Raw genomic sequence first — 72089 nt, 5'->3', positions numbered from 1 at the left:
TCAGTTCAGATTCTCATTGCCTACAAGACAATTAAAAATGAAATGTTTTTACTTTTACATGAATACAGGTTTTTATTTTTCCAACAACAAATACAATCTTTTATTTTTTAATATGAGGCAAATTTGCTTTACACACGAGTAAATACTAGTCATAAATTAAAGGCAAACATTAAAAAACATTTGTTCTAAAACAAAAGCATTTTCCAAATAATCGTAAAAAATTTCTTTTTAGAGTCTGTCAAAGTTGATGACTAAAAACTATTGACATAATTTGCCTACCAAAAATTCTACAACATGTGTTATAATGTTGCTATAATTTCACAATTGTAAGAAATATTTTTGTATGTGTTTTCAAAATAAACGGCTTGACATACAACAACATTAAGGTTTGCTTATTATGATGTTTCTTTTTAGATTTTTTGGCTGAGCTCAAGGAGAAAGTAAAAAAGAACCTGCCTTTTGAGAATATCAAAGAATATTCAGTGCAGTGGTTGGAGAATCAGACAAAGAATGGTTTGACATTTCAAGGTCAAAAAGGTTACCTGGAAAATTTTGGGGAAGACTTTTTCAATCAAGTGAAGACACTGATTGACCGTGCTGCTGTAATTGAAGCTGAAAGTTTCTCGGTAAGCCGTGTTTCATAAATACACACACATTTTATTAACCTTTGAAATATTTTTTTAAACTCAAGTTTTTTGGTAAAAACTGTAATATTAGAGTTTTATTATCTGTTTCATGAATATATCTACGGTTGAGTGATTTGTACATGACTTTTAACAATAATAATATTGTCAATAACTCTTTAGTATACCGATATACTTCTTAGACATCAATTTTATGGCGTTGGTGATTATGCAAAAATATTTGCCACGAAGCACAATAGTTATCACTCTTTTCACCTCTAAACGCTGTGCTACTGAGATTGATTTCCACCTTCAAGATGATGTAATTGTTGATAAAACTAAACTGTTTTCAAAAATACTGTTAGTGCTTAGTGGTTTATTTAGAAGATATTTAGATATTCTTGTTGATTTTCTGAATAGAATTCTGATGCCGCCACGGTGTTGCCGAGCCTGGTTCTTCAGAGTTTTGGTGCAAGCAATAAGTGTCACTCAATATGCTTAGGTATTGGTAAAATGTGTATACCAATTATCTGTAGGACATTTATGAAGAAGAGGTGAGCCAAGAAGCAGTAAGCCATCTCAAGCAAGCAGAACATCGCCTTTCCAACTTTGTCGGAAGAAAGGCTATCTTGGACGAAGTTGAGAGTTATGTCACCGGAAATTCTCAACACCCTCTAGTAGTCTATGGCAACTCGGGATGTGGCAAAACAAGTGTCATGGCATTTGCTGCTAGAGAGGTAGGTAACCACAGTTGCATCAAAAGTGTTGCAAGCTGCCCTATGTTCTTTGGGTTTTAGTCCTTTGGAATCATTTCAAAATGTCGTAATTTAAAAAGGCCAATGATGTGCGACCTTTAAATAAAACATTGTGTCATTCACTAGTGTTACATGCTAAGAATTTTTGAGCTTCGAAGTTGTGGTGTTGATCGTAAGAATGAGGAGGTCGTATTTACATGATACGCAGGAGTGGTCACAGAACTCGCAATTATTCGTAGCTGACGAGTTTACATATGCTATGAAGAAATTGTCGCACAACTAGGAGTTTTCTATATTAGTCTGTTGCATTTTTAGCTACAACGGGGCACATAGTTTATATTGCGGCTGACAGTCCAAAAATGTGTATAAGGTCAAATTTCAATGCCAAAGTTTGTAAAAAATTTTTTTTTCAAATTCGAAGTTAATATTCTTTATTTCAGGGATAAAATTTTTAAAACACTTGCAATAAAAGCAGAACTGCGTAGAAATGCTGTAAGGACGTCACTAATGAAAACGATGAAAAGATAACCTCCGATCGCAAAGATTTGTGCAATAATAGGAATATCGATGTTTACAAGATACGCAGCACTTCGTTGTTGATCCGGTGTTTTCAAAAATATCCTTTCTTAAAATGGAAGTTTGAATCGCTTTGAAAATTTAAAAATTTGAAGTTTTAAATCATTTACATTCTACGAAGATGAAAAATAAGACAAAACTTTGTAGCATGTAACCCTAGTGAATGTAATTGACAAAATTAGCTTACTAATTGTGTAATGAGTGTTGTTCTGTCATGAGTGATTTTCACACTTCAACTTGTTATTGCTGCATTCTTGGTTTTTGTGCTGCTTCCGTTTTTTTGCATTTTTCCATTACACTACTCCAAAAATAGCAAATTAATTCTGTAAACTAGCCTTTTGAGTTTTTAGTAAAACTTTAAATTTACATTAAAATTCAGCAATTTTGCTGTATTGCAATTCTGCATATCTTCAAACTTTGTGATTAATCATCTGCACTGTTCACATTTGTTGCCCCACACAACCTTTCAAAAAGTGTGTACTCTGTGATAAGATTTAGTATTTTATTGTTTTTCTGTTTGACAGCTCGTGTTTTATTAAGTTTCTTTTATATTCTGAGTAATGAGTTATATTTTTTACACTACTTTGTAAACAAAATGAATTTAGAAGATATATCATGCTGTTACTATATGCTGTAGACGTCCAAGTGGCTGCCAGATTCATCAGTGATTCTGCGATTTCTTGGTACCACCCAGTCAAGCTCTGACATCGAGCACCTGCTTCGAAGTCTAACCGCACAAATCATGCGATTGAAGTTCAACAGTACTTGCACGGATGCTGACAATCTGCAAGGCAAATGTACATTATACCAGCAATTAATTCTGCTAGCTTTTTATCATTAAAATATTTACTGTAAATAATTGATACCATAAGATGTGAATGCAGAGATGTGAATGTGTCAAAAGCATAGAAAAGACTAAAAAACATACAAGTATGTTATAGATTCAGAAAAGATTCATTCCTTTTTTAAATGAATACGTTAAAAATATTGTTATTATGTTTACTTTCAAAAATTATTAATAATATTTTAAATTCAAATCAAAATGTGGTTTATTCAAGAATAAACAAGAACGATATTATTATATACAATTCAGAAAACTGTCATAACATTCCGTAGAATAGGATTTTTTGCTACTAGTAATGCCCACAATTGGAATATTTGGATCATATGTGATTTTTCTTTGCTTCGTAGAATGAATCGGAATGTTCTTCTACAATGTCTATTTTATTTTGTATCTATATATTAGTTGCCACAAAACTTAGTTCTTGCAATACTATGTAGCTCAGCTTACATTACATAGAGATTTATATATGTTTTTTCTAGGTCATGATATCACATATAAACAATGTGTAAGTGTTGTAATGTTACTGTTTCGCGGCTTGTAGAAGTTACCGTTTGTTCAGTTTATGCTCATCTCGCTTATTGCAGCCCTTCAGGAGTTGACTGACGTATTCCACACAGAACTTGAGGATTATGACAAATACGGTCATGCTTGCCCTTTGGCAGTCTTTGTGGACTCTGTGGACCAATTAGCGGATAACGTCATGGCCTACAACTTATCCTGGTGAGCTATAATTAAAGTAGTCAAATGTTCACCATTTACATGCACGGTTGCTGTTAAAGTTCACGTTTTGCATTGCTGTATTTTTTTAGAATCAAAATGCAATGCGTTAACAATAAAAGTGGTCAAGTACAAAATAACTTCAAATTCTTGACATTAACTAAGCTATAAGAAAAAAATAATTTTACCAAAGTTAATTCTGAAAGAAAACTGTCTAAAATTTCTTATAAATGGTACAATTTTTACTCATGGATTTTATGTGTATGTTAAAAGTGAAAATATATTTGTCCTTTCAGAATGGATTATTTACATTGTAAGATGGCCTACTGCATAAGGATGTTGTAAAACCTTTGTCTAGCACCGCTGTTATGTTCGGAGCTGTAAAAATTTTGAAGAGTACAGTTTTTTTCTGAGCACCTTGACTTAGTAGCTTACATGGTGGAATCATTGTTTCTAATATTTAGCAGTTTTACTAAAAGACTGTGTAGTCTAGCTTGCACCCGATATACTCCTCAGACATAGGCAATTGCATATGCATCATAGTGAATTGTAAGACAATTTACTTTTATTAACAAGGTGTAGATACAAACCATTTTCTTTTTTGCTGGGAATGCCACAATAAATCTAGTTTTTACGTTCTATCAAATAGATCAAAATCATACTAGCTGTGGTGCTGCTGCTTCCTGATTAACGCTCATTGGTTGGGGTGTCACTAAAGCCTCATTCAACTTAAACTGCCATCTATGATATCAAAAAGCTTGGCTCACAAACACACCTGCCACATTTTATATTTCGGCTAATCTGTGTCAAATCTACAACAACCGATTTAGCCAAATTTGTGTAGGTTTGTCATCGCAATGACTTAATTTTTCATTATTAAAAAGTTGTATTTGTGAAGATTCAATTTTTTATTGGGTTGATGGGGAATGCTGCATGCAATTCCAAATTGCATTCAATTTTTTTCTAAAGCGTTGTGCAAGATACTTGTATAGCATGCATAGTCAGTCAACAGCCATCTTGATTATTGAGCACTTGTAATATGACCTTTGCTAAGCTTTGTCGCTGTTAGATTCACTGTATTGGTATACATACATGCTCATTGGCAAAAATATATGATCATTTATTATCTGATTTATGATTTATAGGCTTCCAGTTGTGCTGCCACCAAAAATCAAGTTTATCATTTCAACATTGCCTCATGCTCATGGAATCTGCGAATCTGCCTCCACATTAGGCATACCAATGCGGAACTTTGTGAAAGTTGAAGAACTTGATGAAAAATCCGCTTTAGAAATTGTGGATGAGTGGTTCAGCAAGTCAAAGCGGAAGGTTGGAAACCAGTACCTGGTGTATTTTTTTTAGTTTGTTACTTGAAAATGTTCTCTTTGCTTATGCACAAGATGCACCCAAACCAAAATATCATTTTGTTCTAATCACAGATGTCTGAAAAGCAGAGACCATTGTTGATTGATGCTTTTAAACACCAGAAGGTTACTCCACTCTACATCAAACTTGTATTTGACATCATCAAAGGATGGTCTTCCTTTCAAAAAGCATGCTCTATCCCTGAAACCGTTTCTGATTGTATGGATCATTTGTTTACCACTCTAGAGAACACACATGGTAAGCTGTGCACACACTGGTAAGTTGGTCACAGGAACCTTTTTTCCTGGTATCTATTTTAAAATTATGTATAACATTGATGTATTTCTCATTTGTTGCTTAGCACAATTGCTTTATTACATAGGACGTCTCTTTAATGTGGTTTTTATGATGCAGACCCTGCATATTTACCAGATAGGTAGTTTTGATGTAACAGAATCTGCTTTGATTAGACTGGTGAAAATCATTGTTTCAAGATAATTCAGTACTTCGACGTTAGAGCTACAGTTTCATATAGCTACAATGGTTTATTTATTGTTTAAACTAAGGTTTGAAATAGGTAATTTGTTGCTTTGTAGAATTGCAAACAACACCTAAAACATTTTCTGTGTTTTTACTCTTTTTGCTTGTAAAAAACCTTTGGTTTTAGACTATTATTCACTTACGGTTAGTACAGACTCCAAAGAATGGCTAATAAATAGAACTTTGGTGCTGTACTAAATACAACTTTTGATTGCCGTAATCTTAACTATAAGTGTTTTTTTCTATAATTTTTTAATCTTTGCTCTCATTGTCATGTTTCTACTACCAAAGGAACCTTTTTTTTCACCGATGACTGTCAATATTTGCTATTCCAAGCAACAGAGTTGTAACAAAGTTTGCTTAATCAGCAAAAGACGCGATGTTTTATGCAATTTTTAAAATAGTTACAAGCCTTAAAAACATGCTAGATTTGCTTGGCATTTTAAGGACCAATCATAAAATTAGGCCTTTTCAAATTAACTTCTCAGTTCTGAGGGCGTACCAATATTATGCATAACATAATTGGAATTTAAAAACATAAATGTTTTCCTCATGAATTTTAGGAAAGTCCCAGGTTCAGCTGGCACTCGCTTATCTTTCATGCTGCCCAGGAGAAATAGGGGAAACAGAACTCGAAGACGCACTGTCTCTAGATGAAGACTTTCTTAATGAAGTCTATCAGGTAGTTTTTCCTCTCTTGAAAATTTTTGGTTATCTTTGTTCTGCATGCCTCAGAGATTTGTAGTTCAATTTGAAGTAAATTTGTTGAAAGCTGAATTCACTAACATCTGTGAAATGTGAAGATTTATCACTAACAAGAATGCGAGTCATCATTAGCGTATCACATCCAATGTTTTTTAAAACACAGAATATTCATATATTATGAATGCTAAATCCCGCCTCCGTTCTACTTGGCTGGACCCAGGATGGCTCTGGCTTGGCTTGGCTGAACTCCGACCTCATTAACACGCCTGACTGAAAACAGCTTGGCTCGGCTTAACTCAGCCCTATGCTCAGCTCCCAGCTGACAAAGAATGTTGGTCTTCAGCATTGATCATTGTATTTTTAGCAATAGACTTTCTGTTAAATACAATAGTTTTACATTTTATCACGAAAAATGTTTAAAAAAAAAAAAAAATTGAGATTCATTTAGTTAGCACCAAAACCAGAAGGAATTTATTCAGCTTTTAATTCTATCTCTAAGACCGGAACATTGTCAATTTTTTTCAATTATATGAAACAAATTTAGTATCACCTCCCACCAATAAGAAGGATACCACCTACCCTATGGATAAGAATGAGGAATGATATCCGAGACTACCTTGTTGAACGGGATTCACATGGAGTTACTGCCCAGTTTTGGTACCACAGACAGTTCCGAGAGTTTGCTGATAAAAGGTTTGTAGCTAATTATATTTAGCTGTTCATTAAAACATAGTCATAGCATTTAAAAAATAGAATATTTTAGGCATTTTAAACAATCTTATACTGTAGAATAGATTAGTGGACGCTCATGCAACGTAAACAGTCTGCTCCAGGAACGTTTATGTTATAGGAATTTTACGTTATACGAACAGTCAAATACATGTAAATTGCCTAATCCATTCCAAGATCTTTCCAAACTCAGCCCTGTGCCCATACAAAAAGAAAAATTTAGACTTAACCTTTTAATTTGTTGGCTGTATAATAACTGTAATATTATTCGTTTGCATCGACAACTTGTCTCCTTTTTTGATCAATTTCACTTGTTTTATAGACCATGATTGCGGTAATTTTACAATAAGTTGATGGGAAATGCTCATATTCGGCGTTCATTTACAACCATGTGTTCATTTTTTTCTCAACAGAGAAGCATATTTTGGAAAGTAAAACTAATAACAAATGTTTTATACATCTACAATAAAGCAAAAAAATATTGTTTACTATAAAAAGAATGGTGTCTATCTGTTCATTTTCTACCCCTGGACAAATTATCCAGGGATCAAAGTTAGGATCAAAGATAACTTTTGGCGATACTCCCAATTCGTGAAATTCAGATTGGTAGACCGACGATGTAAACCTGCACCAATCAATCGCCTTCAAGTATATATTTATTAACAATTGTGCAGCTACCTATTCTTTGTTTTTCAACACATCTGACGATCTATCGCAACAAACTAAAATATCATAGAAGTTGTATATGTAATAGACAAGCTGTACTACCCGGAGGGCATCGTAACGCATGGGTGCAATGCTAAGACAATTAGCGTGTGTATATGCTAGACGGTATATGATAACGAGTTAGATCATTACGCCTTGTGTGGCTCAGTGGTAGAGTGCCTGGATTTTAAACTTGTGGTAACAATCTCCGTGAGTTTAAATCCATCAGATTGTGGAATTTTACTTCCGAGATTTTGATAGCTATAGATGGACATACACAACGACGAATACACAGATATACGGACAAACTTTGAGAAATATAGATATAATGTCATGTGTACGTAGTTCTTTTTTCACGAGTGTAGCAAAATTTGTTGCCAGTCAAATTGATTTGGAAAAGTTGCTTCTACTTGACACTTTACGTAATATGGAATTTTTTACGTAGTAAAAAGCAAAAACTGTGCAGAATTTTTTATGTTATCTGGAATTCACGGTTTAGGAGATATACGTTATAGGAGCGTCTACTGTATCTGCACAACAGCTTGCAGTCAGTTAACATTGTATGATTACACTGTAAAGTATGGAAAAATGTTTGACTCAGCATTCCACATAGTTTTCAATAAGTGAAATCTAAATTTTTTTGTATTTGGCTCGCATTCTTATAGTTTAATTTTGTGATGCTCTAATAATATTAATCACTAGCTCATAACATACATGTATTTCTCAGTTTCAGAATCATTATACTCAAGAAGACTGGGTTAATTATGGTAGTTGTAGAAAAGGGAATAAGGAAATACTTTTCTTATTAGTGAAGTTGAAAATTGGCAGTCAAATCCCTTTAAAATATTAAGTGACCCATATAGTAGTTATTGCGTGGAATACCATGGAAGCGATGTGAAAATAAAGACAAAAATGAGTGAAATCGGAGAGTTTGTATTTGAGTACTTTCGCCTAAATCTAACAAACTTTAAAACAATGATATAAATAATTTGTGCTAATTAAATGTTCATCTGTTATAAGCTAAAACAAACTTACATAACATTTTTGTAGGTTTATTAATAAGTATTAGTATTTTTCTATGGATCGTAATTGCTTTTGATATTTGAGGTAGGCAGTTTGCTAGAATGTTTCAAGTCTAGAATTGGTAAAACCTATTCACAGTTAAAACGGTCAGATTGAGCAAAAGTGTGATTATGACATTTATAGTTGCAAAGAGACCAGCAGAATAGAGATACGGCATGCTTCAACTAGAACACAATAGTCGATATCAATTGGTGACATCATTTTTCACGTATTTTTTTAGCGTTTTAATCACGATCAAGTATTATCGATTGTAATCTAAAAACAACTTGGCTATCAGATTATCTCAAATATCAAAAACAATCGTAAACGATAGATCATTACTAATACTTTCTGATAAAATCTACTAATATTTTGTAAAAGTTCATCTTTCGACGAGCTTTGTTCCTTTATTTCTATCCTTGCCTAAGTATTTCCCATCTTTTTTATCACCAATGCCATGTCCCCGTCCCAATATATATATATATATATATATTTCTATATATATATATATATATATATATATATATATATATATAGAAATAATGTAACATGTCCCCTGTCTCCTGCATAAATGCTGTGTGGCGCCAAACAACCACTTTTTGTTGACTATTGTTTCATTATTTTATTTTCTTACAAATTATTATTTTTTTAATTCAGATTTTCCTTAAGTTTTATATATATGCTATACGCTAGTTTGATGTTATATATAATTATCTGGTGTATTTATTGCCAAGTTTCAGCTTTAACACGAGTTTGTTGAAATTCAGTTTATTATTTAAGATCGCTTCCGGCATACAAACAAAATTTAGGAATGGTTCAATTTTTTATAAGGAGGCTTGACTGTAGATAAATAAGTTTGACAGCAAGTTAATAGAAGATTATCATTTAAAATGCTATTGATTGCATTTTCATTTAGATACAATTTTCGCTTCTTCATCATCAGTTGTCAAATGAGTACGGTTACTACTACTGCAGCTATTAAAAGTATAACATAACATATGCTATGGATCAGATAAAGTTAATAAGGCTAACCATAGATTAATGCACTAATGAGTGATGCATGTTTTAAAATATTTAATGCCAAAATGTTGAAGTGAGCAATTTGAGCATAAATAGGTCAAGTTTGGATAATGTAGTGGCATGACAATTGTTGAATTATAACAGAGAACTTTTTGCTATCGAAACATTTTTGGTCACACTAGACCTAGAAAACTTGTAGAGCTTTACAGTAATGTCAATCACAATTGTATACATAGCTCTGCACATATAAATGACAATAACTGTACTATTTTTGCTTAACACTCTGGTTTGAAACAATTTTTGGCAAATTTGCTGGCCTTCCAATTTGAACTTTTTGAACAACTGGTTAGTAGTAAAGTATTCTGATAAGATGACCAATCAGATGACATTAATACAAATTGAGTAAGATTGTACCCTCACTTCCTAATGCGTTAAGTAGTATAATTTTGAAAAGCAAAATTTGTGTACAACATGCCAGACACGTGTACAACATGTCAAATTTCTTTTATTGCCAAAACCATATTTCAAACCAGCTTTTTAATTAGTTTTAAGTATATTTTTGTAAGCTACACCATGTGATAGTTATGATAAAAAGATTCCAGTATTATCAAATGTTAACTTAACAGAAGACTAGATTCTAAAAGTAAAATAAAAAATAATTATAATGAAGAGAAATCTACTGTTGTACCAAGTCTACCTCTTGGGTGTTAAAAATTTAATGCAAACGATCAATTTTCTAAAAAAACTCTCTTTCGATACGTAGTATTGAACTTTATGTATAGCTATAACCTATAATCTATATATATATTTCTCAAAGTATGTCTGTCTGTCATTCCGGCTTTAGCTATAGTGCACACTGATTATTTTATCAATGTGGCGACGTAATACGATGCACCTCTTAAAAAATATTTTCTGTAAGGATCAATTACTATATCTGGGGTCAAGGCCAAATATTCTCACGCGGACCATTATATTAAAATATTTTGGAAACCAAGTAGCCTATATGCAACACGATGCTTTTTCGTCTTTTTATCATTAGGGCAAAATTGTTCAGCCCATGAAATCAACAATAATTTATCTCGAACTTGAAGTTTAGCGATTAGTGTTCTAATTATTTACGTTATTAAAAGAAACGCATCACTGAACTCGCCATGGCGAGTTACCCATATCCGTTATCCGGTATATCTGGTATCTGCTATAATAAACACGATTCGCTAACATAAATGATAAAATTTCTGTTCAAAGTTTGAAGTTTACTAAAACTTAAACATACTACTAGTTAAAACATACTAAGAAATACGAAAACTTTTTTTCAAGTATGTGTTTAGTAAATTAAATTCAATTAAGTTAAATTCAGCATTTAGGGTGCACGTCTGTCTTGAATGTAAGAACTTTGCAGCTAGTACATCGTAATGTTATATTTTGCAGCTCATAACCAGAAAATGCACTAAAGTCATTGTAGGTACCCATAGTTACCAAGGTTAACATAGTATTTTGGTACTATTTTTAATGATGATGATTTTTACCAGGAGGTAATTGCATTAGATAATGACTATGAGTTTCTTTACCACTCTATATGTACATCTATAGCATACAATATGTGCGCATTTCAATTTTTGCATGACAACACTATAACAAGTTAAAATCACATAATTGTATTCCAAAGAATTTTTGATTGTAATCGGAGCGAAATAGACTATATTTAGCCATTACTTTCTAATGAGTTTATATTGACATTTTAACACCTTTGAATTTTTATTTTTTTTTCCAATTTATTTCAACGAAATACTTCTTTCAAGCTACAAAATTTTAAACTTACATTTATTTGAAAATCTTTATTTGTTTTTAATTTAGGTGACCTGCACAAAACCTTTTCCTCATGATATGAAGTTTAAAAGTTACAGTTGTTTACCAAAGTTTGAAAACTTTCACAGTTGCTCTTAAACTCTCTTAATTTATTTCAACTACACAAAACATTTATTTCGTGATAGGTAGTTTGAAAGTTATAATGGCAAATGGCATTCACAGGTAATTGAAGGAGGAGCATATAACATCTTCTCTATTCGATTGGCTTGGGTGAATCTCTTCATTTCTTTTATATGCATGCCTTCACTTTATCGGTTTGATAAATAACAATGCATCCGATATTTACAGTATTAATATACAAAAGCAATCTATTGGCATGATGCACCTTTGGCCTGAAAAACAGCATTGATTTTTATGCATTTTATTGTCAGATACAACCTGTGAGGCAGAATACTTGAAAACAAGTATATATAGGTTTAGCGGTGTTTGTGTTGATGCAATGTATTTTTATTTTCTTTGAAAACTACTTTGTATATATTTTGCTAACCAACTGTTCTTTAGGTATTGAATGTTATTAGATATGGCGGAAAAAGTGGGGCAAATACCACCAAATGTCTCAGCGTTCTCTGTGAGTATTTCACCAACATGTGGAGTGGAGACACAGCTAAGCCTTTCAAATATGGAAAGGTACAAATTGACAGACTAAAAGTCAAAAATCCTCCAACACCCCAGAAAAGGTGAGTTTTAGTTTTGCTTCTCTTAAATATTTTCATTAGCTTCTGAAGATTTGTTTTCTGATTGAGAATTTTACCTTTTTGTTTAATCATTTTTATTTAATTTTATTAAATTAATACTTTTCCAAAAAATTACATTTCTAAGTTGAAAAGCTTTGAATCACCTGGATTCAAGCTAAAATTAAGTTTAAATTGACTTTAAATTAAAAAAAACAGTTGAATATTGTATGAAAAATTGAGGAAATATTATAATTTATGAAACAGCAACATTGATCAATTAAAATCTTTTAATAGTTTAAAGATATCCTCACAAGAATGAATTACTCATTCGATTGCTCAACTACTATGTTGTAAGCAACGTGCAGCTGTAAATACATTTTGGAATAACCACTAGTTCTGAAGATAATATCCTGTCCCAATAAATACAAAGATGGTTCTTACTAGCTTCATTAGATTTCTCTCATGATGATAAAACAGATACTGATCTCATTTTGTAAAATTGTTACTAAAAGCAGGTGATGCCCAAAGAATAACAACAGTAAGCCTTTTCAAACGGGTGTCATTTTGAAAATACGACTGTACATTAGTCAGCCACCGCAAACTATGTTTCTCGACACGCATTCTGGGTTATGTTGTGGAAGGCTAATTTTAAAAATAATCTTACATATTTGTAACGCTAAGCTCAGCTCAAAATGTTTGTTACCAAAAACCGACTACCTTCACTCGGTACAGAAAACCTTTTTCAAGTGGTGCTCTGTGTTATGCAGACAGTGTAATATGTTATGTAATATTGTTATGTAATATCACATGAAGTACTGTGTTATCTTTAATCACTTTCTACGTTGCACAAATGTTTTAGGCTAGATTTACCATTTAGTTTGAGTCTGTCTAATCTGAACCTACTCTCATCTAGAAACATCAATTTTTCAGATTGGTGGTGCCGCAGCCAACAAGGTACAATGATGATCGGCATAGGTTCAACACTCGTAAGATCATAGTCCTTGGCAAGCTCTGGACAAGTGATGCATTAAAGGAACAAGTATTTCAAAACAGTTCAGCTTACCTCATGGATATTGAGTTCCTTACAGGTACATTCGCGTTGTGAAAAATGGTACGATGGTAGAAGGCTTTTTGGCTCACAATAGCTATGTACGAATCTGAAGCCATGCCATTTAAATTTACCGCTTATTAGATTTTATATATAGATTTCATAGCTTACAGAAGCTAGACTTTGGTGAGTGCAAATAAATATCAGAAATTTTGTTGTTACGTTTCTCTGTATGTATAATAATAACAAAAGAAGAATAATAAATGTAGTTTTTTTCATTCTCTAGCATGCAATAAACTGTTGGTAAAAAAACTTTTTATATACCTATTAGTTATGGCTATATTTTACAAAGCTACTTTACTTCTCTGAACAAAGCTTAACAAAAAAAAATAGTAGTCGCTTGTACTGCAATGTTAGCTTGGAAGTTCATCCCAGTTTTTAGCCATATATCAATAGTAAAAAATGAATTGACAATGTTTAATTCTTTTAAAAATCTTTAGTCAAGGCAATTGTTTGCCATGTTTTTTGCTTTTACCTTTAGCTTTAATATTATAAATAAAATCTCTTAGGAAGTCTTTTCTAAGACACATTTTTGATATGCTACATGTACTTCAATTATCTAGGGCCTAGTGATCTAGTAGCCTACCTTATAAGCTTATAAGGTACTAGATATAAAATATAAGCTATATATCTTATATCTAGTATATCTTACATATAAACTTATAAGGTGGTGTTTCTTTAATTAACGTTATTTTTGATCTAGTAAAATTACTTGACTAACCTGAGTATGTTGGTTACAGTAAGCTAAAGGTAACAGACAACTCTTGAACACTTTTGATTAGCCCTGTTATAAAAATTATCACTCCTCGCTTTTTTCGTGCCTTTTCTCAGATGATTTATCTGTATGTTAATAATAATACGATTTAGGAAAGTTTGTGGTGGATTCTTGGAAAAATATAGAAACAGAGTTTGTTCAGCTGAAAGATTATATGAGGCAACAGCTCACAGGAAAGGCAAAGGTGTGTAACATTTTTATATAAAATATATCCAGTTTTTTATAGTTTGCCATAAACGTTGAGTTTCTTGCTGGAAGTTAGTTCAATCCAGGAGTTGTTTGTTTCCATTTTGGTTCATTACTAAGTTTACATATGAAGCTTGGCATTTAAAGATCTTTTGCGCTGTTTGCTTTTACAGCAGAATTTTAGATAGTTATATTTATGTTTAGGATATAGATAGAATTATTTGAATCGTTAAATTATTTTTGCAAATATAATTTATATATAGCACTAAAATTGTGTAAGACAATCCCTATTTGCCTGTTGCATACTTGCCTACTCAAAGTATGGTTTGGAATAACCGTAATTGTGCCATAAAATAAGAGAAATTGAAATATAATGTTAATGCCTTTAGATTGTTTAGTATTAATTGGGAATAATGACAAAACCTTTCTTTTGCGAATCCGTTTTTTGTTGGCATAATTTAGTTGGTAAATATTCACAGTTTTTTCACATTTGGCTAGTTTTTTTATATTGTTGTGTGTTTACATGATAGATAAAGTTTTCCACAAACATGCCTTATTAAAACATTATAATTCCATAATGTTTACTTGGACTGTTCAAAACCTATGCTTCCTTTTTGTAAAACACATACATATATGCTACATTTTATCAAAGTAATTTTTACTGTTTCAGCTGTTGACGCTTTTTCATAATCTCATCGCATTATTTTCGTCTCCATAAGTGGTAAACAAAGTTGAAATTGTTAAAAGGTCATGCAAAAGTGTGCAAGGAAAACTTGCGAAGCTGTATGAGATCTTCGTTTTAGAAAGTCCGTGCCTTATGCCATAATGAACGAATTTGATGAAGTAGTTAACAAAATTCTTCTACAAATTTACCTTTTTTTATGTAGCTTCCAAGATTTGGGGAAAGATAATCCAGTGTGTTGTTCAGTTGAAATGCAGTTCCGCTAATGTGCAGGTCGCTTTGTCAAACAAAGAAGTTTACTTCACCGAGTTTTGCTATATCCATGCTGTGCTCAAGATGTACAATGGCTTGATATCTCGGGCGCCGCTGTCTCTTCCTTCACAACTGTTTGCTTGTCTCCAGGACAAGTACAGTGGTGTGCATAAACCAGGAATCACATTGTTTTGTTCACTCTATATCGAATGGATCTTCCATCTGCTTTCTATTTTTCGCCAATTATGATGCCATGCCAGATATTATATATCAATCTGATCAGCAGAAGATGTGCTTTCAAACAATGCATTGATTGATTTAACACAATCATTTCTGAGTGATTTATATTAATCCTGTGAGCTAATTGAAGAGCTCAGAAAGTTGGTAAACAGCATGCCTCGACGGTGTCAGATGGTGATCAAGAACAAGGGCTGGCCAATAAAATACTAATGCTCAGCTCAAGACACCTTACCATTCCTTCTGAAGACCAACAATAACCCAACGACCCTTTTCAGGGCCACCAATTTGTATACAAGAGTTTGTTTGTATCCTATTTTATCAATTTTCACTAACAACATTCATAGCCTGCAATAAGTCTGCCTTTCGGTAGATCCACCCCAGCGATAAAAATCTGAGAATATTTTCGAATATTTGGCATCATCTTGTTCTTCAGAATTTTCCCTTTCAAATGATATATATATTGATGGGGTTGAGGCACTTAACTCCAAGGAATTTCTTAGACAACAGCATATAAACATACATATTTGAAGATTTAACTGGTGATTCTAAGTTTATGCACACCACTGTACAATCTTTCTAATCCAACTCCGCCATCAGGTGAGGATGTACTCTATTCTCTATTAGGCTCGCTTTTCTGGTAATGCTGCTGGCAGTGAAAATTCAAGTCATAAGACATTTCTCAATTCAAATGCTCATTCACAATCTTTGCTTTTGACCTAGGAGGTTTTAAAGGTCATCATTTGTAAAATTTTAATTGTCTATATTTAAAATAGGTCACTTTTGAAATGTTACTTGATGATGCAGTTTATTCTCGACATGCACTGTAATTCAATTTAACTATTTGTTTTTTCTTTCAAACATCTATGTTTGAGCAAATGCTTGTTTTTAAAAATAAATTTTGTTTTGTTCAATTGTTACCTCGCTTCAAATCCTAATACTTAATATTTTAGGTAATTGTGTACAACCTTTTATAAAATACATGTATTTTATAAAATACTAGCTGTGCTACCCGGCATTGCCCGGGTAATAGAAAAATCTTTAGACAGAAGATTGATTTGTATTTAACATATAACAACATTTTCCATTCTAACTTTCCAACTACGTATCATGAGAAAAGTGTTTTGTCTTATAAACAATGAGAATTAGTGAGAGATGCTTACTATTAGCCTGCGCGCTATTAGCTAGTACGTTTAATAATTTGAGCAAAGAGCTTCTCGTGACGTTATGCTATGACCCGCGTTGTACGCAAACCGTTAGGTATTTGCTCTCATATAATGGCTTATATTGGCAAGCTGGCAACTCAATTTCTGTAGTCTAGTGGGTAGGCTGTCCGACTGGTGAATGGTAGAGTCTGAAATCGATTCTTCTTCGGTATGGATGTTTTATTCCAAGATTTTAATATCTATAGCCGGAGAATTAAACCTACGATTACACATACGACCAGTTTTGAAAAATATATATATATAGACTAGCTGTGCTAACCGGCGTTGCCCGTGTAATAAAAAAGTCATTGGACAGAAAGTTGATTCGTACAGTATATAACATATATAACAACATTTGCCATTCTAACTTTCAAACTACATATCATGAGAGAAGTGTTTTGTGTAGTCTAAATAAGTTAATGGGTTAATTAATTTCAAACTTTGTTAAACAACCGTATAATTTTCCAACTTTATATCACGAGGAATTGATTTTGTGCGGAACAGGTTCTTTTTTTAATGCATTAGACAATGTGTAATTTCTGAGAATACATGTATTTAACAGATTGACAAAAAATGTGACAGAATATGGTAGTATTTTGTAGTTGAAATTTTATTAGAACAATGTCTGCCAAAAATGGTTGAATGAAAAATTAATATTAATATTAAAGATTGGAAACTAAGTAATAGAATGGGAAAACAGTGATAGGAAAATGAATAATGTTTAAACTTCAACCACAACATTATACTCCAATTATGTTTAAAAATGCCAGTTGAAATAAAAAAGATAATGCAACAAACTTTAAAGCCTCATATTGTAAACTTCAAAAGTTATACAAAGTTTATAAATGTAATAAGAGAATGTAAATCTATCTCTCTATATATACACTTCTCACAGTATGTACATTTGTGTAAACATAAGAGAGTGAAGAATAACTGATACTTGTAATCTTGCACTATAAGTTTTACAATAAATCTCACAGATAATCTAACAGATAATCTTACAAATGTTTGATGTAAAATGTGAAATTTATTACGAATTACTAATTGGTTAGGTTTAAAATGAAAGATGTAAAAGCTAATACACAAAGCGAGCCCTGATAGGAACATACAAACAAAAATGTTTTAATTTGAACTGAAAAAATAATGTGAAAAGATTGTTTAAACGAACAAAATATTTATTCCTATTTAATGATTGTGAAGCGCAAGGTACCAAATCAGAATCCAAAAATAATACTGTAGCTGAAACAAATTATTCTGAGAAGCTGGAATAAATAAGTAGAGAACTAAATGAAGATGTGAAATAAATAGCAAGTATGTAAACTACGAAACATATTATTTGGTAATGATACAATTAATACAAAGTGCGAAAAGAAAAAATTGTTATGACCAAATGAAAAGCACTACAACAGTCGCAAAAAATTTATTTCGAGAGAAAAGTGTTTGTTGATACGGTTTGGCAAAAAGCATTGTGTTTTATGGGGGGGGGGGTGATGACCTGTGGGCGCATTGTATCAATAAATACGTCATTTAGCTGAAATTTTATCATCAAATGATTTTATGTTTGCGAAACCGTTTTACCGTAACAAACAACACTGAGCTCGCCATTGCGAGCAACTGAAACTTTTAATAATGTATACAGTCAGTACACAATTAGCGAGTGATTATGATATATCAAATATGATAACGCCATAAATTGAAATTTTCTAACCGAGTGTTTGTAACGTGTAGGCGCAATGCTAAAATGATTGCTATAGCTGAACAATCAAACCTACGAATACATAAACGACGACAAACTTTGAGAAATATATATAGAGATAATATCACCCGTTCTGGCTAACGGTAAGAATACTGGCTAATAAGGTCAATAAATAAGATTGCTAGTGCGTTGATATGACAACAATGTAAGTGATAGTATTACGAGTAAAACAACGATATAATAAAAAGGACAACACATACAATAAAATAAGAAATGCAACGTCATGGCCCGGCGTTCACCACAATATGTAACAAATAACAATTGAACTTATGTAAGCATGTGAATTAATAATGCAATAATCAACCAATACAGTATTATGTTCATGTTTCCTCCGTGTTAAAAACTGGTGATTTGAGGTTCATGGGTAGCTTTGGCAATACAGGAGACAGATGGTGTGCAGGTAGTAGTCATGATAACAATACGAAATCAGTGTAATCTTCACTATATTGCCTGTAATTTACCATAACTCATTTGTGTTTTAATTTTTGTGTTTAGTAAAGTTTTATTTCTAATTATCATGACCTGTCTACCCGCTTTCACTGGTTTCAGTTTGTTTTTTATCTTTGCATCACTTTTACCTTTTTTTTATCTTTCTCTTCCCTTCTCCTACTTTCTAATTTTTTTATTCCTGAGCTGTAACAAATTTCTTTTTACTTAGACTACAGTTCTAACCCGTTCTTTAGCTCCCTTACTTTGATACTTAAGCTTACCATAAAACCGTCTGATGTTTATGATGGTCAAGACAACTCTCTTCCTAAGTTATGGATTTCACATCTAACCCTATGTATGCTTTACACCTTCTTTGCTTTAGTACAAGAGTACCGCTCACACATAATGAGCTTTTTTATAAATTGTATATCAGAGTTATCAACCATCAAATTCAATCCTCAGTGGCGGTCACGCAATGGTAGAAATTTTGCAATAAATTTAAATATTGCTAGATAAAGCAAGTGAGCAAAAGAGGTTCCTTGTTACCATGCTCAGCCTGCTTACTGTGCTCATTAAAGAAGAACTATTAAAATTCTTGAAATGATGTTCTCACTGGCAAATATACTTATCTGCTTATTTTTAGGAGTAGCTTTGTGTTAATAATTTTATGCTGGGACTCAACCACATGACTTTTACATTCAATATCTCTAACATCTTGTTTAATCATTTAGGTACCAAAGTAATGTTTCACTGGGACATAATTGTGTCTAAGGTAAAGCCTAATATTTCACAAATCTACAAAAAGATTTTGATACAAAATTAATCAGCATAAAAATTTACGTCAGCTGTTGCCATACAAATGCCACAAATTCATTGCAGAATAAGCTCTGACACTTTTCAGCTGTTTTTGCTACTGCCAGAAGCATGTCTGGGTCAAACAAGTTGCCAATATTATTACAGCTTACAACATTATCATTATCGCTAAAAATAAAAGTATCACATTTAGTAGTATGATTGTTAAATTAAACATATTCCGTAAGTCAATTGATCTACAATTAGCAAAACTTCTTTAGCTGTAATGCGTCTGAAACGACTCCTCATTGCTAAGCAAAAATTGAGGTAAAAAATAACTGTTTTTGCAAATTGAAACTACGCTCAAAGTTGGCTGCAAACATTAATTTTACTATTGGCTCAACAAATGCAAGTAATTGTTTTCTTTTGTTTAAATATATATACTGCAGGCTCATTAACTACTCGCTAATCAGAAATGTTTTGTATGAGACCTACAAAAGCTGCACCATGCGACTCTTAGCTATACGCAAACACTGAACTAAACCCCGCTAAGAGGCTCATGGTACAAAGCGAGTTAATCCTGAATTTCCTGTGGAAACCTTTACCCATGGACACCTTGATTAATAAAATTTGAAATTTTAGCTGCTGTATTGCAATGATCATTATGTATTGGTTTTTAGAAGATAGGCTTCCAAATCTATCCTGGTTTCTTGCCCAGCTAACTTCTGGAAAAGGAATTGAGGTGTGCCCATTTCTTCCAGTAGCTAAAACTTTAGAATCGCCTGGAGGAATGCAGCTTAGGTCTCGACTTCACATCTCACCGGAAAGCATGCTCAGTTTCACCTATAAGAACAAACCAACGGTATGACTTAAATTGCTATTTCCTGTCTATTAGTTAGCCAGCGGTGAAGCTTGATAGAATGGTGTTACCCATTTTCCGTTTTTAGATAATTACTCATTCGAACAGTGTAAACTGTTCGAGTGAGTAATTATCACTAGAACACCAGTTACACTCTGTTTACAACTGTAAACAGAGTGTAAAATATTTTTTTGGGTAAAAACTACTTGAAAGCTAAATAATCTAATAAAGATTTTCCCTAAATCGGTTCATGTTTGTCTATCTTTGTTTACAGTTGATGAGTAGCGCTCCTTTCTCTGTGTTGCCATGATAAAATATTTTTATTGTGTATTTGGTGAAAAAATACATGCTACAAGTTGAAATTTTATTCAATATAGTTATAAAGCATTGATTGTGTAATTGTGATGTATTACTTCAATTCAATTTTTTTATTATTCAGTAATATTACAAATTGGAATCTCAAATCAAGATACTATCAACCTTTCATTGCTTAAGCACGAATTTGAGTTTTTAACACACAAATTCTGGAATATATCTTTTAGCTTGCTTGCACCGTTTTTTTTTAAAGAAATTATTTTTGCGTACCCAAATCAAGATATGTTATATGCTGTTTTATGATTGCAATTATGTACATGTACAAGTGAATACAATATTGGAGCTTTTAAACCAGAAGCAATTGTAACATATTTGATGTAAAAACTTGTTATTTCTGCTTCAGCATTTTGTTAATTCTTACTCGTCCACTAGAACCCCTCATTGGCTGTTTCAGGTTGCAGTTTGTTCAGAGCAGATTGTGTTGTACACTCTTGAAGACAATGGAGAGATTTCGGAGCAAACACTTGCCACTCCAGATAGGAAACCTCACTGCGTCAAGTTTTTTTCGATTGGAGAAAAAGAGAACTACCTTGTTGGTTGTGCCAACAGGTTTGTGCTCATTTCTCTTGACAACAACCGCATTGAGTGCAACGAGTGTCCAGTAAGTAAAGGAACTCAAAGCTTAGTCTTTAAAAAAGAATATACATGTAACAGCTTCAAAGACCATGGCTTAGTTTAGACTAGCGTGAATCTCTAACGAAACTTCGGGTGAACCAAAGTATTATTCTCATTTCACTACAGTTTATTTGGCTGTTTCGTCTGATGGACTGATTCAGTCTATATTCTGTCAAGCCTGAAGATCATTACTTTTTGCGAAAAATTGACCAATAACGTAGATCTAGCTTTAGCCAATAGAAAGGAGAAAAAAGTTGACTTCAAAATCATATCTACAGTGTATCTTCTCCCTCAATGATTTCATTAAACCTAAAATTTCTCGACTCTCACAAAACTTTGACGTACACACTGTTTTCTTGGAGGTTTCATCTAAAACTTGTGCTCATGTGAACTAGGTCTAATTTGAGGAGGGAATAGCGAACCACTATTGGGTGATTGAAAGGTCAGAGAAAACTTTTTCATCCATAACAAAGTAACTAATTCGCCATCATGTACATCATCTGACACTTTTATGCGAAATAACAATAATAAAGCTATTTAAAATGTATACTTTTAGTTTTGATAGCCTTAATTTGTATTCAATCGTTTGATAATTTTTTTGTTTTTGTACATAGTCTGTGTCATCTATTTGAGGCTGCCAATATTTAGCAAGGATAATAACATTTCTGCAGTTATTTGCGCAGTTTTAATATTTTTTAAAGAAAAGAATGCTATATGCTAGCTAAAAATCAATTCAGTATAAAATAATTGGTTTGTACCAAACAAGTTCAACTAACAAAGCACATTGAAATGAAATTAATTTAATGTACACGAGACTTAACTGAAATATTTCATGGTAATTTTAATTGACACCGCTTGCCTTCACATAGCTACTAATAAAAAGAACATTTTGATTCTTATATAAATAGCTGTTTAGGTAAAGCCTTATCTTATACTTTTGTAGAGTGCTGGAACTTTATTGTACGCTTCCATGACCATTGTTAGGTTTCGTTACAGAGCCTTACAATCGATAAATCTGACATGAGATTGCGCTTTCCAATTTCCTATCCAGGAGATACGTTCCAAATGTTTAAAAACCCTGCAGTAGTTGGGGGTGGAAAAGACTCACTGATGTTCTATGACGGTGGACCTACTTACGCGATCATCTACTCAGTAAAGGTTAAAGTTGCACACTTTTACATAATCAGTCTAACGCTAATGCGGGAAGTAGCATTTGAGTAGGAACCAAAACATGTAGATTAGCAAAATATAGCATACAAACTCTATTTGAACACCATGGTACTCTACCTTCAACCATTGTCCTATAGTGGCATTGTATTAGAAGTAGCATTCCAATAAAGGGTGTCGCTGTATTTTTCAACTGGCTTGTTAGATATTTGTGAAGATTATTTAACCCTTTTATAGGCAAAGCAATGTTAATGTCACCTATATTTTACAGTCTTCATTAGGCGAATCGACGTTAATGCCATCAGCCTCAGCATTTTTTCTAAACCATCTTTCATATATGTGAAACGAAGTATCATACCGAGTTAAACAAGGAACTACTTTGATGATAAAATATTGGTGTGGTGCTGTTATTAAGTATTTTGAAGGTGTCGTCTTCAAAGTTTTAAAGAACAAATGTAAAAGCTTTGGAGTGTGTAACGCCTTTTTAATTTTCAAGACGTTTTTAAGACTTAAGTTAGAATACGCCATAATAATGGCTGCTATTAAGTCGTATGAATTTTCCGAATATTTTTATCAGTCATCACAACACTTTAAAGTCTTCAGGTAAGATTGTAAACTGTATTATGAACGAATCTGAAAGCAGTTGATATGATTTAGACCTTGGTAACTTTGAATCAGAGTGTAGTTCTGATTATTGTGATGATCACTCTTCTCATCTACAACAACACTAAAATCATGGAAACCAATGCAGCAACAACAACAGATTTTAATTGTTTTTTTTACATTGAAACCTTATTTTCCATTTTTGTGAAATACTGGGATTTTATTGTATGCTTCCACGAACATTGTTAGCTTTTATTACAGCATCACAGTCAAGGATACTGACATAAGACACCTTCCATATTTCTACCAGTAGATAGTTATTAGTTATTATCCATATTTCCCATGTAATATAGAAGTATTACCCTATTTCTATCTTTGACAAAAATATGTAATATTTCTATCCAGGATAGAAATATTGCATATTTTTATTCAAGATATGAAGTATGTAATATTTTCTAAATAAAAATATTACATACTTCTATCCAGGAAATACCAAGTCACTAGTACTATTTTGTGGACATTTATCTACCGATCACTTTCAATAATGGGCTTGTAAAGATCAAAAAATGTCAAAGTGGCGAGTAAATAGAGGTGGCGTTCAATTAAAGGGTGGCATTGTTTTTTTCAACCCTTCTTCTATAGCCATATTCAAATATTGATGGTGTTCAAATAAATGTGGCGATCAAATAACGATGACATTCAAATAAAGATTTTACGGTATCTTCATCTGGCTAATCGCATGGGTTAAAAATTCACAACTCTAATGCACACTCGCACACTTGCACCTGTTTGTACGTTTTTTTTTTATAGACAAACACACGCACGTATATACTGAGCAAGTAAATCTCAAAACATACTCTTTATTGATTTTATAGGTTGCAGTTTCAACTCCTACCAAATGCTGGTCTGTAGTTTTAAAATTGAGCATCTAAGCCTGACAAAGAGAGAAAGTATGACTGGAAATTCTAAAGCTTTTCATTAAAATAGCAAATTCTGAGTCTTGTACTTTTAAGAATACGAATAGGTGTACAAGGAACATAAAAGCTCTGATGAGTAGGTGTTTAACAGTGATTTTGAGTTTAGCTTGACTAGCAGCGGTACAACCACACTAGCATGATTTTGAGTATCTTTGAAGGCAATATCATCCAATATCGAAGGTAATACCATCATAAAGCAATGTCACATGATTCTAGCTCATGCGACCTTGCTTAATGTTCAGTAAGCATATGTTGACATGAAACTTGCTAAGTTTTTACTTTGTTGGTTGGTTGATCCTTAGAGCAACTTTGCCAACTGTTCTGAGAACACAAAATACCGTTAAACCTCTAATTTAGCGCTACCTCTATTTGAACGCCACCTCTATTTGACCACCACTACAAGGGAAAAGCTGAAAAATTTAGCACCGCCGTCTATTTGAACGCCACTTCCATTTGACCTCCAATTTGACTATCTTTGATCTTTATGAACCAATAATATCAAGTGATCAGTAGAAAAGTGTCCCCAAAGTCGTATTAATAATTAATTGTTTACATTAATAACAATCAATTCTTTCATTGTCGAATTTCAGAGCGTTTTGATTTATTTTTTGTTTAAACTTTGTAAGCAACCTCATAGGAATAATCAATGACGCCTCAGGCTAATAGTACTTCTTTGTTTAACGTGGTCTTTCTACTTCGAAGTACGGTAACCTACATACTTAAAAAACGGTTTAAATTTATGATGGTAGATGAAATTTGAAAGCAAGGCCATAGAAATAATTACTATTTGTCTCAGGCTAATAACAGTTCCTTGTTTAATGCGGTGTTAATACTTCAAAAAACATGCATATAAAAATAGTTCGCAAGTTTTGGGCCAAATGTTACGTTTAGCGAGCAAACTTTTACGCGTTGCATTTGTGTTAAATGCAACGCGTAAAAGTTTTGCTCTCTCAAAAAATTGTTTAGGTGCTAATATTGACTAGTTCAGCAGGGCAGAAGAAAAGTTGAGGCCAGAAGAGATTGTGGAAGGTATTGAACAACTAGAGGATGTTCGAAAGCAACAATCAAAATGCAGCTATCAGAGCAAACAATGCAAATATTTTCGTTTTAAAAATGTAAATTTTTCTTTTTCCAGTAGTATAAGTACGGATAGTTTATATAACTTGTTCATAAATATATAGTTGTATCATTTGATAGATCATCATTATATAACTTATAAATATGCAGATTTCTAGCATGTTATTTAATAGCATAATTGCGGCTATCTTAACATGGCTTACAAGGGATTGATGCTCATAACTCTACTTCTATTGCACATAAAAAGCTTGTTTTGGCTACAAACTGTAGCAAATATATCAAGGAGTGCAATGAACTTTTTATAAAAGTTTGTTAAATATAGATATAAAATAAAAATTTGTCTTTAGATTTAGAGCGAAATAAAAATTGATAATGCCAACGAATTCCAAAGAAGGTCACAGGCTATCATATCATCGCAGGGCAATTGCAAGCATTAGATATCAACTGGTAAATATATTTATCAGTTTCTCGAGGCATATTAATTAAGAGATATTTGACAAGTTAAAGGTAAGTTAGCAGATTCATTGCATCCGAAAGGTTTAACAACGCTCTACTGGAAAAAAGAGCAAAATATCAGTGACATCTACTTCGCCCGTAATAGAGCTAACTTTATCTACCAAAATTTCAGATGAGCCATTTAAAAAATACACCGCCAGCCTTTATTTGAGCACTGCCTCCAATTGACCGCCTGCCAATTGACTGCCACTATAGAGGAAAGATTGAAAAATCGAGCGCTATGGCGTTCAATTAGAGGTTTTACCATAATTTAGATTAAGTTTGTTATGTAAATTGTGATAGAAAAAAAGTTTTTGGTCCAATCTAACCAAGTTCAACTACAAAAGTATTTTAGTAAGTTTTAACATCTAGACAAGCTTGTTTGAGGCACTAAGTTAGATAACCTTAAACTGCTGCGGTTTGCTCTATGGTTTGCTCTACTGAGCTACTAAAATGGACCAAAAATGATCACAGATCGTTTTTATTAATTAAGACGTGTAATATCTTACTGACTAATATTTAATCATTTATTCATATTTTATTTTATACGTTTTATTCCATTTTTAGTGTGATACAAAGCAATCAGCAAAACAATTTTAGTCTATTTCCTCTTGAATGCAGGAATGCTCAATCAGATCAGCTACTACACAATTGGTTACTGATAGATATAGGTAAATCAGTCTTGCTGTCAACTCCCTTCAAGTATGTTTAGGTCAGCCCTTTCTCACTACAGCCTAAAAGTTGAGATTTTTATATCATAGAACAGCAATGAAAACTCATTCATTTATTAGCAGGTTATGCTATCAAAGATTTTCCAAATTAAATTATAATTATAATAATCTGCATTGTTGTGTTTAACCTGCATAAGGTAATAATACTGAATAAACAACATTCAGTCTTACAGTGAAAAAAACTGATAGCTTCTTGCTGAAACAAATCAAATGGTATGGAAAAGCTTTTTTATTTTTGCTAAATAATAGTAGATGTTCGAACCAGTTTTTGAACTTGGAAGACCTTTAAGATAGAGCAGTTCAAATCAGCACTCCAAAGCTATCAATAAAATATCTTCAATTAGTTTTTACAACAAATATTGAGTTTTGATCACTCGGATTGAAGGTTTCAGTCATAAAAAGTAAATACATTCATAGCGCAACATCTAATAGAACTATACTCGGGTATGTATATTTTTTTTATAAATAAAAACTATAAATTCCCAATTTTAATGAGTTTCGGAATGTTTGTGTTAAAACCATGTTTAGACGAGGGCTTGAATGTGTGCCTATATAAACTTTCCATTAGGGGTAATATTATGGGTAGTTGAAATCAACGGCCATAACACTACCTTCAATATATACGGCTTCACGCCTTAGATCATATACAGTAGACACATATAACATATACATGTACCTCCTATAACTTAAATCCTACTTAGCTTAAAAAATTTATATAAAGTTTTTGCTTCATACTACATAAAAAATTCAATATAATGTAAAGGGTAAATTCGGCACAAGTTCTATATGATTTGAATAACGTGCATTTTGTGGTTAATCTTAAAATATTGCTTTTCTTGCCACACTTGAGCAAAAACGCCGTATAGGGTTATCTCTTTGTCAGAATTGTCAAATTTGTCTTCATCTTTGAGAACACGTCAGATGCATAGATAAAGTACAGCTAATAAGTAAAGTAGCTTCAGAATTATTCGACATATGTGTTACAGTGCTGGTCCACTGATTTACATGTCCCGAGTTGGAGTGTTGTCGAAATCTTTCTTTTATCATAACCTTGAACCTTTTTGACAGATATACAGGTGGATAGATAAACACCACTCTAATTATAGCACAGTTATGTTTTTGTTTTACTTTATTATGGACATGTAAAACATTTTTTATTTTATTTTTTACAAAATAGACCTCATTGTCTAGAATAAAATAAACATAGGAGATAAATTGACATTGAAGACTTGTGTTCGCTTTAACTCATTGTAAAATTGCCATAATATTTGACCATGAACTGAGTGAAACTGATAAGAAAAAGATAAAAATGGTCAATACAAACCAATAATTCTACAGCTATAATAACTCATTAAATTAAAAATTTACACCTAGTCTTGTTCCTTTTTGAAAGAAAAAGAGAGTGAGTTTGGAAAAATCTTAAAACAGAGGCAATACACATGTATTTTACTGTTCATATAACATAAAATCCCTATAAAATAAGTCCTGAAGCGGATTGTTTACGTTGTGGGAGCATGTGAAGACCTCAACGGAAGAACGATCAATGTCACATTTGCTCAAACATGAGATTTAGACATTTTAAAGTTCAAAAACTTGGACATGGATCAGTTTTGCAAAGAGCTAGTTTATTTTAAGTAGAGATATCCCTTGACCTGAATCATTTTGCTGAAAGTTTGTCACAGAGACTAAACTTTGTGGCCAGAACTATCTAATAGAAATTGAACCTAGTATTTTGAAAAAATATGACATTGATCGCTTTTCCGTTGAGGTCTTCCTATGCTGTACTGTGTATTGTGCAACTAGCTAGATGCCCAGCATTGCACTGGTAATAAAAAAAGATTTTTTTACAGAAGATTTATTTTCAACCAACATATTCAACATCAAAATTTACCATTCTAGCTTTTAAGTCAAGGTGTTGGTTTATTTCTGTGTACTGTACTATTTATGTTTACTGTGTTTATTTCAGTGTAATTCATACCGTACCGTTCAGTGACTATTACAGATGTATACTGATTGCACTAGTCTTGTTGGCTATACGAGTTTAAGCATTTTTTTCACTTGTGGGCATGCATTTTTTTCTAGTAAAGCTTCACAGATTTTCATTTCGGTATAACTAAACACTGCAGCTAGCTTTACACATGAAGTTAGCTGCAGTGTTTAAAGTGAGGGCAAGAAGGATTGACATGTATTCAAACAATGGGCCAAATTTATTACAAAGCATAGCAAGTTGTACAGTGTAGTGTATTAGATAAAATATGTCCGCAGCACTGGAGAGTGTGAGTTCAAATCCAGTTCACAGCGATTTCTCATTCTTAAAACTTCATCGCTATAGCTGGACAGACGGAAGTACAGACCGATGGACAGACAAACATTGCAATTTATATATATAGACGAGCCAATCACTACTTGTGAGTGACTTATTTAATTTCCAATAGAACCATGGATTATTGTCAATATTTACAGATGCTAAAGATTGTGTGGGTTCATCCTATTCTGACTGAAAATAACCCAACAGACAAAATCTTCCACATTTCTCTGCACGACACAAATGAGAAGTGCATCAAAATTATGTCATTCTTTTGTAAAAAGCACACAGAAGTCTACCAAATGAAGCTTTTAGCAGATGGAGGGGTGATGATGACAAAACAGAAGGTGCAATTCTAGTGATTTCTAATTTACTACTTTTTCTTTGTAAGCAGTTCAGTTTTTTTTTGTCAGATTCAAAGACTGTAAGGGTTCACTTTTTTGATAGCAAGTTTTATTTACACGTGAAATACAAATAATGTCATTACAAAATCATCACAACTTTTTCATTACTTGCTGTTTTGCTGATAATGATCTACGTAAATCTACGTATTCTGGTAGAAAGTTAGTATCAATCATCTCATAGAGTAACTCTTTAGTGATAACAGCCTGCACATTCTATTGCAAACTTGACGCGGTAGTCTAATGCCTATTGGCATAAGCACCACTAAATTGATCAATTTTTTCTTCTAAGAAAAGTTTGTCTTAAATTGCTTGAACACAAAAGTAAATGAATGTCTTTCTCTTGTGGGCACACATATTTTATGTGTACGGTGATAAGCATTTGAAATGCTCAAAAGTTTTACAAATCCTGAGCAAAAGCTTCATGACTCTTACCGCGCAGAGGCAAAATCTTTACTCATCATTATATTTCTAGTTATAATAATAAATTTGCTCAGTAGCTCCAAAATACTTTCTATCGGTTTTATAAATTTGCTAGAACCAAAAAATTTCTGCTTCAAAATTTCTACCCTAAAAATTATTTTAACAATCAACCAAAATTTTATGCAATTTGATGATACTTCAATTTTTTAAACCAGTTTTTGTATGTCACATTTATCTAGAATATTTGTATTTTTTGCTTTGGATGTGCTGGAGAAATCTTTTTTCTTTGTGCGCTTTGCTAAATAAAATTTTGCTTTAAATGTACATAGTACAATACAAGTACTAGCTTACCTTTATGTATTTCATGCAGTTACTTTATAACTAAAGTAAGTTGTTGACTGGAAACAAGTGTAAGGTTTGTATCTTATATGAAATTTAAGTCTAACGTATTGAGAGGTATTTCATTAACTTATTGAAGAATGTTGTGCTAGATACACCTGTGTATTAGCTTTTGCTATAAGTTCGCTAACAAATTTTTTTGATGAAAAGATAATTAAAAATATACCACTAATTTTCAAAATAAGCTAATCAGTGTGGTTTAATTTTTATACTTTTGTCCGGTATTTTTATGTTTAATAATTATAATCTATGTGGTACTGTATTATGGAAATATGCTTTTAATGTTTACTTTTTATTTTTTCATGGGCCAATCTTATTAGTTTTTAATCATTCTGAGCCCCTTTTATTTCAACTTTTAACATAAGAAGTTGAATACCAGATTTTATGATGTTATTATTATGCAGGAGTTACCAAACGGGTTTGACCATTTGCAACCTGATCCAAACCGCAGGACCCTTGAACCTGTAGAGATTTCTACTGGTGCAAGCTCGAATATGTCAATTTTGCCTCCAACTACACTTCCATCACTACTGTTAGTGATGTTTACCAGCAGTGCAGCCATCGAACAAGGGTACATACTTTATGTTCATCTAAACTTTTCTTTTTGGGCAGCAGAATTTATTACAGTTTGAACTATTTACGCACATGCTGACTCTTAACTAGGTTATAGGTCATTTTTAGCGGAGATGGACTCACCAAAAATATTATTTTCTCTGAGTTATGCTATTCTAAGTATTTAAGAAAATATTATTTGTCTACCTGTGCTACAAACATCAGTACCATTTGGTATTTCCGCTGAGAAGAAAATTAGGGACTAATGCTACAAATGAAATATACCAAAGCAGTAGTGACTTGTTCGTTTCTAAACAATAAAGTTTATAGCATTTGTCATCAATTTATTCTGAGCTTAACAACGTCTGTTTCTGTAACTAGTTTAGTTCATGACTGTTGTATAAATTTATTGACTAATAATTTGTAATATCCAGCAGCAGCAGGGCTATCAGTGCAATAAAAAATAATTTTTCACCATTAGTTTTTGTTGAGTTTGAAAACAGGCTACCCAAGGACTGGAAATGCATCTGCCACTATAAGTTAAAGCTCTTATCAAGATAAAAGCTTTAACTAATAAAGCAGGGTTGAACAGAATAGAGTTTTTAAATTAAAGTCTTATCAAGTCTAAAATTACTAAAACTTCAAAACTGTTTTTATCACTACTAATTTATTCTTTTAGGAATGTTTAATTCCGTTTAAACTATCACCTCTGCAATTGTTGTCTAAGTGTAATAATTACTTAGTAGGGTACCATAACTTTATTCCAGAGTTTGGGGGTACTATGAGGCAGCTAGGAACTGTAAAGTGTTTATGCTCGGTTCTCTCAAGAGTGGGACAAACATAATAGCTACCTACAGTGTGCTTCCCTATTGGAGTGTGTCTAGGGCTATTGACATTTACTCTGCAACTGACTTCGACTCTCTGGCATTCAGTGCCTGCATCATCTTAGAAGAAAGAGGTAAATTAAAATTACTCTCTTTTGAGATTCGCCAATTTTTTTTAGCATTATCCAGCGCTTTGGTAATGGTCATGTTTACATTCGGTGAAAAAATATTTGATCTCATATTCATTGCTCAAATTTCTCGAAAACCGTCAGTATTTTTTTCAATCATTCTTTTGAATATGAAAGAATTTCTTTCCCTCAGCGGAGATTGTAGCAATAGTTTTTGTTTTGAATAAGGATTTGCTCAGCAAGCAAAAAAAACTTGTAGTTGATGTTTTTACATTAAGTATTAATACTCTATATACCATTTAATAGTAGTAACAAATATAAATTGAATTTCTTGAGAAATCCTGGTCAATGGCCTTGCTGAGAGCATTGCTTAAATAGCAGTTATAATGGTAATGTTTCTTACCACTGTTTATTGTTTGTCAGCACCTGTTTCATGCATGAGTTCTTGTCATTTTTCTTTATAATGTATAGTTTTACTCTCATCAAAGACAGCAAAATCTACTCATCCCGATTTTTGCATTGTTTTGTGGTATCAAACAGTATGAATCGAATTTTATTTTGTCACCCGATTTTTTATGGTGCAATCGCAACCACGATTAAACTGATAATTTCTAACGATGTGAATTATTCATTATTGGCATCATACATGTATATCATTTAACAAGCGATTTCTGTAATATGAAGGATTGAATTTGTAACGATTTCATGGTCAGGCAAATATTTTAGCATTATTTCTTTCAGAGATTCGCTCATTCGTGACACTCTTTAGCCTACTACAGTTACCGTTGTTTGTACCATTATTAGTGATATTAAAAAAGGGTTTAATTTCATTCAATCAGCTGTTTAGTTTAAGCTGAACTGCAATCTGATGGATTACCAAAGGAAAGAAGCTGCATGTAACAGTGCAATTAAAATAGGTTTGTTGATACTCTGAACTGCCTCATAATTGAACACTAGCTGTACAACCCGGCATTGCCCAAGTAATAAAAAAATCTTTGAACAGAAAATTTATTTGTATTTGACATAAAACAGCATTTGTCATTTAACTTTCAAACTACATATCATGTGAAAAGTGTTTTGTGTAATTGAAATAAATTAAGAAAGAAAATTAAAACAGCCTTAAAGGTTTTCAAACTTTGTCAAACAACTTTTAAACTTCATATCACGAGGAAAATGTTTTGTGCAGAACAAATAAATTAAGAAAAATAAATCAACTATAAAAATGTTTAGATGTAAATGTGAAATAATTAGCAAGTAATAGCTAAAGTAAGTCGGTTTTGCTACGATTACGATACAAGACGATTTGGTAATGATGCAATTAATGCGATTGAGAAAACTAAATAAAAATCCCGACTATGTAGAATTAATAATAACAACTGTTGCATAGAAGTGTGTGCATAAAAAAAGTTACCGTTTCATCCGAAGCTATCAATCAAAACTTTTAATACGATGATATTGATACCTTATGATACCGGTACAAATGTAAAAATGGGATAACGTACTGTCTTTGTCTGACCAAATGGAAAGATAATATCAAGGCTCCTCCACGGAGACAATATAGTTGTCCACGTTAGAAAAATTGGCCTTAACTCCAGAAATTGTAATTGAACATTACCAAAATACTTCTCAACAGGGGAGTCGTAAGGTGTGGGCACATCAGTAAAATAATCAGCGTGTACTATAGCTACATATGGCCGGAGCAACACACACACTTATACTTTGAGAAATATATGTATATATATACATATATATATATTTCTCAAAATATATGTGTGTGTGGCTCCGGCTATAGGTAACTATAGCGCACGCTGATTATTTTACTGATGCAGCCATGCGATACGACTCCTCTGTTGAGAAGTATTTTGGTAATGTTCAATTACAATTTCGATGTTTCATCCTTCATGAGCACATATATCAATGATCTATATATATATATATATATATTTCCAGCATTTTATATAATATATATATATATTATATATATATAATATATATATATATATATATTTATATATATATATATATATAAATTGTTTCCTCACCCCGGATACCTCGTATGGGTGGTAAATTCTGCTCTAACTCGGGTCTCCTAAAGACCTGGGAGTTTGAGCACTCGCCTCAAGATCTTAGCTGCTCCCAATAGCGCACTTTTCTGCAACTCACCTGAGTTGATTGTTGTTGGTATTTGGGCAAGCAAAATTTTATGCGCCGGTGTTATTGCGCCCAGTGCCCCAATGACTACTGGGTTTACAGTTGTGCTTACATTCCAGCATTTTTCAATCTCTTCTCCAAGAGGGAGATATTTCTCTACCTTTTTTTTTCTTTGCTGGCTATATTGTAGTCATTGGGTACTGCTATATCTATTATAGTAGCCCTCTTGTTCTCCTTGTCTACCACCACTATATCTGGTTGGTTTGCTAGGACATGCTTGTCAGTTCGGATGTACATGTAGAAGTCCCAGAGGATCTTAGCGCGGTCATTTTCATTGACCTTACCAGGAGCTTCCCACCAGTGTTGTGGTTTATTAAGGCCATACTCATCACATAGACTTCTATACACAACACCTGCGACATGATTATGCCGCTCAGTGTATGCGCTTCCTGCTAGCTGCTTGCATCCACTGATGGTGTGTTGGATGGTCTCAGGTGCAACTTTGCACAGTCTGCATCTAGGATCGTCTCTAGTGTGATAGATTTTTGTTTGGAGTTGCCTTGTTGGGAGCACTTGCTCCTGGGCTGCCATGATTAGTGACTCTGTATTGGCCGTTAGGTTTCCTTTGTTCAGCCACATATATGTCTGGTGAAGATCGCCAACCTTAGATATTTGTTGGTGGTAAGCACCATGAAGAGGTTTTGTGTGCCAGTCAATTTGCTCATCATCAGGGCGTAGGTTCGATGTAAGAGCAGCCGATTGAAATTCAGCTAGCAACTTATCTGAGATGGCCATGGAGGCTGCATATGCTTTGATGCTTTGCTCCTCTTCTTTCACTGTCTGCTGTACACTTTTGAGTCCCCTACCGCCATCTTTCCTATCAAGATACAATCTAGTAGTATCAGATTTTGGGTGGAGTGCTCCATGCATGGTCAGCAGTTTACGAGTTGCTATATCTGTTTCTTTGATGGCTTCCTCAGTCCACTTTTTATGCCTGCTGGATATCTTATTACTGGCAGTGAGTAGGTATTTATTGCCATGACTTGTTTCTTGGCATTGAGCTGGCTCCGTAAGACCTGCCGAAGGCGTTTCTTGTATTCGGTAATGGCTTTGTGACGTACCTCGGCTTCGTGGTTGCTGTTGCTTTGCATAATCCCCAAGTACTTGTACCCTTCTTCTATATTCTTGACGGTACCATTTGGCATTCTTAGGCCATCTGTGAGCATAGAATGGCCTTTCTTAAGAACTAGCCTTCCACATTTCTCAATACCGAAGGTCATTCCAATGTCCTTGCTGTATACCTGAGTAAGGTGTATTAGCAAATCAATGTCCCTTTCTTTGTTAGCGTACAGCTTGATGTCATCCATGTAGAAGAGGTGGTTTATCTTGGTGCCACTCTTAAACTGGTACCCATATTGAGTCTCCTCCAGCATATTGCTTAGAGGGTTTAGGCATATGCAGAAGAGCAGCGGTGATAAGGAGTCACCTTGATAGATGCCTCACTTAATTTTTACATTCGCCAGCTTTTTGCCATTAGCCTCCAGTTCCGTCTTCCATTTGGTCATTGAAATCTTGATGAATGCCACAAGAGCAGGGTGAACATTGTACATACTGAGGCACTCAAGTACCCAACTATGGGGAGTTGAGTCATAGGCCTTTTTGTAGTCAATCCAAGCCATGGCAAGATTGGTTTGCCTTCTCCTGCTGTCTTGACAGACCGTCCGATCCACCAATAACTGATGTTTGGCTCCTCGGGTGTTGCGCCCAATTCCTTTCTGAGCCCTGGTCATATAGTGACTCATGTGTTCTTCCAGTTTGTCTGCAACTATTCCTGAGAGCAGTTTCCAGGTGGTGGGCAAGCACGTTATTGGTCGATAGTTTTTTTGGAATCGGCCCCTGCTTTGGATCTTTTATCAGAAGTACAGTTCGTCCTTTGGTCAGCCATTCTGGATGGTCACCTTGTTCTATTAGGCATTCCATCTGCTTAGCCATTCTAGTGTGAAGTGATGTCAATTTCTTTAACCAGAAGGCTTGAATCATGTCATGGCCAGGTGCTGCCCAGTTCTTCATACGCTGCACTCTGCACTTGATGTCTTCTTTGCTGATGGTGAGTCCTTGCTGAGCCACAGTATGTTGATGGCTCTCTTTAAGCCTCTTCAGCCAATTTGCAGTGGTGTTATGAGTAGTCTCTTTCTCCCAGATGTCCTTCCAGAACTTTGAAGTGCTAGATCGGGGAGGCTCAGACATTGACCTTCACATATATATATATATATATACATATATGTATACATATATATATATATATATATATATATATTTATATATATATACATATATAGATAATTGATATATGTGCTCAATAAGGATGAAACATGGAAGCAAACTTGATATCATATTTTGGTTGAGAGCAGTTTAAAAAATAAACAGATTTAAATATGCACAATTAGTCTTCTCACAACTTAATGTGCTCACTTGGCTCCAAAGAAGTTGCAAGGACAGTGATGTATAGCAGCACAATTCGGACTTCAAACATCATTGCAAGAAAACTGCTATATTTGGCCTCCAGTTTGTAGGAAAATGCTGAATATGCATGCATTGGAAAGCGGAGGAATTTTTCTACAAGCTGATATATTTTACTTGCAGTTAACATATGCATATATTATAATCTAAGCTGCAGTTACTTGGAGCTCTAAGCAATTCTTTTCAATTTGCTTTTAAATGCTTTTTTGAATTTCATCAGTATATCCAACAATGTTGTAAAATAATTCGTTGTGCTGATTCATACATGTATGTTTGCCAATGTTAGCAACTTAAGCTTTATTTTTATACCATAGAAATTGAGATAGGAGCCTATCTTCCTAGCAAGCCCATGTTAGATTACGTTTTTAGAGCTATCAAACAGTATGCTAACAATGCACAAATTTATAAAACAAGTCATAATAATCTATCAAAGGTTAAAAATAAATATGCGAAAGCGAGTGACATATATATACAAATGAAATTTATACTAACTAAAGAATGTAAAATAAAAATATTTCAATAAATTTCTTTACAATGGATGTGTTTTGCCCTGCTGTTACCAGTTTTTCTCTTGTCGTTTTCATTCACTTCATCTTCTGGGTTCTCCATTTTATGCACCTTGTCTTGTAACTCAAACTCTTCTTCGTCACTGCTGAACTAGTCAGCATCATAAAATTTTTTAGTAAAGCTAGTATTTTCGCAAAGAGTTATTTTTAAATTTTTCATAAAAAGGAAAATAAACTTTTACAACTGAGCACTAAAGAATAAAGAATAGCTTTATAATAATAGTAGAAAGTATAACTTAGCCAAACGGGAAATCAATTACTATAATATAATACATAAACTATTAAAAGGGTTTTAAAAAGGTCTATCTACATCCCAATCTTATCACAATCATATTGAGAGCACGGACAGACAACCTGGAATTGTCAGGATACATCATGAAAGGGCTAACTAGTCCTCTTTTGTGTGTCTTCAAAAAGTTCCATAAAGTTTTGTGACTTCTCTTTTAGCCTTTGCATCTCTACATTTCTTACTACAAAACTTGAATAACTATGTTGTTGTTGCATTCTCATGTGTGAATTTATAATTTTATTTATTTTCTTCGATTTAATTTCAATTTTCATTTTATTATTAATCTGGTGTGAAACATTGTTTATATTACTTTTATGTGTAATTACTTCTGTCAATTACAGATGTCAACATGTGCCTAGCTCCTAAGTCAGATGTGCTCATAGTGTCAACGGAGAACAAAATTTCTGTTTACTTCCTTTCACAGCAGAAGTTTCCAGATATTGATGTTACACTGGCATACAGCTTTGACACAGTTGCAGATTTGTTTAGCGGAATGATAGCAGGTCGGTTTGCAGAAAGTTCTCATTTTTTTGCTTGATGTTTAATTTTTTACTTTCAATATAAAATCTAGATAGTTCCCCTTAACATATCAGCTAGTTAATTGTTACTGGAGCATCAACATTAATCTTAGTTGATTTCAAACAAGATATCTTATTTAAGGACCCCCTAGTTTTTACTACAAATTATAGCGGTGTACTTAATAGCTGCAATTAATTATTCAATAGTAATTAATTGAAGGGTTTTTAGATTGCGCAAATGTTAATAATTTTTTATAAAACAAAGACTTACGAAATTTGATGCTTAGCCAAGGCATAAACATGAAAAAAAAACTTCTGTTGCCTTTAATTTTTAAACATTTTTGCTATCTAGTTACCAAAATGTGCTATTATGGTTACCCAGCATAGCATATAATATTAGCACAAGGTCAAAAGAGATTTCAAAAGTGTTAAAAAGCCTATACATTGTTTATTTATTTTGCACCAACTTTTGAGTGGTGGTTATAGGATTACACTAATCAGTTTTTTTGTACATTTTGTAGAGTGAGCTAGCTAGAAATTGGTCTATTAGTCAAATAGACAATCTTGAAAATTGCCAAAATAATTGGCTTTTGTTAGAAGTCACCTGTTTCAAATTTATTTTCATGAATGGACGGACGATTTTGGAATAATCTAGTTCAAAAGAGGAGTAATTTTTATTTGCCTATACAGCGTTGCACCTGCTTCTGGTCAATGTTTTGCAAATATATTTCTGTTCATTTTCGTGAGTTTAAAATATGTGGTCAAAATTGCAGAAAGATAACATTGACACCACAATCGATTTGTAGTGTTATTTGCTGCTGTAAATGCAATAGAAATCTATTCCGTCAGTTAACATTCAATGCGCTTTTCATTTTATCTCTGCGCGTTTTCAACTTGGTATAGGATTTGTAGTTTTACTTGTCAAACAGTGTTTGGTCAATATAATGTGTTGCAGTTTTATTGATTTATACTCTTGGAAACTTTTTCCTAGTTAATGAAAATTCTAGTAAAGGGTTAACACGAATCTATCAAAATGCTTAGTAGCCAGTTACTTTCTTCAAGCATTGTGGTTTTATCTTCTCCAAATATGAAACTTAAGGTATAAGGGCATTCGAGAGTTACTGCTAGCGTTTGCACATTAAACAAGTCCTTTTAGCATGCGGAAAAGACATGCATCTAAACAAAACGAGGTTGATTTACCTATATCTCTAAACAAAAGATTTGGGAAATAGTCAAGAAATAAACAAATATTCCTTTTTCTTGTTGCTTTACGCTGCGTTGGAAGAAAGATACCGCAAAAATATGAAATACAAAGTTGAACGAATGATTAAAAAATTAAGTAATGAATTTTATATGTTATTATAACAAATAAAATAAATTTTGCTTCTTTTTAATAGTTTATGGTATTGCTATGGATCAAAATATAGCAACTTACCATTGTGTAATTGGTGTGTTTCAACAAGCCCTTTTTAGTGGTTGTATGTTACAGTAGTATTTTAGCAACCATTTTGGTTAAATGTTTTAAAAGTTGATTTTGCCATCACTGTTTTTCTAAACTTTTTATTATAATATGTTTTGGCAGTTACTGTGCAGTTGGTCAATTTTTCCCACAACTTAACCAATCAGGAATTATGAAATTACACGCCAATGTTAGTTAGTAGGAAGTAGAGCAGGTTTTTGTGAGCGAGACTCATTAATGCTTACCTGGACATTATTGTCTTCAAAACTGCTCAAAGACTTTCTACCTCTACCATGATTAACTTAATACACGTGAATGCACATGCTTTCACGTCATCCTATATGCGAACCTGAGTATTTTGAAATTCAATTTTTATCATTAGTCTCGCAAAAAAGGAGGTTACACTAAAAATCTTTTACTCAAACCATTGTTTTCAAAGCTATCATTTCAGCTATGTACCAAGATAAGTCAAGTACTCTTGCAACTAAATTGAGCTTTTTAAATTGTGGCAAATTTAATTGCTGGGCATATGGTATGATCATCCAAGCTTTGCTTTTCAGATCCACGAGGTTTCCTATTTACGCTCTCTCAAGAAGTAGCTTCTACTACCATCTGGGATCTAGCCATCGATCCTAACAGTTGTCAAAAAGTAGACAGGTCTACCAAAGGAGATAGAGCTGTCATTGAGGCAATAACACATCTGGAAGCTCCTGATTATCATCCGGTTATTCTGCAAGGAGATGGGTTCGTTTTTTATTGCATATCTCTTAACTTTCGGTCTTGTGCTGTCTACTTGTTTTTAAGCAAACTGTGCGTCGTTCAGCGCAATGCCGTGTGTTAGCCATTTATCGCTTCAAAATTTATATTTGAGCATTTTGAAATCATGTTGATATATTAGTTGTTTTCCTAAGAATATTCTCTGCAGTAAGTTGTGTGCAGTAAAAGGTGTTGTTACTGAAATAAGAATGATGTAATCCAAACGTTGTTTGCTTAAATTACTACTCATGATTAATTGCTAGTTTTAGGCACCAGTAGCCTGAGAGTCTAGTGTGTCGTGGAAAATCGTCAGGTGTAACATCCGTATGTACCATTATTCTGAGATTTTGAAAGTTGGGAATTTAAATCCTTTGTGGTGTAATTTTTTCCCAACCTTCGATTCGTGGCTTTATACAAATGGATTAACACAGCTCTTCTAATACGGAAGATTAACTTTCCACAATTTGTCTTCACCATGCAATTAAAATTTTTTAACTTATCTCATAATTGTCGTAGTAGAATGAGTACTTAGTGGTTTTGCGCTTTCATTTTTCTATATTTCTTTGTCTTTAGTTTACTTTACCGATTTTACATTAATATATATCTGTAAGTATGCGGAAGCATCACTAGGCCTGTATTCCCTGGTTGCAAGTTGGGGCTGCAAGTGTTAGGCAACTAGTTAGAAACGCCTGGGGGTTGCGGGAGCTGTGAAAGACCATCCAACGTGGGTTGGGGCAGCGCTCTGAAGCTCCGGACCTTTTAGGCATCAACAACCCTCCAAGTATGCATAAATGCAATCAATTGTAAGCATCAAAATTTACATAAATATATTGTTTATGGTTTGTGGTAGGCAAAACTTTTTCTTTATTCAACAAACGATATAAAACTCATGACGCTACAGATTTCTGTAAGGGACATTGACAGAACAAGAGCTATTACTTATTTATTGCAATCGCTCTTGTTCTGTCAATGTGTCCATGGCAGGAATCTTTCAAAACTGATTCTGTATCTGTTTCAACATCTTTATATATGGGTAATATTAGAAGATTATTTAGATGAGCCTGCCTCATAGTCCTCCTCATTGATGCTTTGATTCGTTTCAATGCAGAAAAAGATCTCTCACTCACTGCATAATATCAGGCAAAACCAATACTAGGTTAGTGAGCCTCTCCACTTCATCGCACTAGTTAATTAGTTGTTGGAAATTCCGCCCAGCCGCTCAAGGAAATACGGGCCTGAGCATCACCGTTAAATTTCTTTTTAAAGTGCGAGAGAAATAGGTGAATTATACAAGTCTGATGTCACGGTTGTATTGGGGAGCATTTATCGATATGGTTTTTATTAATTAATATGAATATTAAATTTATTAATATATGAAAAGTTCTATTGAGATAGTTTCCTTAAGTTTTTACTCTGCATCATGTTTCAGATGTATTTGGGATTGTCGGACAAACAAACTATTCTCTCCAATGTTGACGGAATATGAAACGGCATACGCTGCTTTCTGTGCTCCGGGTGAAGGAAAGTGGAAACACAGAATTATACTTGGTTGTTCACTGAGTATCTATGTATTTGGAGTGAATACACCATCTGATCCGGTAAGAAATTGTATAATGGTTTTGATATTTGATTTTAGATGATCTTTCTAGTCCTAAGTGCGTTCAACAGTTAGGGAGAGAATTTCACTAAATCTTTAGGGGTTAAATTTTTACACAAATTTTGAGAGATTTTCGGAAACACTGACATTCAATAACTTTTAAGCTTTTATAATGCAGCATTGGTCTGTTTTGTCCACGACGCTTGGGCACCATTTATTTAGACTCAAACTCAGACTGAGTTCTCAAGGAGGTTCTGTTTTTTATCAAGGTCAATGTTTCTCAGATCAAAATTTGTGCATTTTGAGTTTTCTCAAAAATCTATTGCATCAAGAAAATATTCAGTGTAAACTTGGTTACCATTGACCTTAGTACAAAATATTTAATGATCAATCAAATATTTCGCTTTTATCTCTTATCAAGAAACTTGAATCAGTTTACATCAAGGGAAGTTAAACGCCATCGTTTTGAACTTATTGAAGTTGTCAACAGAAGTATGATTGTAAATTTTTACAATTTCGTTTTTATGCAGCTGATAAGTCATGCAGAATTGAAGTCACATTTGTTGACTTTTTTAGTAATGTGCACATTACAAAGTTTGAATAGTGTTGCAGTCACATAATGGAGCAAGGCAGAAAAACTGATTTATCTTTGTATTACTGAACATTTGGTTAGTAGGCTGAATGATTCCTCTCTGTGTAACTGAACATTGGGTTAGTAGACTGAATAATTCACCTCCACATTTTATGCGTGTTTCTTGTACGGTCCAGGCTAATATAATAGTTGTAAACTAATTTATCCATATCTTTCATCAATGCCATGCCAATGTGCATCGCTATCCAAAATGCTCACGATTTTTTTTTGCAGAATTCTAGTGAATTCAGAATTAAACTAGAAATCTACTAGATAGTAAAATAGCTTTATTATTGTGATTTGTATTTGACTACCATCAGACTTTTCCTAATGAATACAGCCAAAATTTGCTTCTTATTTGAAAAAAAAAACACATTTATCTCAAAAACCAGGTATGAAAAATTTATATGTAAACTGAGCAGTGTCAAAAAATTTGTTGTAAAAGCTCATTTAATTAATCCTTAGATTCAGAATATATAGGTACATGTATGTTTTTTTGTCCTCGAAATCACTTTTTATTACATTATAACTTTCATAGTTTTTCTCTATACAATAGACTAAACCTAACATGGACAGTTAAAAGGCTTTAATGATCAAATTTGTTCAAATTTTATCTTTTTACAAAAAATCCATTTTATATGAGAGAAAAATAATCAAAGGTATTTGTGTAAGTCTTTTAGCAGAAAGAAAGGATTTTTTAAAAACTAATCCAAAGAGTGAATCAACAAGGTATTAAAAATTAATTTGTTCACTAGTTTTTAATTGATGATGAATAATGGCTAACAAGCTGTTGATTGAAGGTTTGCTCGCAACCAAATTCACATTACAGTTATTTGGTATCCAAAACTTCACCATGTTTTACTCAGCTGTATTGTAGGTGCAAAATATGTAGAAATATGATTGCAGGCTCCTAAAAACTCAAAAACGAACAGTTAATCACAGCCATCACGAAAATGCTGTAGATTGGAATCTCTTTCCAAAACGGCTCAATTGGGACGTCGTTGAACAAAATGGCTTCTGTTTACACTTTCATGCAACCTCAAATAACTTGTGCATGTCTATTATAACTGTAATGTGAATTTTCTTGCAAGTAAACCTTTAAATTGTTGCAGTCGGTATAGCTTATTACAATGTATATTCTCACTGCAGATGTTTTTTTTAATGAAATTTGTGTTCATCATCAGAGGTGGCAGTTTTTACACAGTGCATAAAGTAATTGCATTTTCTTGAAAAGAGTGAATTAGAAGAGGGAATAAAATCCTAACTGAATCAAATGAAAAGCTGCATTTATTGCTGCCAAAAATTATTTTTTATCGTCTCAAAACTCTCCTTTTTTGTCTTTTAGTCAAATATTGTTGCATAAGTAAATTACCAATTTAATAGTGATAAAACATTTATGTTTGTGTGAGGCAATAATAATAAACTGCTAGTTTTAAGACTACCATTCACTTAATATATGAAGGCTGCATTTTGCTGTTGGTTCTTTTGTAGCTAGGAGAGCTTGAGATTGAGACACTGGTAAAGGAGGAAGTGAATGCTTCAAGAGTATTCTTAAATGCTGATGGAAAGGTGAGCAAGCTTATTATTAAGTAATTGACGTCTAATAAAATCTGATAGCTATCTAGCTGTCCACAGAGGAAATTTTTTTATGTGCAATATTATTGTAAAATAGCAGTTTTTCAGAAAACCTTTTAGCTAACAGTAATGTTTTTTAATATTTTAGATTTTAATTGATTTCAAAAAGATCTCATTGAGATATATTGAAAAAAACCATCTAGATCGGTCCACTCTGTTTATTTGTATAGGATTTCTACTAAATGTTGTACAAAAATTAACGGTCTCACAAATAACCAGTTTCCTTTACATATAATTTTTTTTGAATGTCTCTCAATATTTGGTTTTACTCTGAGGTCACACATATTTGGCTTCGCAGTACTAATTGTAGTTTTGCTAGAAAACTATTTGCGTTATGACTATACCAAATTCGAAAAATTTATATGTTTAGTATCTGATTGCACATCACAAGTGATTAAGATAGCATTGAATTAGTTTTTTGATATCATTTGTAATACATATTTGAAATATTGTCACAAGCAGAGAACACATAATTACAAAAATATGCTCTCAGCATTAAGTTCTGATCGTGAATTTAATTTAAAAAAAGTTAAAAGAAGTATATCCAAATAAAGATTTATTTACACTTTCAAATATGTCTGATGGAAACTCAAAGATGGCTCAATTTGACACATTTATAAAGGAATAATGACTTTGCCCAAACTTGGGCTTTAATGCAATAAAGTTTTTACATTTGGGAAACATAGGTTAGTCAAAGGGCATGGCTACTCTTTAATAGTAAAATATAATTTCAATTCAAGTTCACATTTGTGTGGAGCTTTTAAGTGTTTCTTTCTGCTAGAGAACAATGGTAGGAGCCTTAAAATTTCAAGAAAACTCAGTTGCCTTTTTAAAAGCTCTCAAGATGATTCAGACTCTTTGGTAACCACCTCAGTCAATGCAGCTGTTTTACTAAAAAATGTTTTTAAAAATAACAGAAGTAGCACTTATCTGTTGGCTTAAAGTTGATGTGTAACGACCAATTCACAAGTATATGGATACTACTGAAACTTGCTGCATCTGGTCTATGCTGTTGAAAGTAAATCTTGCAGTTCTTATTGTTAGATGCAGGTGCTTTAAATTTATTGATAATATTTTTAGATGATACTCGCTGACTCACGCGATACCACATTGTATTGGTTTGATTCAAACCTACCGTCTGCAAGGATGCTCACGCAGCACGATTTTATGAATCCTCCTGAAAGCAAAGACACTAAATTTGAGGAGTTGCAAATTTACAGCCATGACGTGCTCTTCGCAGATGAAATCCTGATTGTGTAAGTAAAAACTAAAGCAGACATTTAATTCAGCAGTTTGATTAGCTATATCAACTATGTTAGTACGTTTGAGATACGGTGAAGAATTTGCAAGTCCTAGCTGCTAAGTGTACTTGCATGTCAGCGTGAGCTTTATTTATTGATATGTCATTATATGATTGACAATGCGCCCTAATTTTACTTTCAGCATTATCTAGTCACTGATATTGTTTACGTCTTCCAACATCTAGAGGTTGGAATTCACTGATACAATCATCCCCCCTCTGTTTGACTTATGTTAAGCTTTAGTTCATTGGTTACACCATAAACCAATAAGCTTTGATGGTGCTTTTTTCATACTATAATTATGAAGTAGCATTATTACAGGAGTGGAGGTGAGATCAATGCTGAGAATCCTCAAGGAAATAGAAAATCTGTCACCTTATTCTACAGCACTTCCGAGGTCAAGCTCATCAAAAGAATTCCGGAAATGTCTTTTCACACTTGCGTATACTTTAAGGTAGTGTGTTTATGCATGTGTGGGTGCGCACATGTGTGTGCATGCATGTGTGTGTGTGCGTGCGCTTGTCTGTGAATGCGCATGCGTGTGTGTATGTTTGTGTGTGTTTCTAAAAGCAAGTTTCTCATGTTTAAGATAAAATTTTGTGTAAAAAACAAAAGAAAATCTAAAAACCACGTGTTTTGATGCTAGATAAATATAAAAAAACGCTTTTCTCATCCTTGTTAACCCAAGTAGGTGATAATGTCTTCTCAAGTTTTGGTTTTTTCACTAGAGAGTTTTAGCACTCGGCTCAAGATCTAAGTTGTTCCCAATAACATACTTTTCTGTAATTCACTTGCATTGATTGTTGCCGGTATTTCAGATAGCCACATTTGATGTGCAGGTTTTATTGCATCCAAGCTCCAACAACTATTAAAACCACAGTTGTTTTCATATGCCAGCATCTCCTTTCCGAGTGAGAGATATTTTTCGCAGGCTATTTTTCAGTCATTTGGTACTGCTGTATCGATATACATCTTTATATAGATAAGTTCATGTGTCTTCGTTGAATTGTTGATTCCAGTTTAATATACTTTAAATTAGAGTTTATTTTCAGCTTAGATTCAGCGTATTCAGTTTTAAGTATGGTTTATCTGAAAGGTTCTGCTTACTTATGGTTACGAACATATATTTGGCTATGTAATTAAGCCTAGGTAAAGGTTTTTACGTTAGCAGTTGCTTGTGTAGACTAACAATAAGTGATTGTTGTTCTTAGTTAATCCACTAGAAGATATAAAGTTAGAAAAAATAACAGAATGGATAATGACAAGGGAGGGTAAGCGGAGGTGGAGTGCATGTTATTCTTTATACTCTTATGTTATTATTATGATTGTATGTGGCTGTAATAGTCGTTTGCTAACAACTGAAAGAATTTAAGAGTCACATAAATTGTCTTTTTATAAACTTACAGTTTAGACTTGAATACAAAAAATTTCCACATAAACTTGCCTATGAACCCTTTTTACTTTCTTCAATGCAAAATTCTCAAAATCCTTACTATAATAAGAGCTGTTTCTGTTCATCCATCTGTCCAAAGCAGCGCTAATAGCGTTGAGAAAAAATTGCCTTGCACAGGACTTGAAGTCAGGCACGCCATTTAACAGACGGATATGCTAACCACATAGATATATATACCTAGATTGGCCAATAGGGAGAAAGCCTGTCAGACTTAAATAGCACGACGTAACGTCACTGTATTGTACCTCATGCTTGACTGCACTGTTGTTTACAATGAATCTAATGGGAAGAAGGTAACAAAATTACATTTATTTTTGCATAAAAACCTTCTTGTATACATAATCCAGTAAAATAAAGCAGTTCTGTGATAATATCTGATAACCACCATAGATTAAAACTATAAAAGCTATTAATTGTTGCACACAAATCATGAGCCATCATGGCTTTATTTGCCACCCTCTCTTATCCCCATTCTCTCTTTTCCCCTTCTCCAAAGAATAAGTTAGAAGGGGAAAAGAGAGAAGGGGAATGAAGAGGGGAGGGGAAATAGCCCACCCACTCAAAGAGCCAGACCCTGGCTAGGTAAATAGACTAATATGCTGAACTAAACATGACTAAATATGATGAGTATGCAAGTATGTCTGAAGTCAAAAATGAGACAGAATGATTATTTTACAGCTGGCTATGTAGCTGGCTAGGTAACCAAAGCTGAAGTGTAATGATTGTATCACTAACATCGTGGATGTTACCAACGTTGATGTAAACCAAGCAACGAATTCCCTAATCACAGTTAAGAATCAGGGTGGCTTGACTTTGTCTTGCCTGTGGCGATTGAGGTTTGCAACCACAGCGAGAAAGCGACAAGAGTGTTGCTGAGTAGTGCTGGATTGGTGAAAAACTTTGCCAGGCTAGCACTAATTGCCACCATTAAGAAGCCAGTCACGAAAGGACAATACCAAGTTATTTGTACAATACGCAAAAGCAAGTTAAAGGTTGACTTGCAACAAAATTCACTTTGCAGTTATTTGGTATCATAAGATTCACCATGTCTTACTCTGTTGTGTTGTAGGTGTGAAATATATGAGAAGGTGATTACAAGCTCTTAAAAGCTAAAAACTTATACAGTCATACAGTCATACTTCAACTTACGAGCTTAATGCGTTCCAAGACTGAGCTCGTATGTTAATATAACATGTTGGTGCAATTTATTTATATATCGAACAATTAAATATATATTGCTTGGTTTCCATACTCTAAAAATGCAAATAAAACACTCAAAACAAGATATTGTAACAGAAAGAACATGTTGGTTATTGTTATAATTTACCACATGCTTTCAAAAAGCAACAATTAAAAAATAATACAAGGAAATGTGATTATTTAAAATGTAAAATTAAATACATACAATAGCAGCTAATGCTAGCATTTGCGAGGGAGGGAGATATAAGTTATCCTTCATTACAACAGTTGTCTTTGATAAATTTTAATTTTATCAATGTCTTAAAAGACAAACTCAGAAGCGAACCTAAAAGCAAACTTTCATTTCTAACTTGCCGTAATTAAAATTTCTTTGGCGTTCGTAGTTTAAAGTTTCTCGCTGGTTAGCTAATTTTCCCTTTGTTTCGCTTTCACGACTAGCCGGCCGTCTTAAAATAAATCTATCTAAATACGTTCGCCTTTGTCGCCCTTTCAACATGTTGCGATTAGGACGAACACAGGTGTCGTCACAAAGGATTAATGCACGACCACTAGCCAACTTGTCCGAATGTCTATTTTTATAGTTTTGATAGATAGCACCGGCCTTTTCACGTAGAATCATTTCAGTTACGCTGTCACCGGACAATTGTTTATCTTTTATCCAATTAAATGCCTGAGCAGTCTCTCCATCAGCGGTCGTGAAGATCGCTGCGCCGTTTAGAAACTATGGTTAGTCCTTTTGCGAACTAAATGCCCTGAATATAATTCTTCTGTTTGATAATTGTGGATGTATTTCTGTCATATTGCTGAGCTACGTAGCTCAATCACGCATACACATTTCGCATATTTTTCAATAATTTTCTGTTTAATATCAACTGTTATCATTTGCTTTTGCTTTGCATCATCTTTCATTTCACTGGCAAACTTTCAGTCAACGCAGAGTACTTTTAATTCACATACAGTGTAATTCTGTACTGAAAATCGCTCACAAAAACGCAGTACCAAAGTATAAACCTGAGTAGTTGAAAAATACAGAGTGATGCTGTTCTCATTAAAACACCTTCGGCATACTTGGCAACCGATTCACGTGCTCATATCTCAAACATGGCTCGTATGTTAGTACTGAAACTAGCTTATAAGCTGGCTTGTATTTCAAGTTTCTCATACGTTGGAGCACTCGTAAGTTGAAGTATTACTGTACTTAGTAATGTTTAGTTCAACATGATATTAGTCTTTTACCTAGCCAGGGTCTGGCTCTTTGGGTGAGTTGGCTATTTGCCCCCCCTCTCCTTTTCCCCTTCTCTCTTTTTCCTTGCTCACTTCTTCTTTGGAGAAGGGGAAAAGAGAGAATGGGTATAGGAGAAGGTTGCAAATAAAGCCCTGATGGCTCATGATTTGTGTGCAACAATTCATAGCTTTTATAGTTTTAATCTATGGTGGTTATCAGATACTATCACAGAATTGCTTTAGTTTACTGGATTATGTATCCAAGAAGGTTTTTATGTGAAAATAAATGTAATTTTGTTACCTTCTTCCTATTAGATTTATTGTAAACAACAGTGCAGTCAAGCATGAGGTACAATACAGTGACGTTACGTCGTGCTATTTAAGTCTGACAAGGCAACCGATGGGAATAGCTATTATTGGTCAATCTAGGTTTATATATCTATGGCTAACCACTACGCTGCCAGGCCAACTGCCACTTAGTGAATTAATTATGCACATACTGATCATTCATGATGGTCTCTCATGATGCGCAAGGCTCTCAAGCGTATTAGTTTATTTAATAGTAAGATAAATGTTTCAAGTGTATTAGTCACCAAACCAAAATATCAACTATTGAGCTAAAACAAAGCATCTCTTCGTTAGCTACCATTTACCTAAAATAAACAGTTGGAATATCTAGTAAAATTTCCTGCCAATAATATATGGAAGCTTAATTTGTAGGCATACAAACTTGCTGTAATGCAAAGCAACTCCCAACTGCAAATATTGAAGGTTGGAAGCACAAAGGATCTCAACATTTTCACAACTGCTTTGGAAAAGAAATATGGGAGCCCGTCGAGTAAGTAAAACTATTAAACTGGCTAAATATGTTTGATATTCTACTTTGATATACAAAGTTTTTACAGGTTTTAACTAGTATGTTCTGTAGCATAATTTATCTAACATATTAAATTGTACGAAAATCACATGATATTAGTATCCAATGCATGGGCATAATTTGTATTTTTAATATCAAAATTGAATTTGGAATGTGCCTGTCTATAGCAGTCTATGCACCCCGAAGGCTGAAAAGCATTGGTTGTGCTTGTATCACCACTTTACTCCTATTTAACTATTGTGAAAAAGAAACGATTTTATGCGTAACTGTACATTACATCGAATAAACCCTTTTTTAAGTAAACTCTTTTTTAAAACCCCATTTTAGCATTTTTGAAACAATTTGTTTTTGCGGGTCTTGTGCATAACCCTCCAAAAGTGTTTTTCACTCTAAGGCCACCTGATACCTTTTCAAGCTGATGACATGTTTCTTAGCATTTCACTTTTGTATCTATTTTGCAGTTAAAATATGCATAGAACACATTTTTCCATTTTACATGTAATATAAATGATTTCTAAAAGTAATAAATTTTAAAATAGCTAATCCTTACTAATTGTCTGTATATTTTTAGCTAGCAATGAGAGTTACCCAAAATATCGAATTTCAATCCATCACTGAGCGAATTTTAAAAATTCATCATATTGGCTCATCAAAAATTTTGTTGACATTTGTAGTATTTTCATTTATAATAATTCAGAAAAGTTAGGTAAATTTTCATTATGGTTCTCTTCTCCTAGTAGGAAAACTTCTGCTTGTGATTGCCTTATTAACACACAAATTTTCAAAACCTTCTGTTAGGCTATTCACTATATAATGTGAAGACTTGCAATTAACTCCCCATTGACAAGTTACATGTAGTGATATTTGCTTCAATTTACTAGTTAGATTCACTCTATATAGAAGTGTGTGTTAGCTCACAAGTCAAGGTTTTTGCTGCAAGGTAAAACATGGATATTATGGATATTATAGTTTTGAGCATACAAGGTCTTCAACTTTTTAAATATCTAAATTAAACCATCATTTGCGTGAGTGAACAACCTGTGTATTTGTACTTTAGCTGAAGTTGTTTTAGTGTTAGGAAAATATCATTGGTAACAATCGACCAATAGCAAAGTCTACTTATTTTGAGGAAAATATTTGCAGAGCAGTCAGATATATTGTAATAGTGTAACCATTCTCACTATAATAACAGCGGCGTCTATCTGACTCTGCCCGTCTGAAGCCAAAGTTAGACTACTTTTCAATTGATGTCAAACTCATGACATTAAGCCTAAGGACATAACACTGTACCACCTGCATCAATCTATTGCCTCAGTGAATCAACATTGTAATAGCTGCATCAATCTATAGCCTTCTAAGGTTTTACAATAACCGTGCAAATGGTGATTATCTGTGCTCTAACTGTTCTGCCAGGTTATAGTTGCTAATAATTCTACCTTACTAAAAAAAGTTGGTAGCAGCTAATGACCTTGCAAGTTGTCGTTGTTATACTTAAACAGCAGGTCATTTATCTAATTTATGGTTGTTTGTGTAGAAATTTGTTTTAGATAAACTTATATTTACATGTACTTGTCACAGTATGTAATCTTGCGTGGATAATCATAATAGGTACGGGTCGTCCTCGACTTATGGCCACGTTTGGTTTCCGGTCGGTTGTAAACCGATTTGGATGTAAGTTGAATCTGTATAATGTCACTTAAAACTTTGAATGCAATACTATAGAACTAATTAGTGATTGTATCAGGCTAATCGTAGTTATTTTTTTAACACAGTCTTGATACTTCGATGTATGTGAAAAATGTTTTTGCATTTTTGATGAAACCTGTGCTACTACGTATTTGAGGCTAAAAATTTGAGGCAATTTTGGTTACACACAATTTCTCATTATTTGCGCGAGAAATGCAAGGAGTTTCGGTAAGATGTAAAAAGTTGCAGTCAGAAAGCACAGTGGAAGGTATTGAACAGCCACAAGAATATGAAATGGTTCCGAATGAACGCAACAACGGAACGTAGTTGGTTGAGCAAACCATGCTAATATGGTTTTAAAAATGTTAATTTTTGTTTTAAAATGTTAATTTTGGTTCCTGAATGTATTATAAATCTATATATGGTTTGTTTATGTCATTTGTTATTGAATATATATTTGTAGCATTTGATTGATTATTTTATAGTTTATAAGTTTGCAGTTTTTTAGTACATTATTTAATGGCGCCATTGCAGTAATCTGAATCGGCTTTCGATGGATTGACGCTCATTAACCCTTTTCTATTGCACATAAAAAGCCAGTGTCGGCTTGCGCCACGCTTTGAGCTGAGCTGCCTGACCTTCTCACGGACATGGTCATAAAGTCGAGTAGACGTATTTTGCATAGGTTGTAAGGCGCGACTTACTGTATTTAATTTTTCACGAACACATTTTTCACTAAGCAATCAACGTTTATAGCGTGCTGCTGTTTATCAATATAAGAGCTATCATATTCTTATTGCAATTGGTTGAAAATGATAAATGTTTAACATTACTTGTATGTATATTTGACTATCATCAATCTTGGTGAAACCTTATAAGAGTTTTGTACATTAAATATCTTGCTTTAGTTGTCTTAAAATATAAAACAGGCCAAACTATTTCAGTTTTTTACATGAGTTTGCATATCAATATTATTCTCAGCTGGAGTGAAAGTTTGTAGACAGAATGATTTGATTGCACTATCACATAAATGACGGATGAGGAAGATAAATCAAAAGTTAGTTTTAACATAAATTAACACATGAAATGCTATCACTTTATCAAGTTCGTAACATTCTTTTGCCAAATCTTAAAATACATTTGTAGTGCTAGACAACTACAGTATACAAGAAAGCAGATACAATACAAATTCACAGCCATACCTTTATTTCCTTACGGAAGATGCTCAGCTGCTAAGGCTGGATCCCCGGTATGTTTGTACCATGAATTTATTTGTTGTGCTTACAATCTGGCAAGAAAACTTCTAACTCTGTTAAAAGATGGCTAGCAGGTCTTGTATATGAGTAGCTTTCTGCTTGAGGGGCTCCCATTGTAAACACAAAATTCTAACTGTTTATTTAATGGCTTCTGTTTTTTGGTTCGAACCACATCTAAAAATCAATAGTTGTATTCATTTTTCTTTTTTATATTTCCTACTCGTTTTTTATTGAACTGGTAATAACTTCTATATCTGCCTATATTTTGTATTTGTGCCATGTTTATGTCTCTACCTCGCAAGGAGCACATAAGCATTCGTCAAACAATAACTCACTTTTTCTCTAAACCCTGACATATATAGCTCAGTGCTTGTCTTTTGTTTTTTGTCGTCACTGCGTCCAGCTATGGCGATTGAAATCTAGCAAATGAAAATTTCTGCCATACTGGAATTGAACTTGCGATGATTGCGATTGAAAGTATGCAAACACACGTGCCTAACCACAAGCCGTTATCTGTTTTAGCTCAACTACTGTATCCTTATCGTGATTAAAGCTAAATATGTTCGTTATATTATCAACTAATATTACTTTTTCGGTTCGTTCTTCGTTTGCAATTTTTTTAAAAGCCATTTCAAAATCCATTATTCTTTTTTTCTATTGGTAATTTTAAATTGTGCCGTTTCAAATCAAATGTTCCATTACAGTGCAAACTTAACGGCACAATATCAATCTTCAATTTTTGGTTATTGCAAAAGGCAATCACTGGAAATTGTAAAACTAGAAAATGTTCACACGGACATTCTTATGTAAGAATTGTCTCTACATTCTCTTGGTCTGGTCTGACAAAGTACCCTCGTGTGCTTCACTAATGTGTTTCATTTCTATATTTCATTTTTACTTTTGTGCCATTATTGACTATTGAAGGGTACCAGTGTAGTCATATTCAAAATTTTGATGGATAGCTTAGACACAATTCTATGTACTCTTAATTGTTATTAATTCACCATACTTGCAACATTTATTTGTTTATTTTTCCAGGTCGTTTTAAATGTATCAGTCTCAATTCACTTTTTATTGTAATCATTGTAACAAATCATACTTTCTCTAGCCATTACTTGCTAAATATTTCACATTTAAACACCTTTACAGTTGTTATTGCTTTTCTCTTAATGTATTTAAACTGCAAAAATCACTTTACTCATGATATGAAGTTTAAAAGTTATGATGGTAAATGTTGTATATGTTAAATAAAACGAAATTGGCACGCAGGCTTTTTTATTACCTAGGTGATGCTGGGCATCATCTAGTATACATATTATATATATTTAATAAATAGTTTAAGTTATTTAAGCAGAAGCTAGTGTTCGTTGGGTTTGCAATAATATTTCGAAGCTTCAACTCAATATTGCTTGGTCTCAATAAATTTTTTAGAGGATTGGCAAAAAAGTTCTTGCTTTTTCATATAAATTTTAAGTTTTTTCAAAATAAACTTTTGTTAATTCATTTTCCTCGCAAATTTTAGTGCTTTCTTCATTTTTATTTTATATTAGCATTGAAAAGATCTTCACCAGCTGACTCTAAATGCTCATACAGTCACAAAGTTAATACATTTTTGCTATTAGCTGATTTTGTCTAATGCACTGACATGTAAAACGAAATTCAGAAAAACAAATTCAATTAAAAACTTTTACAACTTTTAAAAAACTTTTACAATAGGCTTGTTTGTTGCGCTAGAAATATGTGATGGAAACGTTATGTTGCCATCCCCTTTTTCTTTATATCATTTGGAGTTGTGCTCCCTTTTTCATTTGTGTAACCACGCCCCTAAAGGAGGCTGGCCTTTGCTACCTTATTTGCATAATTGAATGTATTTAAGGCAGAGCCTCGGCTCTTTTATGTTGTTCAAATATATGCATTGCATTTGGAACCATACTTCTTCTGTTACCTTGAGCGATAGCAGAACCACACTAAGCATATAGCTAACTCCAAAGACCTAGTCTATGGACTGTGCTGTGGTGATAAATTCATAGAAGCATCGTCCACCCCGTCGACCTCCGGTCGACCTTGTCGACCTGGTACAAAACCCACTCTGGGAGCTATCCCTTGTGCAAGGTGGTTGATGTTGACCGGTGGTGTAAGTCGACCTAGTCGCCTCCGCGTGTTGGTCACGGGCAACCCGCACACAGCCCCGGTGAAGGGTGAATGCAGACCGGTAGAATAAGCCGACCTAGTCGCCTCTACGTGTTGGTCGCAGGATCCAACACACTGGTAGCAGCGGTGGGATCTGACTGCGGTAATTCGGACTTCTAAGACAACCCTTGTAACCATGCCACACAGCCGACGGAGTGCTACCAGAGATCTGGCTGAGGCGGAATTACAACATGTCGACCAGATTGGTCAGCTGACAGAGGCTATTACTAGAGCCTTACAAATGCCTAAGAAGGAAGCTAGCTTCAAGCCACCGAAGTTCGATGGGAGTGAGGATGTGGAGTTGTTCATCTCCCAGTTCGAGGAGGTTGCGGAAGCTAATGAGTGGAATGAGAAGGCCACTCTCCTCCACCTGCGTGAGACATTGAAGGAGGGAGCCAGAGGTTGTAGTCGAGGAGGTTCACCTGCCTCCATCTTCTCGGCCTTACGCACGAAGTACGGGCTTTCCCCGAGAGAGGCTAAGAGTAGGCTCCACCTCAAGAGGGAGCCAAAGACTAGCCTCCAAGAACACGCAACCGAAATTGAGCGTCTAGTGAAGATCGCATACGCTGACCTTCCTGACTCCTACCAAGCCAGTATGGCCATGGATGCGTTTTCCCTGACCCTAGGAAACACGCCCCTCCAACACCATCTTCTGGCAATAAAAGCCCAGGGCTTAGAGGAAGCAGTGCAGGCAGGGAATGAGTTCCTGCAAATTCAGCCCACTCTTCCTCGGCCTGGTGCCCGACCCATAGTAATGACAGTGGAGGAGGAGGAGACTACCCCTGCTACAGTCGCCCCCGTCCACTCGGATCCCCCATCAGCCACCCTGAATGACGTCCTGATGGCTATAAAAGGATTAGCGGATGGACTAAGGGAAGGAAATCTGTTGGGACGACGGGGAGTGGAGAAAAGGGGACCAAATTGTTGGGGTTGCGGCCAGACAGGGCACACACAACGCCGGTGCCCTCAAGTCACCCAAGGACAATCACCTCAAGCCACGAGGTCGGGAAACGGGTCCCATCCACAGCAGTAGGGGGAAGCGCTGACTGTGGATCTACTGTACCAATGCAAGGCCAGTGGCAACGGCCACGACGGACTAAGCGACCCAGGCTCCCCCCCTGCTCGCCACCGGTCCCCTTGCATAACCAGTATCAACCCTTACCTGAGTGTGCAGGTCTCCCACCCTCAGAAGCCAAGGACGAAACGTACGTCTGGCCAAAGCCGTCTCGGCCTTCCCGAAAAGGCCCCCAGAGAATGAGCCAAGCCAGACGAACTCATGGAGATGAATTGTGGAAGCCACACAATAGCAGCTATTTCTTGCCAGGTCGCATCGGAGGTCAGCCCGTCCAGTTTCTCGTGGACACCGGATGCACCTCTAATCTGTTGGGACGACATGTCTTTGAGCGCTTACCCAAGGATGTCAAGAGCCAATTAGAGGTTCGAAAAGACTATGGGCGGATGGCAGATGGTACCCGGCTGCAGTTTCACGGACTCATCACTCTCCCAGTCAGAGTCAGGAGTGTCCAGGTCACTGTGTCTCTAGTGGTGTGTGCCCTGAAGGAAGATGCCATCCTGGGCATGCCCTTCTTGGTTGACCACCACTGTGAGATGAACTTTCAGCAACCCACGTTGGTGTTAAATGGGCAGAAATTGACTTGCACTGACAGAGAGGGTCGACCCCTGACAAGTGGAGTTCAAATAATGCGAGCCACAACGCTTCCCCCTCGAACCAAGGTCCTGGTTGCCGGACGTCTCACGTCCTCGTCCTATCAACCAGTCGGGTTAATCGAGGGAGTAAGAAACGGTTATATGGTGGCCGCCAGCCTACATCAACCCGGTGAGAAGGGGAGAGTGGCCATCCGCTGCATGAATCCTACCGACCATCCAGTCAGCGTGACGGCAGGGACGGTTGTGGGACAATACACTGGAGTCGGGCCGGACGAAATAGGGGTCCCCTGGCCAGCGAAAGAAGAGGCCGAGATTTCTAAGGAACCTCCCCCTTCTGCTTCCAACGCACCTCCCCATATGCTGGACTTGCTCCAACAGGCGGCGCCACATTGCTCGTCCCCTACCGAGCACCGAAGGATGGAAGACCTTTTGGTCCGTTATGCGGATGTGTTCAGCCGAGGAAGCGAGGACGTGGGGCGTACCACCCTGGTACAGCACGAAATCCCCCTCCTTCCAGAGGCACAACCCGTCCGTCAACACCCATATCGAGTAGGGCACGAGAAAGAAGCCGAAATTGAGTGACAGGTTTCGGCCCTGGAGAAACAGGGCATGATTGAGCCCGCTCACGGGGCCTGGAGTTCTCCGGTGGTCTTGGTGAGGAAGAAGGACGGGGCGTGGCGATTGTGTGTGGACTATAGAAAACTCAATAGTGTCACTCGCCAGGACGCCTACCCCCTCCCCCGGATTGATGAGAGTTTGGACGCCTTGTCCGGCAGCAGGTTTTTCAGTACCTTGGATATGATGAGCGGATATTGGCAGGTACCCCTCTCTGCCGAGGCCCAGGAACGGTCAGCGTTCGCTACACGCAGTGGGTTATGGAGATGGAAGGTGCTCCCCTTTGGACTGACCTCCGCCCCGGCTACCTTCCAGCGGCTAATGGAACGCGTCCTCCAAGGGCTACACTGGAAAACTTTGCTGTTGTACCTGGACGACATCATCGTCATGTCGGCAGACTTCTCTAGTCATGTAACTAGGCTGGCAGAGGTGTTGGAGCGACTGAGACAGGCCGGGTTAAAACTAAAGCCCTCTAAATGCAGTCTGTTCCAGACCCAAGTTAAGTACCTGGGCCACATAGTCAGCGACACTGGAGTTGCTACCGACCCTGAGAAGATTCAGGCCATCAGTGGATGGGCAGCACCCCAGGATGTGACGCAGTTAAGATCATACTTGGGTACCACTGGGTACTATCACCGATACGTACCTGACTACGCCTCGATCGCCAAACCTCTCACCTTGTTGACAAGCGAGGGGGTCCCCTGGAAGTGGGAGGGAGAGGAACAGGAAGCTTTCCTTAAGCTCAAGTGGTCACTGACGCACGCTCCAGTACTGGCATATCCTGACCCCTCCTTACCCTATGTGCTCGATACCGATGCTAGTAACGTAGGAACCGGGGCTGTGCTATCCCAGGTCCAGCAAGGCAAGGAGCGACCTATAGCCTACTATAGCAAGACCCTCTCCTCCGCCGAACGCAATTACTGCGTGACTAGAAGAGAGTTGCTGGCAGTCGTGCTGGCTGTCCAACATTTCCGGCCCTACCTATATGGCAGAGAATTTACTATCCGGACAGACCATGCCTCCTTGGTTTGGTTGCACCGGAGGAAGGAACCCTCTTGCCAGGTGGCCCGGTGGCTGGAGAGCCTAGCCGAGCACAAGTATCGAATTATCCATCGAAAGGTCGTTAAGCACGGTAACGCCGATGGATTGAGTCGACGACAGTGCATCGACTGCCGGCAGTGTGCAGCCATTGAAAAGCGGGATCGGGGGCCAACTAGGTCACAGGTGTGTGACTCTCTAGTAACTCCAGGGACAAATGGGGAAACTACTGTACCAGTGGACCAAGTTCCAGTACAGCCACCAAGAGGTACAGGAGGACCCAGTCCCAGCGCCCGCCAGTTGGATGAGGAGGAATGGCCTCGACTACCCAGCAGCGGACATACATCAGGGCCCGACCTCCCGACTCCCACACCAGCCAGCCCAGTTCCAGTACGGCTGCCATGCGGTGCGGGGTCACCGGGAGTGTTGGACGACCCCCTCAGAAAGCTTCAAAACCCTCGGTTACGGGCCGTCAAGATGACAGGTGAACCAGGACCCGTTGAAGAAACTGATGAAATCACGGTCCCGGAACTGTTGGCGGTGGTGCAGACTTCGCTAGATGAAGTACGGGCATTGCAACAGAGGCCCGCTACCGACCTAGGGATAATTTATCAGGCCGTCAGGAACCGGAAAAGAATAGAAGAGGCCGTGCTACAAGTAGGCAGCCCCGAGTTGCAGCGATTGGCCCAGATGTTCCACCAGCTCCAGCTTGACGAGTCAGGTGTATTGACCCTTCATCTCATCCAGAATGGACGAGAAAGGGTGGTGGTGGTATGCCCCCAAACGCTGAGACAGGAGATCCTGTGGAAAGCCCACGAACAAACACATTGCGGTGTGGAGAGGACCCTGAAACGCGTCCAACTGGATTGGTACTGGCCGGGCATGGCTGGAGATATCAGGAGGGCAGTTCTCTCTTGTGAAGTTTTCCAGCGGGCCAAAACGGGAAAGGGCCGGACCTCCGGGAACCGACAACGGCTGTACGCCGGGAGGCCATGGCAACGTCTAGCCGTAGACTTGGTGGGACCCCTACCTCAGACCCCTCGAGGAAATAGCTGGGTGTTGGTGCTCACTGACCATTTCACTCGGTGGTCAGATGCCTTAGCTATCCCCGACGCTACAGCCCCAACGGTAGCTCAGGTCTTGGACGAGAGAATATTCAGTTACTTCGGTCTGCCCGAAATTATCCACACCGACCAGGGGAGCCAATTCGAGTCCTCTTTATTTCAAGAGCTATTTGACTTGTGGGGAGTCGACAAATCTAGGACCACTCCGTACCACCCCGAAGGGAATGGTGTGGTTGAAAGAAATAATCGAGTACTGGGTGACTCCCTACGAGCCCTTCTACTGGGCAGAGGACAAGAGGATTGGGATCAGTTATTGCCACAAATCATGCGGACGCTGCGAGGTTTACCGCACTCCGCCACTAAGGAAACACCCAATTACTTGATGTTGGGTCGAGAGCTTCGTCTTCCTGACCAGTTGTTGTATGGAAACAGGCTGGAATCATTTACGAGCATACACGAGTATGTCCAGACTGTTCACGACCGGTTGATGCAAGCCCATACTCTCCTCCGAGATAGACAGAAGGAGATTGTATCAACCGATGTGAGAGAGCCTCCGCTATTCAATGAGGGTGACCTCGTATGGTTACTAAGCAAGCGGCGAAGAAAAGGGGAAAATCCAAAATTAGCGGCCAAGTATGTGGGACCCTATCGCGTACTAAGGAGTCACGAAAATCATACTTACGAAATAGAAAGATATGGCCAGCGATCCACTCAAGCTGAAGGAAGGTTAAGGCTCTGTCACCCTAGTCCGGTGCAACAAGGACGAGCCCCAGCTGAAATCGAACCTGCCCGACGTCCTAACATGAGAGGTCACCCCCGGAGACGAGTATCACGAGAGAACGGTAATCCAGATGTCATTATTCCAGAATCACTCCTGCCTAGTCGACTAATGGAGTTGCCAACACTACAATCGCCGGGAAGATTGGAATCACTTCGGTTTCCAGGCGAGGATTCCTCGGTCTCTCCAGGGGAACGCAACCCTAACTCGAGGGCTGGCCCCGACCCTGGCTGCGGATTGACGACCGAGGAAGCAAGAACCACGGGAAATGTAGGAGCTCAGGCTAGCACCGCCGGGACTGGAAACACCCCACGACCCCAACGAAACAGAAAGCCCCCTGCGTACTTAGCCGACTATGATACTAGCGCCGTCCAATCAGGAGAAGCCACCAGAGGTCAAGGTCAGAGGGCGGCCATCTTGGACACCAGAGAGAGCGCGCTCATTGCTTGCTGTCAACTCGAAGCGTATACATCTGCACCTCCTCTAACCATGGAAGTAACGAAGGAAACAATAAAGAAGGCTTCTCCAATTATCGGAGCCTTGCCTCTACTACCCGAGTTAATAATTCCTCTGGAACTCCACCCAGCTCCTAACGAAACCCTAGACGATACGGAGCCCGACTCGGTGAAAGAGGATTCCTCCCCAAACTCTCACCTGCCGACCAAGTGGGTCTCTGAAGAAACGGCTAGGAAGATACTGAGGTTATGCCGGGAAGGTGGTACCAACTGCCCGTTGTGTCAGCAGCTATTGTCCACTCCCCGACGGCGCCGTATTCATATCGCGCAGCATTTCACTAGATTCTTTTGTAAATGTGGGAGGAATTCAACTTCCAAGGACACTATCTCTAAACATCAGTCCAGAATAAGGGATGTGGAGATACGAAAAGCCCACGGTGGAACGGGCATCAACATTTATGAGGTCGACCGCGCCAGTTACCCCGCGTGGAGCCAGAAGGTCCGACTGATTAACCCTCCGGCCTTCGAGAAACCCACACCCTATGGGCCGGTTAAGGCAAAGCCGCCTGTGAGAAGAGGACCCCAGGCGCCCTTTCCCTCTCCCCCGAAGAAAAAGCAGATAGGCCAGCGGTGTAGTCCGCTCAAAGTGGAAAGACCCATACCAGCTCCCAGGAAAATATTAACAACGGTCGGAAGCGTCCAGAGCCGACTGGGAGACATTCGACCCCGAGTCACGGTGGACGCCCTTCGGGAAGAGGCCTCTAATCTCAGACGGACGGCCCGTCATCTAGAAGAATTGGCAAACCGGATGTCGACCCCATAAAAGATGCGACTGAAGTCCGTGAAAGACATTGTTTATCCTTGGTATGCTTCAGTTAGTTTGTGTTTTCTCATATTATTTTATTTTTCTTTTCTTTTGGTTTGTTTTTATATAGCCGATGGTCGTCTATAGGGGCGGCGTGTGTGATGGAAACGTTATGTTGCCATCCCCTTTTTCTTTATATCATTTGGAGTTGTGCTCCCTTTTTCATTTGTGTAACCACGCCCCTAAAGGAGGCTGGCCTTTGCTACCTTATTTGCATAATTGAATGTATTTAAGGCAGAGCCTCGGCTCTTTTATGTTGTTCAAATATATGCATTGCATTTGGAACCATACTTCTTCTGTTACCTTGAGCGATAGCAGAACCACACTAAGCATATAGCTAACTCCAAAGACCTAGTCTATGGACTGTGCTGATAAATTCATAGAAGCATCGTCGACCCCGTCGACCTCCGGTCGACCTTGTCGACCTGGTACAAAACCCACTCTGGGAGCTATCCCTTGTGCAAGGTGGTTGATGTTGACCGGTGGTGTAAGTCGACCTAGTCGCCTCCGCGTGTTGGTCACGGGCAACCCGCACACAGCCTTGGTGAAGGGTGAATGCAGACCGGTAGAATAAGCCGACCTAGTCGCCTCTACGTGTTGGTCGCAGGATCCAACACAAATATCACTACTGCTATCAGCGTATCAACTGTGATAACTGGCAACTTTTCAAAGCACAGTTATTAATTTTAGCAAGCAACCAGAAAAGTAAATGAAAAAATATCCTCACTATCAAAAAAGTGAAATTAAATTCGTTTGTTACTATTTAAACCACAATATTTGGTTGCTACCCATCAAAGTATTTTAAAAGTGTATTTAAGCTAATTTAGAAATGGTTGTTAAAAGAATTTTCAGCTTTTAAAATTAGAGTAAAATCTTCTAGGGTACTTGGTGGCATGTTTGAAAACCATTGAAGTTTTCGAAAACAACCAGAATAGTGTAATGGTAAAAGAATGACTCACTTGAGTTATTCAATATCCAGACTAAATTGTATCAATCGCTCCATTATCAACACACAACATTTTATGTATGAACATATTGAGCATCATTAATTTACAGAAGATTGTAATTGTGCACTCATCTATTATGAGTGATCTCATTTAATTGTCCAATAGCAAACAACTTACAGCAGCTTAACAATCCATAGCTGGTTGGTTCAGCCAAAATTGGCAAATTACTAAAACGATGTTGTTATTGTAACATTGCCTCTAAGGGTATTTTCCGACTCCCACAGGTTGTATGCGTATGGTTATGTACAAGTCATTTGGATTGTAATGGCGGAACACTCAAATTTAAGTAGAAGTTGGGATAGTTTTTTAGAATGTTCAAGGTACCAATGTTCAGGCTAACCAAGGCATATACACCTTGTTGAAAACAAGTATGGAGATATGTTAGCAAATCACTAAGAGCATAGCCTGAGTTTTCTGGTTAATAACTGACCATTTTCCCACGACCAAACGAGCGAAGCGAATTTTTGAGAGTTTTTATGATAAATGCATGTGCACACAACTAACAAAAATTATTCATCAACAACGTCGCAAACCCTTGTATTAAAATCTCATCAACAAATTTAACCATTTTGCTGTGGAGTCATTTAAGTATAATAACGATAAAAAACACATATAAACCTATTTAAATATATTACCAAGTCTTTGAAAAGTGTCGACATATTCTCAAAACTTACCCATCTGAACGGATTATACACAAATAGACAGATTAATTTGGCCAAAAATCGTTATTAAAACTTGCTAAGCCTTAATTAAGATCGGCAATTGAAACACCGAGCGACAGAGAATAGAACCATTAATTCATGCGCATTTCACGAACGAATAACGTGCACATTTCACCAGTCTATAGCAACGGCGAATTGCCGAAGGTTTCTGTAATTAACGTAGGAGTACTGAAATCGTTTCTTTTTTGCCGATTTCAAAGTAACTTGCATTTTGGAAACTTTTGAGTACTTTGGTATTCTAACTGATGTCCAAAGCAGTAAAAGTAAAGGAAATGGCGATATTTTTTCTGACGATTCTTATGAAATTATTACAATATTTAATTATAAGTTTGGATGACTATTGAAGTGTTATAGTCACACTAACAACATTGGCGATGGGCAATATGTTACTGTTATTACTTTTTCTAAATAGTTTTGTTAAATAGATTTTCTAAAAATCTATATAAATATCACAATTTCTTGATATTGTTAGCTATGATGTTTTGAAATATAAACAAAATCGTGCATTAATTTTCTATTATTACTGTATTACTATATTAATAATATTGGTTATTCTAATAATATCAGTGCATTTTACTTCTAATATTGCATTTCTCCTATTGCAGGGGGAGAGATATAAACATATAATCTTTCCTTTCATTATTGCTGTTTGTCATGACCAAACACTTTTTTAAATAGATTTTCTAAAAATCTATATAAATATCACAAATTCTTGATATTGTGAGCTATGAGGTTTTGAAATGTAAACAAAATTGTGCATTGGTTTTTTATTATTACTATATTATTAATACTGGTTTTAATAGCATCAGTGCATTTTACTTCTAATATTGGCCAATATTGCATTTCTCCTGTTACAGGGGGAGGGATATAAACGTATAATCTTTTCCTATCATTATTGCTGTTTGTTGTATATAATAACACCCACAACCCAGTACATTACAGCTACCATTGCAGTTATCCTATCGCACTGCTGTGCCATTTGACTGCTAATATTGCATTTCTCAACCATCAGTACTCTTTATTTTTACCAATATCACTTTGGTCGTGGGCTGTATGACAGGGGAATTTCTAGTTCATGAAATAGTTGTGTTCAGGTGATGGGACAACTTGTTGTCGTGGAATCGTTTGTGAGTTTCCTTCCTATTGATACAAACAATAATTATATTGGAATGCGATATATAAAAATAGTTTGTGAGTAAACGTAGGTCTCATCAACTGATCATCAAATAACTTTCATTAACAGAAAATATTAAACGCACCCTAGTAGAGTGAGAGCGCTAAATATTAAAACATTATAAAAATTGTGATACAATTGCAAGTACATTAAAATCAATCTACATGCTCAACGGTCTATATAGATGTTTCTTATTCTCAGTCTCTACGAAACTTGGTCAAAAGGGGAAGGGGTGATGTGTCTTGGAAATCTTGGAGTGAGCTACTATCACCACCAATGTAGAATATCTCAAGATTACAACTACCTAGCCGGAGTCTCTCCTTGCAGACAGCGTCTGCTAATGTACAAGGTGTTTGAGTCAAGCGTTGAATATCTCGGAGAACATGTCTTCAATGGTAAGGAATGTGGACTTGTTGATAAGTATGCATATCCTTTGCTTTTGGGAAATAGCATTTTTTTCAGACAGCGCAAGATAACTAGAAAAAATATTTTGGTTGCTTTGTATTTATTTGACAGTTGAGTTCTTAAAAAGTTAGCTTGTATTAAAATTGTCTGTGAGTTTTTTTAAAAATAATTTAAAGTTTGATTGGCAAGAGCGTATCAATATGAAGTTAAGACATGTAATCTTTACTTCTGTCTAACACTTCAAGTATTGTTCCTGTTTTCTTTGCTAAAGCTCTTAATTTAATCAAGTACTAATTTAAACAAAGTTTAATGTTAAGTTGTGAAGTTTTAGAATTTAATTAAATTTTATTTTCTGGCTTGCGTGGTGTAATGGTGGAATGGTAACATTTTAGGTGATATTAAAACATTTGCCCTCCAGAAAGAAGTCAAGTATGTAACCGTAGTACTCGAGTCATCGGATGTGTACATAATGAAGTTTTTGGATCCCACAAATTCTACAGTCCTAAATGATGTCAATCGATTAGAATGCATAAAAAACTCAGCATGTCGGACAGCAGTAAGTGATGATAATTAAAGTTAGATTTTTAAGGATTGGCTGTTTAAAACATCCAGCTTTAAGTTATCTTTTTTAACAAACTTTAAACTCTTGTGTACAAGTTTCATATAGTTACTCTGAACTAACCTAAAGAGAATTTTATTAGTTTATTCATTGTGCAATCACCGCTTGCCAACTGTATGAGATGTGCTTTTACGTATGTATTATAAGTAATATATTCCTTATTGTGCAACGGTGTTACTGTAGTTCTGTAGCAATCTTCCCATACGGTCAATAACTGCTAAAAGTTGCTTCTCCTACTTCTTAATAGTCTCCAGCATTGAATCAGAGATTTACTGTAGTATCATTTCAATCTGATTTACTCTTTGCCGGGTAAGTTAATTTTCAGAGTTTCCCTTCTGTGGCAAATTAATTTAAAAAAAGCGCTTGTTATTTTTCGCTCACTAATTTGGTTTCAACTCAATAACCATTTGGTCGATCTTCATGAAATGTGCAATTAAAATGATCGGTAGAAGTTTCTCTACAAAAGGATATTAATGACTAAATTACGTCAATATAAATTAATTTATTTAGTATAGGTTTATTAAAAACATTGTCGATGCTTTGGGTCTACTATTTTGATCATAACTTAAAAACCGTTTGTTGGACCTTTTTAAACTGTGTATAAAAACGACTGGTAAAAATTGTTTACAAAATGACACTTCCAATAACTATATTGCATCATTATAAATTAACTTTTTTGGAAAAACCTTTTTGAAATATTTGTCAATGCTTTGCATTGACTATTTCTGCCATAACTTAAAAGCCATTTGTTTGATCTCATGAACTAAGCATAAAATATGGTCAGTAAAAAATTATTTACAAAATGATGGTAAAAATGACTAGATTACATTTAAGTATAGATAAACTTTGCAGGTATGCAGTTGGTTTCACCACATTTTCAAATGTATTCATTTCGAATATGAGGCTACTCAGCCTTAGCGTGTCGTCAATGTCTGCATCTTGCTAAGGTTCACTTGTAAAACTATTAATGACTGTAGGCATATCACTATTTCAATTACTATAAATACTTTTTAACTACTGCAACGATGTGTTACTACTATCAGTATAGCCTACTAATTGTTGTTGATGCCTTGATAATAAATAAAAAAAGGTTGAATTGTCAGAATAATCAAAACTACAGTTCAAATCGAAATCACTTCGGTATAAATCTGAGCCAGTTTTAAACTTCATTTACAAGTTAGTTCACATCCTGATCTAAAACCTTAAACTGTTTCGTTGAGCGATTGGAACTCTCTTCAGTAGCGGCATACAAAGTACTAGCATCTGGCGAGACCATTTCCATTGCTAGCCAAAATCCTTTTTAAAACTCCAAAGTTTTTTCAGTTTTTCTCAGAACTTTAAAAGTAACATGATCGAGATAAATAAGAACTTTATCAGTCTAACATGTGCTTGACCAAATAGTTCTTTGCTTGACTTCGATACGTCGACGTGTATGAAAAACTGATTCAAATAAACCCTGGCGCAGGCAAAATTAATATCGCTATGTTCTAAATTGTCTGTTTCTTTTTTTAAAACTTTTAAAGTAGAATGAATGAGATGATTAAAAATTCTATCAGTGTAGTATATTTTGCACAAATAGTTTATTCTTTGAATCAGTCTAATGCTTTGATGTATATGAAGAACTAAATTTTAAAAATTTAGTAGTACGACCATTTAAAAATTTAGTGCACTCTCTCGTAGGCTGTGCATCATAAATGTCACACTGTCTATACTGCTTGAGGGGAAGTTCAAATATTGGTTACCTAAAAAGTCATCATGCCTAGCAAAGGTCGATCAGTGTAGTCGAATGACTGTTTTGATAGACTGTTTTAGAATTTCTCATTGCAAAAAATATGTAGTCAGAGCTGTATCATCAGGTTATTTGATATGCCCTACCAAATTCAAAGGAAAATTCAGTAACTCAGAAAATTTGAAAAGAAGTTCAAAGGTTCCGATGGTTTGGTCTCAAGCCTGATTAGTTTTTGACGCAGATGTTTAAAGTTTGGTCTTTTAGCATCGGTGTTTTCTATGTAAATTTGATGGCTGCATAAAATTCTTTCACATTTTTAATAGTTCACATATTTTTGTTCCCATTGTTTGGCATATAACAAAGTGTGATTTATGAATATTAATGGTGCCTTATTCCAAAACACTTGCTCTATGTTAAATTATATTTGCACTGTGCAACATAACAATGCGGAGCGTGTTCCATGAAAAACAATTGCTCAAATAATTCCTGGCATGCTTAGCTGTCACAGTAAAATCAGGAAAACGCTTTGAGAATATTAGAAATGATGTCAACCAGTTTCAATACTTTCTTATTCGCATAGTTCTTTCCATTTCAATCTTATCATACTGCTTACAATTATGTGATAAAACAACAAATTAGTAGAAACACTTTGTTGCCGTCTGCAGTAAGCTTATAAAAGCAATATAGAGATCTATTGTTTCTTAACACACTTAGTCTACATAAGATATATAGTGTCATATTGTAAAGGATCTGACTCCGGTAATGAGTCAGCTGTACTTCACTAACAAGTGGGGATGTAACCTGAATTCTTGGTATGCCTTATCTGAGGCCTGCTTGACGCGCCCGAGGGTGGTCAAGTCAGTTCACAATAAGTACCTGGTCATCAGGCTTACTCTGAAACCAATCCTGCCTTTTAGGTCCCTATATCAGGCTAGTCTGGACCCACTAGAAGTTTGCTCTAGGTCTTGATTTCTTATGCCATGGCATACCTGATCAAGTCTAGATAAAACTGTGGATCAATCCCTAGCCCTATAGAGCCACCCTGGCAGTTCCGTCTGATGCTTAGAATGAGTCTGCTTCTGCAACTGTTGAGTCAACCAGGCAAGCGTTAATATAAGCAGTTCTGTGAGTTTAATAATTATATTTTGATAGCTGAGAACATGTATACAAGAAGTCCAGTGGTATCAAGCATGCCAGTGCAACTCGTGCACTGGCTTATATAGCGGTCTAAACTCCACCCACCAGTCTACTTACATCACAAAGAAATGCACTGGTTATAATAAGATTGCACACGTAGGATAAATATAATATTACATAATAAGAAAGGAAGTTTCAGGCAATTCGATACAGTCAGGCAAGTGCTAATAAGAATATAATAAGTGTAAATAATCGGTATACAATCTCAGTCCTCCACAAAATTGCTAATTATTTTTATTGTGGTTTCCACTTGCTTTAAAATCTGTCATTTTGTTAGCTTAAACCTAACTATGAGTAATTCAGTTTTGTGTCAGGCTGTTTCAGGTAGGGCTAATATCCTACTCTATAACATTTGTTTGCTCTTGTTGATTGTCATTATTTAACTCAAATTTATTAAGACTTGAACGTCGCATGTCATTTTTGTCACAACCGGGAGCCTTTCTAAAAGTTTAATCAACACTTGTTTAGCCAGGTAGTTGCTCTAGACCAAATCATTAACCCAAGTGGTTCGTAATAAGTTCAAGTGTCTATGTTATTCTTTGTCCTACAGGGAGAGTTGATGAAAGATGTTCGCTGGACAGCAATGAAGGATGTTGTTGATGTGAGTTGTATATGGGAAATTATTAATATTTTATTGATAAACATGAACTATTCCAGTATAGGTTGTAATATAAACTGTTTTACTTGGAATAATTTACTTGTTATTTGTTTGGTATTAATTTTTGTCAAAAATTAATAAGTTTTCCCTATTTTCATTTACTACTTCTACCACATATAATAGCAGGCAAAATTCAGATTTGTAGTATTACTTTCAATCATGGCTTTTTCTGGCAAAAATACTTGTGCCTGACAGTAATTGAAGCTCAATTCTGCTATAAGTTTTAGTATTTTAAGTACCACTATTTTAAATCAATGCTAACAAGTGAGGTTATTTCTCATATCTTCAAATTCTGCCCTGTAACGCACATGTACATGTAATTATAGTAAAGAAAAGTATGTGGCAGAATGTGCTCGACTGCATCTAACTCTTTGTTTCATCAAATATATATTGGAAGAAAATTATTTGAGCATTCGTAATTTCAAAAATAGAGTAGTTTAGAAGGCATTCATTACAAATAATTTAATTGTGTGTGAAATGTATTTTGTTCAAAAAATAAGTTACTTGCTAATTTCATGACAGTTTAGCGACAAATAATTGTTCATTTTTTAGAGAATGTGTCATAATCTACAATTTAGGAAGGTTTTCCTAGCTAGATTTGAATTTCAAGGGAAAATAGCTACTTATTCATAAATCAGCTTAGGATTGGCGAACTGCTAAATCTTGCAGAAGTGATATACTTCTGCAAGATTTAGCAGTAGATACTAGAGTCATCAGTATATAGAATATGACTCGTAAGAAACCAGGTTTTACTGAGTGTTCTGTGCATGATTTTCAATAAGGGAGACCACTTTTAAATTATTTTTCTGTAAAGGATGGGTTCAAGGACATAAGCTAATAACTTTGTAGTAGACCAGCTGATGACATAGTCACGCAAAGCACTCAGCTCTGAATACGCTCAAGACAAACATTTAAAGAGCTGACGGGCTTCCATTATTTTCTCAGTCTAATTTGCTAGTCCAATTTTGTTGTAACAAAATTGTTGAAATAAATTTTAAAACCATTTATTTTTATAAATAAATATTATAACCAAATATTTATCTGAATATGCTCATATAGCTGCTGAGAAAAGAATATTTTGCTTTGGCACTATTTACTATTCTGGATAGTTTGTTATTGCCATTAATTATAAAAAAGTTGTTTTTCGTTGCACGCCCAAACAAAAATGAAAAGACAGAAATCAGGAACTATTGAGTGAGTTGAACAAAAGTGTTTTAAAAGTTGGTAATCTAATAGTGTTGCAGATGAGTCGGGATAGGGAGTTGAAGGTTGTAGTAACAGAAAGTACATAAACTGAAACATATGATGGTGGATGTAGTATGTTGGTGTCACGGAATAGAAAAGAATGTTGGTCATATGATTGGAAGGATGAATACAAATATTCTAGGCAGAGTTTACCCAGGATTTTGAAACCTGTAACACATTTGCTATCATATTTTACCTTTCTAGCATTTAACTTGGACATTTGTAACATTATAGATTCCGAATGAATGCTTGGTGTTGCTCGGGTAATAAAAGTTTTTGCACAGCTAATTTGTTTCAATTTAACAATGACAACCTTTACCTAACTATCAAACTTCGTATTACGAGAAAGCGTTTTGTGCAGTTGAAATAAATTAGGAAACAAATTAAATAACTGTAAAGTAGTTTAAATGTGAAATAACCAGCAAGTAGTGCTAGGTAAAGTCTGTTTTGCTACGATAAAAAATGATTTGATACTGATACAATTAACATGAATAGAGAAAACAAAATAAAAATCATGTATAAATTGATTTAATATTAACAATGAGTCCATAGAAGTGTGTTTATGAAAAAGGTTACTGTTGCATCAGAGGCTTTCCATCAAAACTTCGAGTAAATAGTACTAATACAAACCTAAAGAACCGAAATTAGGGGTGTCACAGTGCATTTGAAATTGAAATGGCACATTTAAAAATTCAAAAAATAGTTAATGGATTTTATTCTAAAATGGCTTATAAAAAGCTTTAAAAAATCAACTGCAAAAGATAATATTAATTAACAATAACAAGTACATATTGTTTGTGTGCAATTTCTATAATGATTGATAAGATGGTCAAGAATAACTAGAATGATTTAGCCTAGTGGTTACGCATGCTTTTTGGTACTTCGATTTCAATTCCAGCGCCACACAAATTTTCCATTGCTAGATTGTATTGCTATACCTATAGGCAACAGACTAACAAAACAAATAAACGCTGAGACTTATCTTAATATATATATATATATATATATATATACATGTATATATATATATATATATATATATATATATATATATAGATTGGATTTTTAGAGGGAAACAGTACTGAGAGATGAGAACATGTTGTACAACTTTGTCAAAGATTATGTGATACCAAAAGGAAAGTCAAAAGACAGGAAGGTTCCTGAACCAAGAGTTGGCAGCAAAGAGTTCAAGGCAAAAATGTATCACAATAAAAAACAAAGATAAGGTACAGTCAACTTTGTTCTATTCAATTTTAGTGGCTTCATAATCGGTTCCTCCTTATTTAGGAGTAATGAAAAGAACTGAGTGTTTGCATTAAACTACAGTTAAATAGTGAATTTTAAAATATTTGCCTATTTTTATTTACAATTAACAAAATCATTTAACGTTTTCAAAACTGTTAGTGTGTGTCAACTCATCGCTAAGCCAATGTGCTTCAAACCTAAAATCATACTGAGTAACACCTTTAGTTGTTATTGCTCTTCATTTTTATTGTTGTTATTGAAAAGGAGGAATAGAGAGAGAGAGAGAGAGAGAGAGAGGGAGGAGAGAGAGGAGAGAGAGGAAGAGAGAGAGGGAGAGAGAGAGGGAGAGGGAGGGAGAGGGAGTGAGAGGAAGATAGAGGGAGAGGGAGAGAGCGAGCGAGACGGAGAGAGAGGGAGAGAGAGAGAGGGAGTGAGAAAAGGAGAGAGGGAGAGAGAGAGGGAGGGAGAGGGAGAGAAAGAGAGAGGGAGAGAGAGAGCAAGCCAGAGGGAGGGAGAGAGAGAGAGTGAGAGGGAGAGAAAGAGAGAGCAAGCAATAAATAGCTCAGATTAGGAAGAATTTAGAACATTTTTAAGTGAGAATAATGGTTAGAAATTTCTTGAAGTATAGAGTTTTTTATGGCTCAAATGCTTTAGATAGGCATCAAACTCAGTAAAACTCGCTGAAATTATTATCAGTTTAATAAACATATTGCTATTGTGGGCTCACTTTTTCTGTTGTGAATAATCGCACTTAACCTTTTA

General features: G+C 35.3%; 2 protein-coding genes across 2 annotated transcripts in view; both read left to right on the top strand.

Moving 5' to 3' along the window:
- LOC137400498 (NACHT and WD repeat domain-containing protein 2-like) overlaps positions 1-22476 on the top strand; it is a 37777-nt gene extending 15301 nt beyond the window's left edge. The window contains exons 10-24 of the mRNA XM_068086824.1: positions 415-626; positions 1160-1360; positions 2592-2751; positions 3383-3518; positions 4661-4844; positions 4955-5138; positions 5984-6102; positions 6670-6818; positions 12026-12184; positions 13112-13269; positions 14157-14248; positions 15206-15347; positions 20284-20465; positions 21232-21438; positions 22396-22476. Of these exons, the coding sequence (XP_067942925.1) occupies positions 415-626; positions 1160-1360; positions 2592-2751; positions 3383-3518; positions 4661-4844; positions 4955-5138; positions 5984-6102; positions 6670-6818; positions 12026-12184; positions 13112-13269; positions 14157-14248; positions 15206-15347; positions 20284-20465; positions 21232-21438; positions 22396-22476 (2366 nt within the window). The remainder of the gene's footprint in view (positions 1-414; positions 627-1159; positions 1361-2591; positions 2752-3382; positions 3519-4660; positions 4845-4954; positions 5139-5983; positions 6103-6669; positions 6819-12025; positions 12185-13111; positions 13270-14156; positions 14249-15205; positions 15348-20283; positions 20466-21231; positions 21439-22395) is intronic.
- Positions 22477-30428: 7952 nt separating this feature from the next.
- On the top strand, positions 30429-71307 carry LOC137400497 (uncharacterized). The gene is made up of 14 exons (XM_068086823.1): positions 30429-30601; positions 31350-31540; positions 37402-37563; positions 39598-39781; positions 41223-41391; positions 43513-43590; positions 44737-44912; positions 45279-45411; positions 49555-49672; positions 52544-52646; positions 64431-64624; positions 65027-65190; positions 68730-68780; positions 71152-71307. Exons 1-14 carry the CDS (start codon positions 30429-30431, stop codon positions 71305-71307), a joined length of 2052 nt encoding a protein of 683 aa, XP_067942924.1.
- The last annotated feature ends 782 nt before the right edge of the window (positions 71308-72089 follow it).

The sequence above is a fragment of the Watersipora subatra genome, chromosome 7 (genome assembly GCF_963576615.1).
Source record: "Watersipora subatra chromosome 7, tzWatSuba1.1, whole genome shotgun sequence".
Lineage (NCBI taxonomy): Eukaryota > Metazoa > Bryozoa > Gymnolaemata > Cheilostomatida > Watersiporidae > Watersipora > Watersipora subatra.
This window is presented reverse-complemented; position numbering and strand designations above follow the sequence as displayed.

Bases quoted from the DNA above. Each gene is read 5' to 3' on its own strand.
- LOC137400497 (XM_068086823.1), top strand. From the start codon at position 30,429: ATGCAGGAGTTACCAAACGGGTTTGACCATTTGCAACCTGATCCAAAC. The intron at 37,564-39,597 runs GTCGGTTTGCAG...TTTGCTTTTCAG, and splicing joins GTTTAGCGGAATGATAGCAG to ATCCACGAGGTTTCCTATTT. The intron at 49,673-52,543 runs GTAAGTAAAACT...ATACATTTGTAG, and splicing joins GAAATATGGGAGCCCGTCGA to TGCTAGACAACTACAGTATA.